A 72,089-nucleotide genomic window follows, 5' to 3' on the forward strand; every position below is an offset into this window, starting at 1 on the left:
GTTGTCATTTGTACCTAACTTATGGCCCAATACTTATCTTCCATTCAAAATACTTAACAATAAACGAGTTTAATTTGGTCCTCTTAGGGCAAAAAAGAATGGTTAGGATGCAATTGTCTTCTCAACTCCTGAGTATTCTGATTGTCGGTCGTACTTAGCATGTGGTTATATGCTTGTCTCCCTCTAAGTACCAATGATCAAACTCGCCAAACAATTTCATAAACAAAAAAATTTAGGATGAAAAAGAGTGGTTAGGATGCAACTGTCCTCTCAACTCCCAAGTTCTCAGATTGCCAGTCGTACCTAGCTTGTGGTTTGATACTTGTCTCCACTCTAAAATCAATCATAATCAATCAAATAAAAATTTCCACCTAAGGGCATTCGGACCTTTTCACAAAGGACGTGATATTTTTGTTCTATCATGAACAATGCTTAAGCCTCCCATGTGTGAGCACACAAGTAACATTTAATTGCCGAAATACGATCCAAGTGCATTCATTCTACCGCAAACAAACAAATGCTTAAGTCTCTCATGCCCGATCATACAAGCAATGTTAACTGTTAGAACGTGAACGTTAACATCGTCCACTAAAAACAAAAAATAAACACTTATTTTCTACTTGGAACTACAGAGTTCTGGTTTCCTTATTTTATCATAAGGATGCGTAGGCACAGGATTGCGAGATCTTGACAGCACACTAATTTAAACCTTATTCTCTACTTAAACCAATGGCAAGTAAAATTCAGATAACGACACTCATCCTCACATAAGACAAACAAAATTGTTCCTGTTTGTAAGACCCCAATTTTGACCCTAAGATCACTCATGACTATCTCATCATATGCATTAGCATTGGGATTGTAACACCCTCCTAAAATACCCCAAATATTTAAATAAAACAACATATATAAATCAGAGTAAATATGCCATGTAAGGGTGTCACACAATATTCCACACCATTCAACAATATAAGGTCATGCTCTTTTATTAATTCAAAACATAAACATTTGCATAAAACCGCAACGGATAGAAATCTCATCAATCATGTAGAACATGTAACATATTACATGTAAAATTATTCAACAAAATAAAAACATCCCGTCCCGATGTTACATCTATCAGAGCACGACCCACTAAGGAGACTACACTAGACTCCAAGCATTAACTCCTAATCAACTCATTGCTCGTTACCTGAAAAATAGTTGTAAGGGTGAGTTCCTCAATCGATATAATAAGCATTATAGAATATAATGTCATGTTAAGTAATTTAACACATTAATCACCCTAATCGTATTCGTACATTCAGTAACGGCACACCAACTCAAACATCATACTCAACACCAATACAACTCATATTCATACTCAATAGCATCACCACACACGTATAATATTGGAATACATCCATTCATATTATACGCCATACATAATTTTATGCAATGAGACTCCACACATGCGGTACCGACTATTCTTGAACATACAGTTCAAGCTCACCGATCAAATCCAGATACGGCTACTAAGCTCACTAGTCCCACTCATTTGAGATCTAATGACTCACTCACTAATTCCTCACCATGGGAATTAGCTACAGCCCCGAAGGCTATGCTATGCACACTAATCATCTAGCATGCAAACATCAACAACAAATCCACAATGATTCACTCACTAATTCCTCACCATGGGAATTAGCTACAGCCCCAAAGGCTATGCTATGCACGCTAATCATCTAGCAATGCAACATCAACAACAATTCACAATGGACACATGCTCACACTCTAAGCCATACAACAGTCCATTCACAATTACATGCATAATATATACATTCACAGCATTATGCATATCATCATACATTATCAACACATGTATCAACACATCATTATCATGTCAATCAATTAAACACAGTATTAGCACACTCTACTAATACCTATACTGCTCAAAACAGCGGGAAAATAATCCCTATTATATCATACGCCAACATAGGCCAACTCTCAATTATGTACACAATATTAAAAAGCCAATTTTTCCACTCTGCAACAGTGTTAACCGGTTAACGCCCTGGGTTAACCGGTTAACGCAGCACAACACGCTTCCTGTCCCAAAACTTAACAGTGTTAACCGGTTAACGCCCTGGGTTAACCGGTTAACGCAGCACAAACAGCAATATTTCAGCAATCACAACAGTGTTAACCGGTTAACACCCTGGGTTAACCGGTTAACGCAGACAAAACAGCAAATTTTCACAATTCAAAACAGTGTTAACCGGTTAACACCCTGGGTTAACCGGTTAACGCAAGACAGAAGCTGTTCCTGCGCTAACTCAAGGCAGAATGCAGAATTCTCCGCATTTTCCGCCATTGGAGGACTTCCGGACCTCCGATTCAACTTCCGTAAAAAGCTACATTATCGGAAAATCACGACACATACAATCACGGATTCAATTTCAGTTTTTAACACAGTTTAACCAACGTAATTCCAGCATTCACCAATCCCAATTAGGGTCAAATAACGGCTTATCACTACCCATTACATATTATCCCATAATACCCATTAATCGATGATAAACCCCCCTTACCTGAGTTAATCCGGCAAATCTTTGAGCTTCAAGCTTTTCCGTTCTTCAACCTCTGCTTTTGCTCTTCCCCTTTGCCCTTTTCCACTTTTCTATCGCTTCTCTGCTTTTTCACGTAAAACTCTTTACCAACAATGAAAACCCTTTTTCTTATTCCAACTTATATATTTTCCAAAATAATAATAATAATCCAATAATATTTCCAATTAATTAATTAAATTAATAAATATTATATTAATTCAAATTAAATAATTAGCCTTATTTTATCGGGGTGTTACAACTCTCTCCCACTAAAAGAGTTTTCGTCCTCGAAAACATACCTCAAGCGAATAACTCCGGGTAAGACTCCTTCATCTTACTCTCCAGTTCCCAAGTCACATTGCCACCTGTTGGTCCTCCCCAAGCTACCTTCACCAAGGCAATCTCTTTACCCCGCAACTGCTTCAACTCTCGATCCTCAATCCTCATAGGTGATGTTTCAACAGTCAGGTTATCTCTCACCTGTACATCATCTATTTGGACTACATGCGACGGATCATGAATGTACCTCCTCAACTGAGACACATGAAAAACTTCATGCAAATTTGCAAGTGACGGCGGTAAAGCGATACGATAGGCTACCTCCCCTATCCTCTCCAAAATCTGATAAGGACCAATAAATCGAGGTGTCAACTTCTTTGACTTCAAAGCTCGACCAACACCAGTTATCGGAGTGACACGAAGAAACACATGATCTCCCTCTTGAAACTCAAGTGACTTCCTCCTCTTGTCGTGATAACTCTTCTGACGACTCTGAGCAATTCTCATCTTCTCCTGAATCATCTTAATCTTTTCCGTAGTCTGTTGAACAATCTCCGGTCCAACCACAGCACTCTCACCGGACTCATACCAACATAAAGGTGTCCGACATCTCCTACCATACAAAGCTTCAAACGGTGCCATACCAATGCTCGAATGAAAACTATTGTTGTAGGTAAACTCAATCAAAGGCAAATAACAATCCCAAGCACCTCCCTTTTCCAAAACACAAGCTCTCAAAAGATCCTCTAATGACTGAATCGTCCTCTCAGTCTGACCATCAGTCTGCGGGTGATATGCAGAACTCAATCTCAGCTTAGTTCCCAAAGCCCTCTGCAAACCTTCCCAGAACTTCGATGTAAATCTAGGATCTCTGTCCGAAACAATACTAGACGGAATACCATGCAAGCTTACAATCTTCTCAATATACAACTCAGCCAATCTCTCTAACGGATAATCCATTCTGATCGGAATGAAATGAGCCGATTTTGTCAACCTGTCAACAATCACCTAAATGGCTTCAAAATTATTATTTGTCCTCGGCAAACCAGAAACAAAATCCATACTGATACTATCCCACTTCCACTCTGGAATAGCCAACGGTTGCATTAGCCCAGACGGCTTCTGATGCTCAATCTTTGACTTCTGACAAGTCAAACAGGAATAAACAAAACTCGCAATTTCTCTTTTCATTCCCGGCCACCAAAATAACTTCTTCAAATCATGATACATCTTCGTAGCTCCAGGATGAATACTCAAGCCACTACGATGTCCTTCCTCCAGAATACTCTTCTTAAGTTCGATAACATCCGGAATACACACCCGATTACCAAATTTCAAAACACCATTCTCATCAACTCTGAATTCACCACCTTGGCCTTGATTCACTAAAGTCAACTTATCAACCAAAAACACATCGGATTTCTGACCCTCTCTGATCTCATCCAGAATACCACTCGTTAACTTCAACATTCCCAATTTAACACTATTGTGAGTACTCTCACACACCAAACTCAAGTCTCTAAACTGCTCAATCAAATCCAATTCCTTAACCATTAACATAGACATATGTAGCGATTTCCGGCTCAGCGCATCAGCTACTACATTTGCTTTACCCGGATGGTAATTCAAACCAAAGTCATAATCCTTCAGAAATTCTAACCATCTTCTCTGTCTCATATTCAGCTCTTTCTGATCAAACAAATACTTCAAACTTTTATGGTCACTGAAAACCTCAAATCTTGATCCGTACAAATAATGCCTCCATAATTTCAGAACAAATACCACAGCTGCCAACTCTAAATCATGCGTCGGATAGTTCCTCTCATGAACCCTCAGTTGTCTCGAAGCATAAGCTATAACCTGCTTATTCTGCATCAACACACCACCCAAACCCAACAACGAAGCATCACAGTAAACCTCAAATGATTCTGACGGACTCGGTAATATCAGAATAGGAGCAGTAGTTAACCTTCTCTTTAACTCTTGGAAACCTTCTTCACATTTTGAGTCCCAAACAAACGCTTGCCCCTTTCTAGTCAACATCGTCAACGGTACGCCAACTTAGAAAATCCCTCAATGAACTTCCTATAATAACCAGCCAAACCAAGGAAACTTCGAATCTCAGCAACAGACTTCGGAGCTTCCCACTTAGATACCGCTTCTATCTTAGAAGGATCGACAGCAACACCACCTCTTGAAATCACATGCCCAAGAAAACTAACCTCTTCTAACCAAAATTCACATTTAGAGAGTTTAGCAAATAACTTCTTTTCTCGTAGAACTTCTAAAACCACTCTCAAATGCTCAGCATGCTCTTCTTCAGATTTCGAATACACCAAAATGTCATCAATAAACACCACAACAAACTTATCTAGGAACGGATGGAAAATCCTATTCATGTACTCCATAAATACTCCAGGCGCATTAGTCACACCAAAAGGCATTACAGAATACTCATAATGTCCATACCTTGTTCTGAAAGCAGTTTTCTGAATATCCTCAGTTTTTACACGTATCTGATGATACCCAGATCTCAAATCTATTTTGCTGAACACACTCGCACCAACCAACTGATCCATCAAATCATCAATCCTCGGTAAAGGATACCGATTCTTGATCGTCACTTTATTCAGTTGCCTGTAATCCACACACAACCTCATAGTACCTTCTTTCTTCTTAACCAACAACACTGGTGCACCCCACGGTGACACACTCGGACGAATAAATTTCTTATCCAACAGATCTTCCAACTGACTCTTCAATTCAGCTAACTCAACAGCAGACATACGGTACGGAGCCATCGATATCGGTCTAGTACCAGGTACCAAATCAATCGAGAACTCAACTTCACGCTCTGGCGGCAATTCATTCACTTCTTCAGGAAACACATCAGGAAAATCACACACTACGGCTAGATCGCCAATCACCAGTTTATCTTTAGCCTCCAAAGTCGCTAACAGCATAAACAACTCTGCCCCATCTGCTACTTCCTCATTCACCTGCCTGGCTGATAGAAACAAACTCTTTCCTTCTTCGATCTCAGGAAATATCACAGTCTTATCAAAACAGTTAATAGAAACTCGGTTAAACACCAACCAGTTCATTCCCAAGATAACATCAATCTGCACTAGTGGAAGACACACAAGGTCTATCCCAAAATCTCTACCAAAAATACTCAAAGGACAACTCAAGCAAACTGAAGTAGTAGTCACTGAACCCTTCGCAGGAGTATCAATCACCATACTTCCAAGCATCTCAGATATCTCTAACTTAAGTTTCACAGCACAATCCAAAGATATAAAGGAATGAGTGGCACCGGTGTCAATAATAGCTACAAGGGGAAAGCCATTAATATAACACGTACCTCGGATCAAACGATCATCTGCAGAAGTCTCAGAACCCGATAAAGCAAAGACCTTGCCTCCTGACTGATTCTCTTTCTTCGGCTTAGGACACTGTGGACTGATATGGCCCAACTCTCCACAGTTGAAACAAGTTACAGTCTTCAACCGGCACTCTGCAGCCAAATGACCACCTTTGCCACACTTGAAACACTTCATCTCAGCACTGGTACACTCGTGGACACGATGTCCAGCCCGACCACATCTATAACACTTAGCAGGGGCACTAGAGTCTCCCCCACTAGGCCTCTTCGTCCCACTCTGCTTCTGAAAACCTTTGCCAGCTGCATACGGTTTTCCACGATCATTCTGATTCTTGCCTTTCCTATCAACTCTCTGTTGATAGCTCTCTGCTCTGGCTTTGGAATCCTGTTCAAAAATCCTGCAACAGTCAACCAAGTCAGAAAACACTCTGATCCGCTGATATCCAATAGCCTGTTTGATCTCGGGACGTAACCCGTTCTCAAACTTCACACATTTCGAAAATTCTCCAGCAGCCTCATTATAGGGAGTGTAATACTTCGACAGCTCTGTGAACTTAGCAGCATACTCAGTAACAGACCGATTGCCCTGCTTCAATTCCAAGAACTCTATCTCTTTCTTTCCTCTGACATCTTCTGGAAAGTATTTCCTCAGGAATCTCTCTCTGAACACAGCCCAAGTGATCTCAGCATTCCCAGCAGTTTCCAACTCAGTGCGGGTAGCAACCCACCAATCATCAGCTTCTTCTGACAGCATATGCGTACCGAACCTGACCTTCTGGTTATCGGCACACTCAGTCACTCGGAAGATTCTCTCGATCTCCTTCAACCACTTCTGAGCACCATCTGGATCGTATGCTCCCTTGAACATTGGAGGATTGTTCTTCTGGAACTCACTCAGTTGACGAGCAGCTCCCATTCCCACAACATTCGGATTTCCTCCAAGTACTCCAGCTAGCATACCCAGAGCCTCAGCAATCGCAGCATCATCTCTACCTCTTCCAGCCATCTCTATTCTGAAAACCCAAACAAACTAAAACAATGAGTACTGATAGGTTACACAACACCTATACCGTACAGGGGAAACAGAATAATTACGACTCGACTCGACCGACTATGCTCTGATACCACTAATGTAACACCCTCCTAAAATACCCCAAATATTTAAATAAAACAACATATATAAATCAGAGTAAATATGCCATGTAAGGGTGTCACACAATATTCCACACCATTCAACAATATAAGGTCATGCTCTTTTATTAATTCAAAACATAAACATTTGCATAAAACCGCAACGGATAGAAATCTCATCAATCATGTAGAACATGTAACATATTACATGTAAAATTATTCAACAAAATAAAAACATCCCGTCCCGATGTTACATCTATCAGAGCACGACCCACTAAGGAGACTACACTAGACTCCAAGCATTAACTCCTAATCAACTCATTGCTCGTTACCTGAAAAATAGTTGTAAGGGTGAGTTCCTCAATCGATATAATAAGCATTATAGAATATAATGTCATGTTAAGTAATTTAACACATTAATCACCCTAATCGTATTCGTACATTCAGTAACGGCACACCAACTCAAACATCATACTCAACACCAATACAACTCATATTCATACTCAATAGCATCACCACACACGTATAATATTGGAATACATCCATTCATATTATACGCCATACATAATTTTATGCAATGAGACTCCACACATGCGGTACCGACTATTCTTGAACATACAGTTCAAGCTCACCGATCAAATCCAGATACGGCTACTAAGCTCACTAGTCCCACTCATTTGAGATCTAATGACTCACTCACTAATTCCTCACCATGGGAATTAGCTACAGCCCCGAAGGCTATGCTATGCACACTAATCATCTAGCATGCAAACATCAACAACAAATCCACAATGATTCACTCACTAATTCCTCACCATGGGAATTAGCTACAGCCCCAAAGGCTATGCTATGCACGCTAATCATCTAGCAATGCAACATCAACAACAATTCACAATGGACACATGCTCACACTCTAAGCCATACAACAGTCCATTCACAATTACATGCATAATATATACATTCACAGCATTATGCATATCATCATACATTATCAACACATGTATCAACACATCATTATCATGTCAATCAATTAAACACAGTATTAGCACACTCTACTAATACCTATACTGCTCAAAACAGCGGGAAAATAATCCCTATTATATCATACGCCAACATAGGCCAACTCTCAATTATGTACACAATATTAAAAAGCCAATTTTTCCACTCTGCAACAGTGTTAACCGGTTAACGCCCTGGGTTAACCGGTTAACGCAGCACAACACGCTTCCTGTCCCAAAACTTAACAGTGTTAACTGGTTAACGCCCTGGGTTAACCGGTTAACGCAGCACAAACAGCAATATTTCAGCAATCACAACAGTGTTAACCGGTTAACACCCTGGGTTAACCGGTTAACGCAGACAAAACAGCAAATTTTCACAATTCAAACAGTGTTAACCGGTTAACACCCTGGGTTAACCGGTTAACGCAAGACAGAAGCTGTTCCTGCGCTAACTCAAGGCAGAATGCAGAATTCTCCGCATTTTCCGCCATTGGAGGACTTCCGGACCTCCGATTCAACTTCCGTAAAAAGCTACATTATCGGAAAATCACGACACATACAATCACGGATTCAATTTCAGTTTTTAACACAGTTTAACCAACGTAATTCCAGCATTCACCAATCCCAATTAGGGTCAAATAACGGCTTATCACTACCCATTACATATTATCCCATAATACCCATTAATCGACGATAAACCCCCCTTACCTGAGTTAATCCGGCAAATCTTTGAGCTTCAAGCTTTTCCGTTCTTCAACCTCTGCTCTTGCTCTTCCCCTTTGCCCTTTTCCACTTTTCTATCGCTTCTCTGCTTTTTCACGTAAAACTCTTTACCAACAATGAAAACCCTTTTTCTTATTCCAACTTATATATTTTCCAAAATAATAATAATAATCCAATAATATTTCCAATTAATTAATTAAATTAATAAATATTATATTAATTCAAATTAAATAATTAGCCTTATTTTATCGGGGTGTTACAGGGATCACACATTGGCATCCTCCCTACCCCTTCATTCATTGGGTTTGCAGTGGGAGAGATCACCAAGCATGTTTGATCGTATCATACTTCATTTTTATTTGTTTACTAACCAAAATATCAAAATATGTCAATGTATAGTTTGTTGCTTTTGTAGGTAGTGTGTATGCTCATCAAAGCTTTAGCAAGCTCATATCTAGGGTTTAAGACCCTCAATGTAAGGAGTGCAATCAAGAAATGGTTCACATTGGCTATAAGCATCATATATGGATCCCCATGATCTTCGCATGTTATTTTGATCAAGGAATCATTAAGAGTTTGGAGTTTGTTTGCCTTAGAAACCCTAATTCATCTAAGTATCTTGTGTGACTTCTTCAGCAAGTTTCTTCAACAATTGATCAAATATTTCAAGGGATACTTCACATTTCATCCTCCTACACATATATGATCCTCCATGAGTTCCAAAAGTCAAGAGAATGTCAAGCTAGCAAGATGGTTCATGGTGGTTGACCAGAGAAAGTCAACTGGTCAAAACTGGGGTTCCCTAGACCCTATCTCCTACAATTTTTATCATATGAAAATGATTACAAAATAAACTTTACTCAAAATTATATTACAAATAACTTTCATGTTGAAGTTTATAGCTATTTTTGCTTGTAAAGTCATTTTTATGGTGAAAGATTATAGGTCATTTTGTTTGAACCCTAGTTTGGAGGTCAACTTCCCAAGACCATAACTTGCTAAATTTTTATGAGATAAAATCCATTCAAATTTAATTATCAACTTCAAGATGTCTAATTCAACTTTTATGTTTGGAGGAAGTTCAAATTCAGCTTGCAAATGCATGTGCCAAGTGGAAACATTATAGGTCATTTTGGGCCAATATCATTGAACAAGTGATTTTCCTCAACTTCTAAAATGCATAACTCCTTCATGACAAATCAAAATGAGGTAAAATTTGTGACCAAATTGAATAGGTTTTAAATATCTACAACTTTGATGAAGTAACGTTTCTCATTTGAAGTCCATAGAAAAAGTTATTTAAGGTGGAAGAAGTGAATATTTGACTTGGAACTTAGAAAATTTTCAAATATGTTTGATTTCCCAAACTTCCACCTCAAAATTATTCATTATTCAAGCTTCAAATGAAAAATTATTCAACATGAAAGGTGTTCCCCTTGATCTCATCTTTCCAAAAAGTCCAAGACCACCTCATCTGGCCAAAGTATGAGGGACTTGCACATGGGTGTAAGTTAAAGGATCATTTGAATAATTTCAAATTTCACTTTTCGCACACAATTGCATGGCTCACCAACATGAATTCAACATGATGAAAAATTCAATTTTGGATCAGATCACATTATTTCATGGGCCTAACACACGCCCATGAAACCATGCAAAGGAGAATTTTCAAAATTTGCCAAATTTGGAAGTGTGCAAAAATCAATCTCATGACCTATAAATAAGACCCTCATTGCTCAGAATTAAAGACTTAATGCCCAAGCTTTGAAACTGTAACCCAAACCCTCACCATTGAAGGATAAACTTGAGGATTTTCTTTGAAAATCGAGTTTTAATTCTCCATCTATTTTGAGATTGAAACTCCAAGAGTCCATACTTCTCCTTGATCCATTTCACTTCCATCAAGCATCTGAAGTTAGGCCAAGCATAATTGAAAGCAAGATCGTGTCAATCTAAAGCTCCATTGAAGGTGATTTTTCAGAATTTTCATCTCTTCGATTCTCCCTCAATTCTTCACCATTCTTGTTGATTTTTGATTGTCTGAAGTCCTATCAATGTAGGCAAGAAGATTGAGTTGCTTTGAGGTCAAATCGAAGCAACTCGGTTCATGATCCTCAAAATTCAAATCCCTGTATCTTTTTATATACTTGGAATTAGACAAAATTGAGGCCAGATTCGTGCTCCTGGGCATTTTTCCTTCAAATTACTGTATTCACTTTTCATTTTCCATTGAGTTGAGCTTGGACCAGTCTGGTGGTCCTCACCGGAGAAGATGACAGGAGTTATGGCTCTAGTGGTGTGTTGGCAAGGTTCCAACCATCTGATATGGTCCATAGCTTCTAATCTCATCCATCCAAATTGATTACCACGTGTGTGGGATAATTGACTGAAGTATTGGTGGAACGTGCGTTTCTAACCATCTGATTTGCCACCTCAATTAATGAGGGAGATCAGATGGCTCTTTTTTCTGATTATTTCATTTAATCCCTTATTTTTAATTATATCATATTGATTTCATTTTTAATCCAAAAAATATGCGACTTTCACCAAAAATCTTTAAATATTTTCCTCTTCCATTTTCTGAATTAAATTTTTTTTGGATTAATTTTGATATTTTTCATGATTTAATTGTTTTTGTGCATATTTTTAATTGTTTAAAAATACTTCTGACTTTTCAAAAATTATGAATTTTTTTGTCTAAGGTCCTTTGACCTTGTTTGACCTAGGATAAATCTCTTGGCCATTTATTGGTGTTTTGAAGAGGTTTTAGGCTTTTGATCAAACATAAGTTAATTTAAATGCATTTTAATTTGTTTTTTTAATTGATTAATTGTGTAGAAATTATGTTGAGCCATTTTTATTGACTTGTGAAGTTTGACTATGTGTTTGGGCCTTGGTCAAGGTTGATTTGACTTTTGTTGGATTAAAATCATTGGATTTATGAGATTGATGAAATGTACATTTCATCTCCCAAAATGAATGAATGGTTTTAATTTGACAAAATTCCTCCCATGACCAATTTGTGTTTCTCTCATCTCCCCTCCCTCTTCATCTTCAATCCTATTCTATCACATCCCTTTCAATGACCAATGAAATCTCAATATCCTAAGGTTAATTGGTTCATCAATAACTTTGTGTTAGATGAACCAATACAAGTACGGATGAGATTAGGTCCATCCTTTGATCATTTTCTTTTTTTTAGTGTGGTATGTTTTAGGAGTATGGTTCATTATACCATATCTCTAACATAAATTAAAACCAAAAATTTTATTGACTGGCCTCAGATAGTTGTGACTTCTACATAAGTCCAATTACGATTGCTTAACATAGAGCTAAATTTTGACCCAAAAGCATAGCATTCTAGTAAGTGAGATTGTAAGTCTCCCCCCTTTGATGGTATTGTATGGAAACTTGGCCTTTTTCCCTTCCTTTAGAAGATGTCTTGGTTCAAGGATCCATGCTTGTGAATAGAGGGTTGAGTGTTCTCCAAAGAATGACTTAATCAATTGAAAAGCAAAACACCACTAACATCTAATCAACTAACATTTGACTAACTTATATTATTATTGCTTTTAATTTCAAGTCATTTACCTTATGTCATTTAAATTCAAGTCATTTACCTTTTCATTTGCCATTTACATATCATTTAACTTGTTTATGTTTAGGCCATTTTCACTTTGCTCACTTGATCCATATATTGTGATTGTATATATTTGTTTGTGTACCTTGTTTGTATTTGTGGTCTTAGGACCTTAAAATACTTAATAAACAACAAAAACCCTAAAAAATATTTGTGTGCACTGTTGGATTTGATCTGAGCTTTGGACTTAGAATTAGGCAACCTTCCATATGCAAAAGGACTTGGCCAATGCCAACTTTTCTGAGACCAAGTTATTGTGATCTGAGCTTCCATCTGATGCAAGTATTGGGATCCACATGAATTCATCTACTACATTGTCTTGATGGAAATGTTATTTTGAATATGTGTCTAATACCTTATTCTGAGCCAATAAAGGAGTATTTCATCTGATACATGGGAAGATTAAAAAGAAGACTGTGAAGTTGCTTGCTTGGATATGGCTATCTTTATTTGATGCCTTGCTCTTCATCTTGCTACTTGTTTATGGATATTTCTTGATTCTAAAGTCCAAAGGAAAAGTGGGTTTCTATATGACATTCTTGTCTATTGGATTGCATCCCATTGGTCAAATCTTTTCAACTCTTAACTTTTAAATTTTTGCTTAGGATTAGTCTCTTCATCTCCTCCCATTCTCTTAAATTTCAAACCCCCCCCCCTTTTCAAAATCTTCTTTGCTTATGATTTCTAAAACTTAGACTTTATTGCAAATTAGAAACTTTGACCATATGCCTTTGCATTTTTTAAACTCTTTTCTTAAATCAAACTTGTAAATGAACTTAATCATATTGACTTAAAATTTCAAAAGACAAAAAGAACTAAACTCATTCAAACTCTTTTTGGCCTTTGTGCCTCTTTTAAATTTAAATTTTGATTAAAAGCAATTCACTCACTTTGAAATTGATACCACGAACTACGAGGTTTTGATCGCTCGTTTTTATGTTGGTACATAGGCACAAGTCCGAAGGTCTTGTCAAACACAAAAATATAATTAATGAATTCTTTTCTCATCCCCACACTCTATTTGTTGCAAACATCATTTTATACCAAAACACATACACACATAAAAAAAGGGCTCCCTAGGAGTACCTAGGACACTTTGGGTGCTAACACCTTCCCTCTGTGTAACCAACCCCCTTACCTGTAATCTCTGGCATTTTATTAGTTTTGATTTGAAAACTTCTTATCTTTGGGTTTTGTTCGTACTTTTCCCTTTTCCTTTGGAAACAATAAAAGCGCGGTGGCGACTCTAGTTTTATTGACGATAAGTTTATCCATGGCTTAATGGTCATGAATTTACCGCTACACTGTTGAGTACAACGAATGTGAGGGAAGATGATACCTCCCCCTTGCATAATCGACTCCTGAATCCACTCTTGGTTGCGACAACTATATTTTATGGGTTTTATCTATGCTTTCCCTTTCCTTTGGAATAACTAAAGTTAGGTGGAGACTCTGTATTTTTCGTGGCACGACACCTGCCCCTCACATCAAAAATTCCAACCAACCTACCAACCCCTCCACTCTTAGAAAATCAACCAGAAACAAAGTCCCATTGCTTATCTTAATAACTTTGTTTGTGATGCATGTCATTATCATATCCTATATGACATTTCTTAGTTCATTTCCTATCATAATATATCTCATGCCTTTCATTCATTTATATTTTCCATTTTTACTTATTATGATCCTACTACCTTTAGGAAAGCCATGATACATCCTCATTGGGTTAAGGCTATGAAAAATGAGATCCAAGCCCTCGCAACCAACAAAACTTGGACTTTCATAATCCTCCCACCAAGTAAAAAGGTAATTGACTACAAATGGGTCTACAGGACAACATTGCATGCTGATGGCACCATAGAAAGACAAAAATCAATGTTAGTTTCCAAGGGATTCACCGAAGTTGAAGGCAGTTACTTCTTAGACACCTTTTCTCCTGTTGCAAAGCTCAACACTGTAATACTTCTTCTTTCTTTAGCTTCATCATTAAATATTTATCTTCATCAATTTGATGTTCATAATGCATTTCTTCATGGTGATCTGAATGAGGAGTTTTACATGTCCTTACCAAAATCCATTACACATTCTTATCCAAATCAAGTTTGTAAGCTTTTAAAATATCTTTATGGGTTAAAACAACCAAGTAGACAATAGTTTGCAAAATTATATGTAGTGTTTCTATCTAATAACTTCAAACAATGTTTTGCAGATCATTTTTTATTTATTCATCAATCTCATAATACATTTACAACTTTAATCATTCGTGTTTATGATCTTGTTATTGCAAGCAATAACTTAGATATTATCAACCAAGTCAAAACAACATTGCAACACCATTTTAATATCAAAGACCTTGGAACTTTAAAATAATTCCTAGGTTTAGAAGTAGCAAGGAGAAGCTCAGGGATAAACATATGTCAGAGAAAGTACACCTTGGACATCATTTCAAATGTCAGCCTACTCGGATGCAGCTTGCATCCACTCCTATATCCAGAGACACAAGGTTGAGAACCAATGAAGGAACTCCTTTAGAAGATCCCAATGCCTACAAGAGACTTATAGGCCAACTTATATAAATGCTCAATACTCGGCCAGGCATTGCAGTTGTTGGTTAGTAACTCGACCAGACATATGAGTTATCCTACACATGTTTATCACAATACAGTCATTCGAGTATTGTGCTATCTCAAGAACTCCCTAACTAAATGCCTATTCTTTCCCTCCAATTCTCCTATGCAGCATAAGGCATTCTCGAATTCTGACTGGGATATATGCCCTGACACTCGCAAATCTATCAACACTACTGCATATACTTAACTAATTCTTTTATTTCATGGAAATCAAAGAAACATCCAATAGTTTCTCGTATCTCTATAGAGGCAGAATATCGCACCATGGCATAAACAGTTTGTGAAATCCAATAACTAACCAACATTCTTAGGGAGTTAGATGTTCCTTCCGTTGAACCTTCTCTCCTCTATTGTGATAAAGACTTTGCTCGTCAGATCACCAACAATTCCTCTTTTCATGAGAGCACCAAACATATAGACTTGGATTGCCATCTTGTTAGGGAAAAGATCCAGCTCGACTTATTACCTCTATTGCTTATGTAATCTTGTCAATAAGTTGTTGATGTTTATACGAAGCCCTCATACCTAAATTCGTTCACCTTTATTCTCTTTAAGCATGGTGTTCACCCCATCTACCCACAACCTTACGGGGGTATTAGAATAATGACTATCCTTTCCTTGTTTTTAGTTAGGTAGTTATTTACTTAAGCTTTAGATTGTTACATTTATTTGTGCTTAGTTTGATAGTTTACTTTTGGCCCAATTGCTTAAATAAAGCAATTGTACCCTTCTTTTGTAATCAGACTAATTCATTCATTCTATTCAGAAATATCAAAGCCCAATGGATTATTCATTCATTCCATCATAATGTAATATATGTGCCTAGAATTTGACTTGGCATTTTTCATACACCGAAAGGATGACCAACAATGATGAATCGAACTGGTTGCTGATTTGCCTGCAACAAGCAACATTTAAGAACTGTTTCGGTCAATCATTACCGGAACCCAACAGTCGACGAGACGAAACACCATGAGAACGCTTGAACATAAAGGGGTTTACAAAAGGACCAACGACTCTCTATCTCCAAAGGGGTAAAGGATGGAGTGACCTGAGAGGCATTGCACTACCAGCTAGAGGCTACATCAAATTACCGACAATTTGGATTTTGGAAGTAGAGTAGTATGACCGTAAGAGAGAAGGCAGAGAAAAAAATTTGTAGAGAGAAAAAATGTAATTTTTCTTTTCAAAGTCTAAAAATGTGAGTTTTCTTACAATTATTTAAAAATACACAAAAGTTAACAATAATGAATTTTTGATAAATTCAGTTTATATTCTAAAGGTGTCTGGATTTTTTTAAAATATGATATAAAATCATATTTATTTTTCAAAATTTATGATTTTATATAGTTTTTTTGAAATTCAATGTGAAATACAATAAATTTTGGAAAAAATATCTTTTATTTTATATCATATTTTTGAAAAAAAAACTATATAAAATAAAAATTTCAAAAAATGTGAAATTTAATTATTATTGTTTTATTAAAGGATCTAATAAATATCTCAAATGAAATTTAAATTTGATCAATCAACGTCAAGTCAAAATAAATGATATTTCATATGTCCCACAATGAGTGATTCAGTTAACCATTTCACACAGATTTTAAAAAAAATTAAAGAGAGAGAGAGAGAAAAAGAGAGAGAGGGAGAATGATATATTTATTAAAGTACACTTATCATGTACTGGAAATGATGAAAGTAATATTAGTTAAAGGGTAAAATTGGAAAATATGCATTAAAAATTGAAATGAATCATTCATTTTAAGACACTATTTTATTCCAAATAGATCACTCATTGTGGGATAGAGGGAGTACATGATTACATGTGATGTTATTGTTATTGATTTTGTAAAAACTAATTTTGAAATTAAATAAACATTAAGTAAGTTGCTTTAATCAGATAAATTTCCAATCTTCATTAATAATACTTTTGTTTAATTAATCGTAGAAGTTAATCAAACGTTAAGGTGATTTTATAAATGAATTCATTGACTCTTTTTGTTTGATCTTCACAGTCACACAATTAATTTGTCATATATTTTGGATTGTCATCTTCGTTGTTGGTGCACAAAGTGAAGAAGATGAAGACGGAAGAAGAGAGAATAACAACCTTCCACTAATCTACTAAAATGGTTACAGCAAAATGGTTGCACACACATACAGTACTCAGTGGATACAACTATTGATAGCTACAGTACTATATATACATAAATAATAATGTCACATAGGCGAAATACTAAAATATTGAATTACCCTTTGTAGTACCCCAAAACTTGCCCCCCATTTTTACTTTTTTACTTAACCCGCAATTTTAACCTCATTCATTCTCATCATTCATTCATGACTAATATTGACTAACAAGCATCATACATTTAAGGTTTATGGTTGATAAAATCAAGGATTCATCTGGAGGATTTTGGTATTTGCTCATCATGTGGGCTGCAAACCCTAATTCTTGGTCTTGAGAGATCTTGTTGATTGGTTTTTATGCACAGATTGGGTTTCTAAATCCTAGTTGTGGGTCCATGATCAAAGGAGTTATTGGTGGAGCTTTGTGAATGGCTTAAAACCCTAATCAAGGATATTGAGGGAGTGGAAACCCTGGTTTCTGGCTATGACGTCATCAATAATGGGTTGTACAATCAAAATTGAGGTTTCATCTAATTCATCTGACCCATTACGGATGGTTCCTGGGCTTAGAAGATTCGTGGTCCCGATACATCGATTGGGGTTCATTCAAAGCTTTGCAGGGCCATGATATGCTGCTTGGTTGGTATGCATCTGGATTGATCCTTAGCATGGAGTATTTCAAAGGCATTATGGTATATATACAATTGTCCATGAAAAAATACACATTTTTACTTAAGGTGACTTTTGATCAACGGTTGACTTTTTGGTAAATCAATCGACACTTTTTTCTAATCTCTATTTTTCTTTGATCCACCGTGATCCATTGTGAAACCAAAGCCACTTTCAAACCATATGCCATGTTCAGTTTAAACTTTTCAAACCACCTTCGCTCATTACACAATTGTAAACTATTCAATGACCATTTACAATACTAATTATTTTCAATACAAAACTATTCTGTAACCAATTTCCATTATAGCCTTTTGTCTCATGTCTCATCCATGACCATTTGATTCAAACCGAATATTTCAAACCAAATTTTTTTTACAAAAATGCACAACAAAATTCCAATTCCAATTATTCAAAATATGTAACACAATTACACCTATTTTTTATACAATACCAATAACAAAGTAGACTTCATCATTATCAACAATAACGTACAAAGAATCATTCACTACCTCTAACAGTGCGGCCATCATTGATTTCCACTTCCTCTTTACTTTGCTTCCAACCTTAACTTTCTTCATTCCTTAATTTCACCTTTCTGATCTTCCTCGGGATCTTCCAAACCAGTTTCTGTCATTTTCCAACTAAACAATAAACATAACACACTCCTTTTTCAAAATTGGCAGATCAAAGAAGAGACTATGGAAAGAAAAATCTGAATATATATGAGCTTTTGAAGAAGCTATCTGCTAAGATATGGTTTGATTTCGACATAAGACCTCAGATAGATAAAGGAAAAAAGATAGAGGTTTTAATTATGGTTTCGATAACCGATTTCCAACGTTAGAAGGTAAAGATAAATGTGTTTCACTTACCTATGAGATGAAAATGAGTTCAAGAAGAAGTGAAGCCAAGATAAAGAAGAATCAGTTGCAGGACTCAGATATTGAACCATATCAAGAGACATTGTTTTGCTTCGTCCGTGAAAGTTTCTGCAGTCGAAGATCCAAGACTATTTTCCATATTATCTATCAATAGCTTCGTCTGACGAAATCTTTTCAGAATCAAGCTTGAGTAGCTCATCTTATATTTCCCTTCCCGAGGAGGCTTACACCGAAAATATTCTCCCTTCTGTGGCTAGTCTTGCTTCTTCTTCAAGGCAGGACAATTTCGATACTGATCTAGATGTTGATTTTTCTTCGGATCGATAGGAGAAACCTGGTTGCTCAAATAAGATGTCTAGGTTCAAACCTAATAAAGATACTTGGATTGAAAAAGAAATGTTAGACTATCAACATACATGTACATATATAATTTATTTTTCCATTTTCCTTATTAATAGATAGTGTATATATATAGAGTATGAGGCTATTTGCTAAATGCATTGATTGTAACAGATTCTGTTAAGCTTTCTTCTTCATCAATGAAGCTTTTCTGTTATTCTCTGCTTTCTGCAGTTTTCTGTTGCAACTGTTTCACCATCATTGACATGGTATCAGAGCAATAAGCTCTGGTAGCCATTCCTTTCTTTCTCACGCGATTCTTTTTCCGTTCTCGCACCTTCGTCTTCCTCATTTGTTTCGTTTTCTTCTTCTTTTCTTTCTGAATGGCAAACCAGAGCTATGGTGATTACGCAACCAACTCTGCGAACCCTTACTATCTTCATCCTAACGAAAATCCTGCGCTTGTTCTTGTTACGCCATTACTCACTGATAAGAACTATCACACATGGGCTCGTTCAATGCAAATAGCTCTTATTTCCAAGAACAAGGAGAAGTTCATCGACGGAACCCTAAATAAACCGCCGGTGTCAGATCCTTTGTATGCTCCGTGGATCCGTTGCAACACTATGGTTCTTGCTTGGATCCAACGATCAATTTCAGAATCCATTGCGAAATCCGTGTTGTGGATTGAGAATGCTTCTGCTGTATGGAAGAATATGCAAATTAGGTTTTCTCAGGGTGACGTTTTCCGCATTTCTGACATCCAAGAAGACCTCTACAGATTCAAACAAGGTACTCTTGATGTATCAAACTATTTCACTCAATTAAAGGTTATGTGGGATGAATTAGAGAATTACAGACCTATTCCTACTTGTACATGTGCTATCCAATGTTCTTGTGGTGCTATTACATCTGTTAAGAAGTATAGAGAGCAAGATTATGTGATACGCTTCCTAAAGGGTTTGACAGAAAAGTTTGCACACTCAAAATCTCAAATTATGATGATGAATCCTCTCCCTGACATTGACAAGGCTTTCTCCCTTGTTATTCAGCAAGAAAGAGAGATGGACAGTTCTGCTTCCAATACTGTTCCATCTACTGGAGCCACGGAAGAAACTTCTGCTCTCCAGACTCAGACACATGAGGCAAATTACACTGCTAAGCAAGGTTCATATGGTTATCGAGGGAAGTTCCCAAGTTCCAATGCTCCAAGAGGCACAAATAGGGTTTGTACACATTGTGGCAGGGTTAATCACACTGTTGAGACATGCTTTCTCAAGCATGGATACCCACCTGGTTTTAACAAAGTAAAGGGTAAAGCTCAAGGTCATTCCTCATCTTCTGCCCCGACTGCTGCTAGTGTCAACAACACCACAGAATCAGCTTCTCAAAGTTCATCATCCTCCTCCTTTGGTTTTACTAAGGAACAATATGACAGCATCTTGGCACTTCTCCAACAATCTAAACCCAATCCCACTGTTAATTCAGTCTCCACTTCTCCTTTTGTCCTGAATTCTCACTCCTCCCAAGTGAATGGTAAGAATCCTAACCTTTGGATCCTTGATACTGGGGCTACAGACCATTTTACTTTTAGTTTATCTTCTTTCATTGATCATAAGTCTATCATCCCTATTCCTGTTAGTTTACCCGATGGATCACAGACGGTTGCCTCTATTTGTGGTACAGTTGTTGTTTCCCCTTCTCTTGTTTTGAACAATGTACTCTATGCTCCTAGTTTTCATGTTAACCTTATCTCTGTTGCCAAACTTGTTGATAGTAGTGATTGTTCTGTCCAATTTAACTCCAATGCTTGCCATATTGTGCAGAATCATTCCAAGGAAATGATTGGTATAGCTAGGCTGCACAGGGGACTCTATGTTCTGGACTCCACAACTGGTCATTCTTTTGTTAATAATTCTGCTGCTCACACATCATGTAATTTGTGGCACATGAGACTAGGACACATCTCTAATATAGGTTTACATACCATTTCAAAAGTTTTTCCTTTCATTACTTGTAATAATAACAATGCTCCTTGCGATTCTTGTCAATTTGCTAAGCAAAAGAAACTTCCTTTTCCTAATAGTGTGTCTCAATCTAATGCTCCTTTCACTGTTTTACATGCTGATTTATGGGGTCCCTTCTCTACTATTTCTATTTTAGGCCACAAGTATTTTTTGACTCTTGTTGATGACTATACTAGACATACATGGGTCATCTTTCTTAAAACCAAAGATCAAACCAGACCTAGCCTCATAAATTTTGTAGCATACATAGAGAATCAATTTCAAACCACCTTAAAATGCTTACGGACAGATAATGGCACAGAATTTTTAACCTTGTCTGATTTCCTTCTGGCCAAAGGAATTCTCCACCACAGAACTTGCGTTGAGACACCTCAACAAAATGGTGTGGTGGAGAGAAAACACCAACACATACTAAATGTTGCTAGGTCCCTCCGTTTTCATTCCAACATCCCTTTGTCTATGTGGAACTTTTGCATTCAACATGCAGTTCATATCATAAATAGGCTCCCTACCCCTCTCCTTAACTCTAAGTGCCCTCATGAACTCTTATTCAAGCAGCCCCCCTCCATGATCCATTTAAAAGTGTTTGGATGCCTTTCCTATGCCACCTCTCTCCAAGCCCACAGAACCAAATTCGACCCTAGAGCTAGGAAAGCCATTTTCATTGGTCATAAAGATGGTACCAAAGGGTATATATTGTATGACCTTCAAACCCATGACATTTTCATATCTAGGAATGTCATTTTTTATGAAACTGTGTTTCCCTTTAAGGATGTTCAACCTCCTCTAGATAATACCAATCAGACTTTTTCCATTCTTGATGATATTCCCAATGAAAACCCTCCTCCTAATCCTACTGAACATCTAAGTCCCACAATGGACCACTCCCCTACCATATATGTGTCACCTCAGGACAGTAATGTTGACACCACCCCACAGCCTATCAATTCACCCAGTCCTGGTCCCAGTCCTGTCACTGCTTCAGGTACTACACCTGACATGGTTATTCCCATTCCTTATCTTAATGACAACCCTCCTTTTAATACCAATAATCCTTCTCCTATCCTTAATCATACTTTAGACTCCTCTGTACCTATTGTACCTTCAGCAGCAGATAACACTGCTTTGCCCACTAGGCATTCATCTAGAACTTCTAATCCACCTCAATATTTGCAGGACTATCACTGCTACTCCACCACTTCCCATCATCATTCTAATGTGCTTTATCCTTTGTCATCTGTCTTGACTTATGATCATTGTTCTCCTTCTTATAAACATTTTTGTTGTGCTATCTCTTCCAATACTGAACCAAAAACATTTAACCAAGCCATCAAACTAGATTGTTGGAAACTTGCTATGAATGCTGAAATATCTGCTCTGGAAGAAAACCAGACTTGGAGTGTTGTTGATCTTCCACCTGGAAAAATTCCTATTGGCTGCAGGTGGGTTTATAAGATAAAATACAAGGCGGATGGTTCCATTGAAAGATACAAGGCTAGACTTGTAGCCAAGGGATACACACAAATGGAAGGCATTGATTATTTTGATACTTTTTCTCCTGTGGCCAAAATAACTACTGTGAGGGTGCTTCTAACCATTGCTGTCATACAAGGTTGGTATGTTGAACAACTTGATGTCAACAATGCCTTCCTCCATGCTGATTTGCATGAAGAGGTCTATATGACTCTTCCCCCTGGCATCTCTGTTTCTAAACCTTCTCAGGTTTGCAAATTACAAAAATCTTTATATGGCCTTAAGCAAGCTAGTAGGCAATGGTATTCAAAATTATCATCTTTCTTAATTTCATTGGGCTATGCACAATCCCAAGCTGATCACTCATTATATGTCAAATCCCATAAAGAATTCTTCACTACTATACTTGTTTATGTAGATGACTTAGTGGTTGCAGGAAATTCTATGCTTGAAATTCAGAATGTCAAGCAGCTTCTAGATCAAAAATTTCGAATCAAAGATCTTGGTTCTCTTCGATTTTTCCTGGGTTTTGAGATAGCAAGATCAACAAAAGGGATATTCATGAATCAAAGAAAATATACTCTAGAACTTCTAGAGGATACAGGCTTCCTTGGAGCTAAGCCATCTCCCATTCCCTTTGATCCCAATCTAAAGTTGTCTCCCACAGATGGTATCTTGTTGGAGGATCCCACACGTTATAGGCGTCTCATTGGTAGACTCATCTATTTGACTAATACTAGGCCAGATATCTCATTCGCTGTGCAACATCTTAGTCAATTCGTCTCCAAGCCTTTGGTCTCTCACTTTCAGGCTGCCACAAGAGTGCTCAGGTACTTGAAATCATGTCCTGCTAGAGGCATTCTATTCTCTGCTTCCAGCCATCTCAAATTATTTGCCTTTGCTGATTCCGATTGGGCTCGATGCCCCACTACAAGAAGATCCATTACTGGCTTCTGTGTTATACTTGGTTCATCCCTTATCAGCTGGAAATCTAAGAAGCAAAATACAGTTTCAAGATCCTCCACTGAAGCTGAGTATAGGGCTCTAGCTTCCCTCACATGTGAAATGCAATGGCTGCAATACCTCCTGCAGGATCTTCAGGTTCATTTAGCTCAACCAGCTTCAGTCTATTGCGACAGCAAGTCAGCTATCTACCTTGCACACAACCCAGCCTTTCATGAAAGAAGCAAGCATATTGAATTGGATTGCCATGTGGTTCGTGAGAAAATTCTTTCCAAACTAATCCATTTACTCCCTGTCTCCACAGCAGATCAACTTGCAGACGGCTTTACAAAACCTCTTCACTCACCAGCTTTCTCTTCCATCATGTCCAAGTTAGGACTTTGTAGTCTACACAGTCCTACTTGAGGGGGCGTATCAACATACATGTACATATATAATTTATTTTTCCATTTTCCTTATTAATAGATAGTGTATATATATGGAGTATGAGGCTATTTGCTAAATGCATTGATTGTAACAGATTCTGTTAAGCTTTCTTCTTCATCAATGAAGCTTTTCTGTTATTCTCTGCTTTCTGCAGTTTTCTGTTGCAACTGTTTCACCATCATTGACATAGACATGAAGCAAAGAAAGAATTATTCTTTCTGCAATAAGAAAGAATCATCCGAGTATGACATGAATAACTTGTCCCGAAATCAGCTTAGCTTCGGATTGAATTGGTTAGGAAGAAGTTTAAGTTTCAAAGAGGGACCTACCTTCCGAAACAAAGCTCTAAACAATTTAGCGCAAAATCTGGTCCATTGATATTTGAATCTTCCGATTTGAATCAATCTAGCAAGGATCATAAAGCGAGTGATCATAAGAGAACAACCAGCTCATACCCTTTGACCTTCAACTCACCTACCAAAATTCAATAATTAGATAAATTAATTATTACCAACGAAATTCAGGACGGATGATTAACAGGAACCTTACTAAATATCTGCTACTGTCGAGAAGAAGTCCCGATAACAAGCAGCGTATCATACCTACATCACAAGTTAAGTTCCATCAGCATCACAATCACATAACCGGAAATAACATAACTCCACAACTGACACAAACTTCTAACTTATCACAAAAAAAATCAGTTAGCTCAAACCCCTAACAAACTGTAACAGAGCACAACAGAGTTATCCAATCCTAACTAATCTACACAGAGCAAGATAAACGGAGCATAACAGAGTTGCAACTGAATCCTCTATATAAGACCGTCACCAATCATAATTAAAAGGGAGGATCGTTCTCTCTCTCTGCTACAACAGTTCGTCCGTCTCAAGCTCTCCAAAATCTCTGGAAATTGCATGCTCACACACCATTCCTACAGGCTAAGAACAGGAGTAGAAGAGACAAGGAGAAGCGCGCAATTCGGAGGAAGAAGAGGAGAAATATTAAGAGAATACCTGGAGCAAATCGGCGTCGTTCCTATCTCCGTCATCTTCTCTGGCGAGGTAGGTTTCCGACTCTCCTTCGATTCATGTTGTTTCACATGTAAGAGTGCAGTGATTCCCTTCAAGAATCAAAGCTCTCTCATATGAGGCTTCGATTCTTGGAGACCTGCATTTAATTCGATCCTCTCCGACCTAGCGTTCGTCGTATTTATGCTTCGATCTGATTATTCCAGAAGGATTGGAAGGTTCTCATCGGTGGACTCATGCTCAGCACGTTGAAACGAGTGATGCAGCGTCAATTTTGTAGATATAGAAACGTCTCTTCCGCCGGAGGATATCTCCGGTATGGCGGAAGGAGTGTATAATGTGAAAGGGAAGGTGGAGCGACACAAGTCTTATGCCGAATTAGTTCTCTGTCCGGCACGCGCGCATTAATGGCATTTACTTCTTCTTACACGTGTTCGTTTTTGGAATGACTGAGCTGTGATTACTGGCCTTTCCAAGGCTGAAGCATTTCCACGTAATTACCGCACGAAAATTTTACCCTATACCCCTACAATTGTACCCATACCCCTACATTTAAATTTTTTTGACCAAAATACCCTCATATAAATAGGGTATATTTTCCGTTTCAAAATTTTTTTACCATTTTCGTTGAAGACTTCCGGAGAAGAAAATTTTTTGGCGTTTTTGCATTGTATACCGGAACACTTAAGAGTAAGTCTTCCGGTTTGAAACGTGTATACCGGAACACTTCTCTAAAGTGTTCCGGTTTGTTGTTTTTATGGACACTGAACCGGAAGTCTTCTAGAAAGTCTTCCGGTTTGTATACTTGTATACCGGAACACTTTCTTCAAGTCTTCCGGTTTGGATGATGTGTACCGGAACTCTTCTTTGAAGTGTTCCGGTACATAATTTTTTTTTTTTTTTTTTACATTATTTTTGCAGTGGTTCGAAGAAGAGGTGCAGATGGCCGGATTCCAGTCCGCACGTTAGACCGGGGTGCATCTTCATCTGCAGCTGCAGCTGAGCCGACTGGATATCCAGGAGGGTCGTACGATACATCGCTTTTGGTGAAGTACGAGCATCATGTTGCTCGACATATATGGTTCGGTGAGGTAAGTAAATGGACTATATTTGAAAATGAATAATAGTTGAATATTTTATAATTTGTTTTCTAATATGTGTTTTAATTGTTTTTAGGAAAGAGGACCAAAGAAAGAGTTGAAGGTTGCCGGACATGGACTGAAGTTGAATTCTAGGGTTCCATTGGCTCTTCCACCACAGATGGAGAGTTGGGTATCTAGATCCGGTTTAGCTTCACTGCAGAGAACGAGTCTGAACAAGATAGACACAAATCTTGTCTCTGCATTTGTGGAAAGATGGCATCTAGAGACATCTTCATTTCACATGCCGTTTGGTGAAATGAGCATTACTTTAGATGATGTCGCATGTCTACTTCACTTGCCCATTAGGGGTATCTTTTGGAGTCCTCAGGATGTGACTGAAGAGCTAGCTGTTGAACTTGCTGTTGACTACCTAGGAGTGTCACAGAGTCAGGCACAGTCACATGTTCGGAGCTGCAGGGGGTCGTATTACAAGTTGGAGTGGTTATATGATATATTCGTACATCATAGGGCTGCTTCCAGCTGGGCATATGCGACTAGAGCATATCTATTGATGTTGGTGGGTTCCACCATATTTGCTGATAAGACCTTTACACTTGTAGAGGCACGATACCTCCTCCTGTTTAGGGACTTGGATGGATGTTCAGGATATAGTTGGGGAGCAGCTGCACTAGTTACCCTCTACCGATATCTTGGAGATGCGTCCATGTACAGTTGCAAACAGCTAGGTGGATATCCTACTCTCCTACAGGTATATAATTTAATTTTGTTAATTAAGTGTTGGATTCATTTTATAAAATATTTTAACTTAATTTGTTTTATTTATTATGTTTTTATTTTGTAACAGTGTTGGATTCACGAGTATTTTCCAACTGTTGGAAAAAGAGGGGAGAATTGGAATCCTGCTGGAAACTGTGGTCTTCCCCGAGCGATGAGATGGTCGTATAGACAGGGAGTCCTGAAGGTCGATGATTTACGACCTATTTTGGACGAGCTGACACCTACCGACGTCATCTGGCGACCATTTGAGGATCATAGAGCATGGCGTGTATTTGATGAGATATGTCTTTACAGGGGCTGTTTGAAGTGGGGTGAAACAGTTGTTCCATACTTGCCTGATAGATGTTTACGTCAGTTCGGGTATAGGCAGTATGTTCCATCCCCACCTCTGGATTGTATGATGGCGATGGATATTGATGTTGATTGGATCAGTTACCATCAGAGTGTTGTCGATGTGATCGGTTCATCTTCCGTGGCCACCACTCCATCTGAGGTAGTAGACAGTTATCTGGAGTGGTATTATCGTGTTTCCCATCCACGGTTGGTCCCTCCCCATCGTGACGCTCCTAGAGAGGTACCCGTTCCTGTATATGACGCCGGGCCATCTGATCCTGATTGGGCTCGTGTATCTACATTGATTCGTCGCTATCTGAGACAGGTTAATGCTGAAGAGGAAGATCCACAGTTTTCTGATTTATTTGAAGCTTTGCATATTTCTCGTTCACATTGATTATATGTATTAAGCTTTGAATATAATAGACATAATAATATAGATTTCATGTTTTGATTACATATTTATGTTTTGATTACATAATCATGCTAATACAGGTGTAAGTAATTGCCAATGTTGCATACGTCCTGCAAATCCTAGCATCCAAGTAGTTGCTATATGAGAACGAAATTTCTTCCAATCTAATGTGACCGGTGGCAATGGAAACCCCTCTTTCATGTTAACCTGATAAAGTAAAATAATTAAAAGATTAAGTCATATAACATAAAATATTAACTGGAATAATTAAAATATTTAGACATATAAATACATACCTGAACCCAATGATTCTGGTTAACAAAACCAATGCAATAAATAGAGACATTTGGTGAATGTGAACTTGTCATCGGAAAGAAAGTGATGCACGGATTGCCTAAACAGACAAGTACAACATTATAACGATTCGCTATCAAGTAACCCATATCTGGTAGACTCATCCATTTTTCAGGTGGCTGTGAACCATGAATTGTGGTTGCTTCTTTGATAATTTGATCTTCTTCGAAGTCTGTGATGGTTGAGATTGCCTTTGTGAAGATTGAGATGCCTTATCAACATACTCATGATACGAAGGGTCCCTATAAACATCATAATCTGCTGGTTTTTTCCCTTTCTTCTTCACTCCTCCTTTGGTTTTTATTTTCTCAGGTGGTGGACACAATGTTGTCATTGTTGGGTATGCTAGTTCACATACCCTACTCCTTAATGCCCTTTTCCCAACAACATCTAATGACCTAAATCGTCTCCACAACTCATCCATTGCAGCTGTCATATCCACCTCTGATCCATCATCTTCACCTATCTCTAACTCAACTTCCATAGTTAGTTTCCTCCAATGAACATGAACAGCATCAATGGGTATCGGTATACCACCTACTATGTATCTTCCTAACTCACAAGCACAAGGTAACCCATAAGATGTTCTAAGAGTACAACCACATATTTGCCTGTTAGTTCCAACATAATCAACTCTCAATAACTCTTCACCAATACGTCTCAAAGCAGCTCGAGATACGGAACCACACAAATAACCATAAAAGGGACTTACGTGCGCGTTCTCAACTTCGTAAAAACTCTTTTGAAATGAAGCTCTAATGTTTCCCAGTTGTAACCTCAAGTTGTTATTCATGGCTTCCCAACATTTGACCATGTCACCTATACTGTTTCCTAACATCTGCTTTAACTTCCAATGAGCAGATTCAACCCTAAAAATATCAGATATAAAAAATACCATTAGATATTGAAAATATCAAGTATTAAAAATATCAGATATTGAAAATAACACATCAAAAAACATAAAAAAAATATCAAATATAAAATTATAAGACGTACCGATTAGTCGTTGTGTTACCCAAATGTAGGACTCGATTAATCCATGCTCCAACAAATCTATGCCTATGTGGAGTCAACCATGTGTCTTTCACATAATTAATAAATCCACTATAATCAACACATGCTTGCTCAAGTTGATGCAACCGCTGACCATACTCAACCTCATCACTAGCCCAGACAACTTCCATCCATAATGTGTCTATCGTCTTTTGCAGGTCATTCACCACATGTTGTTTGCATTTGGCACCAACGTTTTTGTTAATGTGAAATCTACATAGCAAATTAATCGAGTTGGGAAACACAACTTCAATTGCTTTCATCAAAGCAAGATCTCTATCTGTCAAAATCACTTGTGGACACATGTCTTTCTTCACAAACAACTCTTTTAATTTCTCCAATACCCAGCAAAAATTCTCTGTTTGCTCAGACTCCATATATGCAAATCCAACAGTAAAAGTCAACTCAGTCGATGTCATGCCAACAATTTCAAACAAAGGTTGTCTATATTTGTTTATCTTGTAGGTGCTATCCATAACTAACACAATCGGAAATATATTCAACAACTTCACTGAATCAGGATGTGCCCAAAATATCTCTCTCACCACTTCCGAGTCATCCTTTTTTCTACTCCAATACACATATCCTGCATCCTCAATAAGCTTAAACAGATGTTGTATCTCACTCCTTGGACCTCTTATCTCTTTTTCTATCACACTCTTATGCTTGTATACTTGCGTAATACGAGTGACATTCTCAGGAAACTTGTCTTGCAAGGAAAGCAAAATGTTTCTAGGTGCTACATGTCTCTTTGCCAAATCAGCGACATGTTGCTTCTCATCTGTGGTCAACCTACCAATAAACGAATGACCTTCTAATCTATCAGGTAAACCATGATTATGTAACCCACATTTTACATCAATCTTCCAACCAGATCCATCTTTCGCCGGAGTCGACCTGATTTTAAATGGACATCCACATTTCTTGGACGCACTTTGGGTACCACTATCACTAATCTTGTGTTTCCCACCTTTATCACAGCCAAATATTATTTTGTTACTTCTCCCTCTCTTCCCCGTTTCAGTATCTGAACGACTGATAATAACAGTTACTTTATTGTCGATTCCAACCTCTTTAATCCATCTGATAACCTCTTCTCGTGTACCAAATCTTTCCGTCGTCATAAACGCATCAGTAGTATCTACACATATTTTGGGAAGATTTTCCATTTCTGTAAAAAAAAAAAAAATTAAAATTAAAAAAAAAATTTAAAAAAAAAAAAAAAAAAAACACGTACCGGAAGACTTAAAGAAAGACTTCCGGTACACAAAAAAAGCAAACCGGAACACTTCTCCAAAGAGTTCCGGTATGCAAATTTTTTTTTGAAATTTTTTTTATGTGAACCGGAACTCTTTCCTTAAGTGTTCCGGTTTGCTTTTTTTGTGTTCCGGAAGTCTTCCCAAAAGTCTTCCGGTTTGGAAAAATACATACCGGAAGTCTTTTTGCAAGTGTTTCGGTGCGAGGGGTGTGAAAGTGTAATTTTTGTAATTTTCAACTGAATGGTAAAAATGAAATGGTAAATTGGTTAAAACCAATTAAGGGTAAAATGAGAATTTTTAAATTTTTGTAGGGGTATGGGATTAATTATAGGGGTACAAGGTAAAATTTTCTTACCGCACGCTGCGTCTTGGCTTTTCAATTTCCATGTGCAGCTGTTTCTGTTTGGGCCTAGGTATTGGATTTGAAGATTGCTGAACGATGCACAAAGGGGTGTTGGGCTAGGATCTCTAGGCCCATCGAAAGGATCGCTCCCTGCACCCCGTTTGTCCACAGAGGCCCGATTCCAGGTTTTTTTATGGCTTTGTTGTTTGATTTTTGTGGTTAGATATTAGAGTCTAATTAGGATTATAATGTAGTTTAATTAGATCGATTAGATGTATCTTTCTTCATTCTCAATTTGATTTTGGTCATGAATTAGAAATTGGGTTTTGGATTTAATCTTGCCATGCCGTATTTTATTTTTAATTTCTTTGTTGATCTTGTTTCCATTTTGCTCGGGATTTGGGTTCATATGGTTAGGTGTCCATTCTTCCATGATTCAATATTAGGATAATTTTGCTATGATCATTAGGTTTGTTGATTCATTTTGCGGATATTGACCATTTTACCTTTTAGGGGTTATTATATCACTTTCACCTTGCAATGGCATGTTCCCTTTGGGATTTTAACATAGAATTTTAATCAAGACTTGTGATGAACCATAACATGTTCCCTTAGGATTGTTAACATAGAATCTTTAATCAACTTGGATTAATTATAGCATGTTCCCTTAAGTTAGTGTGACTTAATTTCTCACCATTAGATTAGGATTAACTTAGTTTCTTAAATCATTTCAAACCCTCCGATTTAAATTGATCAAAAGCAATTTTGATCAATTAAATTCTTTGAACTTGTATAATCTCACAGTCTAATTTGAGTGACCAAAAGACCCTTGGTCATTTAATAAGACTTTTACTCTAAGTTGTGGAGCTCGAAGCATCAAGTCAAGATCTTCAATCAAGGCATCCTCAGTCACACCAAGCAGCGGATTATACAAGATAAATCAAAGGTTAACACTTGGTAAACTTGATTCAAATTGTACGAAATGATCCTTAATTAATAGGGAATGACGAGATGGAGTCTCGCCTATCCTCGTCTAGAGCGACTTTGCATATGGGGCATAGGCCCCAAATATTCAAAGCATTCACCATTATTCATAGATTTTAGTACAATATGAATCAATTAAACTATCAAGTCTCCTTCACACAATATCAACATCAACACAAGAATCAATAATGAAAATGCTTCACCAACAACTTGTTAGTTAAGAGAATTATCCTACGCTACGAGCCTTAAGTAATAGGGAATGATGAGACGGAGTCTCTCCTATCCTCGTCTAAAACGAATTTGCATATGGGGCATAGGCCCTAAATATTCAAAGCGTTCACCCTTATTCTTAGACTTTAGTGTGATACTTATCAATCGACCGTCAAGTATCTCGATTCATCTCTCCATTTCTATTCACTTCTATTCAATCACTCAATCACATTCTTTTGCCTCCAATCATTCTTGCTTTCAGCCCTAGTGGGCTGAACTACGAAATCTCTGACTTCCTTATTGCATTATAAGGATACGTAGACAAGATAACTCAGTTTCTTCGTGAGTTACCTTATCTATTGCTACCCTATTTATCAATCAATCATTCTTCGTTCATACAATCAATATCATACTTCTCCTTTGACTCCTTGTCTATCCTTTTAGGACGATCTAGTGACAGTCCACCTCATCAATCGAGAGTTGATTGGGACTATGCCCAAACACTTAATTAGGTCTTTCTTTTTTGCTTTACCCTATAGCGGCGTTCCTAATAGTCCATGTATTGGTAAATGCCTACCTTGCTCTTCGAGTCAGAGTATATCTCTTTCTTGGATCCAAGATACCATCCTTCTTGATCTCGAACTATTTGTTTCCCATCCAGCGATACTTTATTACTTGTACTATACAATACTGCAATCATTCCTTGAATTGGTGTTTATCTTGTGAATCCCCTGTCGCTTAGACAAATATATCTCTCTCCTTGTTTCATGGCAGTTAACCTCTGAAATTGGGTTTATCTTGTGAGTCTTCGTTGCTTGGTCAAATACCTTTATGTTACCATTATGTTGGTACAAATTATACTCTTCATCACTGTATGTATCTCTTTCTATTCTCGTGGTTCTGAACTACGATTGCTCTGACTTTCTCATTGCACAATGAGAATACGTAGGTACGAGGATGCGAATCCTTGGCAAACATACTCCTAATTATCCTTCTTTCGCCTTAGGGCGTCACTCATATCTTTCGTTGTTCATTATCTACCTTCGATCATAAATTGTTCACCCAGTGACATACTATTTCTTTGACATTGAAATACATTTTCTTTGGAATTCCATACATACTCTTTTAGGACGTATAACGAATAATTTGCATTTCTACATAGAGTTGTTTGGGACTGTGCCCAAACACTTAATTCCTTCTTTTTAGATAATCACCCTACAGTGACGGTCCTGCCAATCCACGTATCGGTTAAAGTTATTTCCCTCTATGGTGTAAATCTTATTTATCTTATGGATTCCAATACACCTTCACCTTTTGATTTCAAGCAATACTTCTTCGGTCACTTATCGCCACATATTCAATTGTGTGACTTTGGTCATTTTATTTCGTTCATCTTCATGATACTTTTATATTCTACCTTCACTCACTCCATGTGATATACCAGTTACCTTTGAGCCAAATACACTACCTTTTTGTGCTCCTTCTTGCGTCATCTTGTGAACCAATAGATGTTTGAGACTGTGCCCAAACACTTATTTCTTTGTCTTTTCGGCTTTACCCTACAGTGGCGGTCCTACTAGCCCACGTACTGGTAATAGCCACTTTACTCTTGGGTTCATCTTTTCACCCTTGCAGGAGTTAAAACAACACTATTCTTTAGTTCAGACCATACCTTTGATCACACTTTTTTCACCTCCCGCCTCTAGTTCCTTGAACTACGAAGCTCTGAATTCTTCATTGCACTATGAGGATACGTAGGTATGAGGGCCCCAATCCTCACTGAGCACTTTATCTATATCTTTCCTTTCCACTTATTCTTTTGCGAGTAATGTTAAGATATCACACCTATTTGAGCGAGAACAATCAAAACGGTTCCCATGGAGTACCATGGATGTTAGGGGGTGCTAATACATTCCCCTTGCATAACCGACTTCATTACCCAACATATCTATTTCCCCTGGGTTTTATCGATGTTTTCCCTTTCCTTATGGAATAAATAAAGTTCGATGGCGACTCTGTTGTATGTTCGAGCGTGCGATACATTCGGGTATATTTTCGCTAGCTTCAGTTGGTGACTCTATTGGGGATGCTTCGCTACTTGGAGTACTTCCAGGTCTCTAAAAGGAGTCGAGCCCAGTTTTGACTACTTCTCCGTTCGTTTGGTTGTTTACCTTTATGCATTTACTCGCTTTACTTATCGCATTTCTTATTGCTTTATATTATGGATATCATCTGTTATACTCTCCGTTGGGTTGGGTTATTGATACATGAGAGAAAAACTCTATACCCGAGCTTGAGTACATACACAGGATAGCAATGTGACTAGAGTTGTGTTTGACCTCCGTGGAGTTATTCCGCGATTATGGTTGACACGATACGTCACACCTATAGTAGATCCTTTTGGGAGCATCATTGTCCGACGAGTCATTCGTCTCAGGCAATGGTATCTCGAATTGGATCGTTGACTCTAGAAACCTTCTAGGTTACCTTTGAAGACTAGAACCTACCTGTGAGGGGGGATATGGGTTTTTTATACAGGAAACCATAGCCTCTACATACCTTTATTCTCATAGACGTCAAACCTTTGATCCTGCATTAGGCAGTATACACAGATTATTCAGACTATCGGTGTTGTTAACCTACATTATTGGATTGTTGTATAGATGGTGGAGCTTTGAACTTGGGTTGCTATATACTAAAGCTTTGAATCTATGGATGTTGCATAATTATTCGCATTTCATCCCTAACATATGCATTCATTCATTTGCATTTCATGCATATTAACTAGAAAACTCACATTGTCCATTCCTCCGTCAGAGAGACAACGATTCGCCGACACCTATCATTCAAGGATCATGGAAGAGACTAAGAGCATTGACAGAACTGACATGGTTTTGGGGATATTCTTGGAGAGCATGACGATAGACTTCCCAAATCAGGTTGTGATTGATGAGCAAGCTGAAGAGAGTCTAAAAAGGATAATAAGTAGAAGGTGGCTGCAAGCACTCTGCCACTTTCCTCTCAAGAACGGTGTTTGCTACCACATCAGAGGCCTTCGCAAAGTAACCAGAAGTTGAAGCAAAAACAAATCAGTCAGAATAATAATGATCAGGAAGGGAGACATCCTCACAATGATCCAATTCCTATGAGTTGTGCATATCTGCTACCTATACTTGTTAATGTTAGGGCAATTGTGCCTAAACAGACCGAACCTGCTAAGTTTCCCTATAGCCGTAAGCATGACCCTCATGCCACATGTGGATACCATGCTGGATACGTAGGGCACTCTACAGAAACTTGTCATGTTCCCAAGGCTATAGTTCAAGAGCTCATCGATCAGAAGCTTTTGAGCTTTACACTTGAAGCGCCTATTGAGAAAAGGTTTGAATACAAGGGTCCTCCAATTCATGTGCAAATTCATCCACATGTGGTTCAACCTGCTGCGCAGTATCCGAATCAAGGATACCATCCTGGAATATTGTTGGACTATCCTGAGGAATCATCTTCTACTATTGTTGCACCTCAGTATGCTTATGTTGGGGCACTCTGTACCCCCATTTGGAGTTCGTTATGGCCCGACTTATCAAACAATCAATCATGGCTTGGTGCATTTTGCTTAGATATTCCAACCTATGGTTGTTCCTCATATTCACTCTCAGTCTTAAATATCTTCGGTGCCTATGCCATGCTACTCAGCTCCACTTAGTCTTACGTCCCAGTATCAGCCGTCTCCTCAGGCTCAAATCCTGAAAACGAACACATATAGGAAGAAGTAAATGCCATTAATGCGCCCCTGCCGAGCAGAGAACTAATTCAGCATAAGACTTGTGTCGCTCCACCTTCCCTTTCACATTAGAAGCTCCTTCTGCCATACCGGAGATATCCTCCGGCAGCGGAGACGCTTCTAATTCTACAAAACAGACGTCGCATCACTCATTTTAACATGTTGAGCATGAGTCCACTCATGAGAACCTTCCAATCCTTCTGGAATACTCAGATCGAAGCATAAATACGACGAACCCTAGGTCGGAGAGGATCCAATTAAACGCAGTTCTCCAAGAATTGAAGCCTCATATGAGAGTGCTTTGATTCTTGAAGGGAATCACTATACGCTTACATGTTAAACAACATGAATCGAAGGTGAGTCGGAAACCTACCTCTCCGGAGAAGACAACAGAGATAGGAACATCAACGATTTGCTCCAGGTATTCTCTTAATCTTTCTCCTCTTCTTCCTCCAAATTACGCGCTTCTTCTTCTCTCTTATACTCCTGTTCTTTACCCTGTAGGAATGGTATGTGAGTGTGCAATTTCCAGAGATTTTGGAGAGCTTGAGACGGACGAACTGTTGTAGCAGAGAGAGAGAACGATCCTCCCTTTTGATTATGATTGACAATGGTCTTATATAGAGGATTCGGTTGCAACTCTGTTATGCTACGTTAATCTTGCCCTGTGTAGATTAGTTAGGATTGGATAACTCTGTTGTGCTCTGTTACAATTTGTTAGGGGTTTGAGCAAACTGGTTTTTTTTTCTGTTTCAGTTTGGAATTGGCGTAAATCAGTTAGAAGTTTGTGTCAGTTGTGGAGTTCTGTTATTTCTGGTTATGTGATTGTGATGCTGATGGAACTTAACTCGTGATGTAGGTATGATACGCGGATGTGCTTGTTATCGGGACTTCTGCCCGGCAGTAGCAGATATTTAGCTAATTATTGAATTTTGGTAGGTGAGTTGAAGCACAAAGGGTATGAACTGGTTGTTCTCTTATGATCACTGGCCTTATGATCCTTGCTAGATTTATTCAAATCGGAAGATTCAAATATCAATGGACCAGATTTTGTGCTAACTTGTTTAAAGCTTTGTTTCAGAAGGGTAGGTCCCTCTTTGCAACTTAAACTTCTTCCTAATCAATTCAAGCCAAAGCTAAGTTGATTTCGGGACAAGTTATTCATGTCATACTCTGTTGATTCTTTCGTATTACGGAAAGAATACTGCTTTCTTTGCTTAATGTCTAACATTTCTTTTTCAATGCAAGTATCTTTATTAGGTTTGAAACTAAACATCTTATTCAAGCAACCAGGTTTCTCCGATCGAGCAGAAAAAAAATCAACATCTAGATCAATATCGAAATTGTCCTACGTTGAAGAAGAAGCAAGGCTAGCCACAAAAGGGGGAATATTTTTGGTGTAAGCCTCCTCGGGAAGGGAAATATAAGATGAGCTACTCAAGCTTGATTCTGAAAAGATTTCGTCAGACGAAGCTATTGATAGAGAATGTGGAAAATAGTCTTGGAAATTCGACTACAGAAACTTTCGCGGACGAAGCAAAACAATGTCTCTTGATATGGTTCAATATCTGAGTCCTGCCACTGATTCTTTTTTAGCTTGGCTTCACTTCTTCTAGAACTCATTTTCATCTCAGAGCTAAGTGAGACACATTTATCTTTACCTTCCAACGATGGAAATTGGTTATCGAAACAAGAATTAAAACCTCTCTCTTTTTTCCTTTATCTATCTGAGGTCTTATGTCGAAATTAGACCACATCTTAGCAGATAGCTTCTTCAACAGCTCATATATATTCAGATTTTTCTTTCCATAGTCTCTTCTTTGATCTGCCAATTCTGAAAAAGGAGTATGTTATGTTTATTGTTTAGGTGGAAAATGACAGAAACTTGTTTGGAAGATCCCGAGGAAGATCAGAAATGTGAAATTAAGGAATGAAGAAAGTTAAGGTTGGAAGCAAAGTAAAGAGGAAGTGGGAATCAATGGCGGTGGCACTGTTAGAGGTAGTGAATGATTCTTTGCACGTTACTGTTGATGATGATGAAGTCTACTTTGTTATTGGTATTGTATAAAAAATAGGTGTAATTGTGTTACATCTTTTGAATGATTGGAATTGGAATTTTGTTGTGCATTTTGTAACTTCTTTTTGGTTTGAAATATTCGGTTTGAATCTAATGGTCATTGATGGGACAAAACGCTATAATGGAAATTGGTTATAGAATAGTTTTGTATTGTAAATGGTCATTGAATAGTTTACAATTGTGTAATGAGCGAAGATGGTTTGAAAAGTTTAAATTGAACATGGCATATGGTTTCAAAGTGGCTTTGGTTTCACAATGGATCATGGTGGATCAAAGAAAAATAGAGATTAGGAAAAAGTGTCGATTGACTCTGATTGATCAAAAAGTCAACAGTTGACCAAAATTCATCTTAAGTAAAAATGTGTATTTTCTCATGGACAATTGAATATGTACCACAACATATCATGACCCTACTAAGCTTTGAATGAATCCCAATCGATGAATCAAGACCATGAATCTTCTAAGCCCAGGAGCCATTCGTAATGGATCAGATGAAACCTCAATTTTGAATGTACACCCCACTGATGATGACACCATAGTCAAAAACTAGGGTTTCCACCCCCTCAAAGTCAATCACACGATTCATGACCCTCCAAGATTGACGACTAGTGTTTTGATGGATCCCAAATCCAATAGCCAACCAGCATAGCACTTGAAACACCAATTATCCCTGATTAGGGTTTTAAGCCAATCACAAAGCTCCACAAACAACTCCTCTGATCATGGGCCCACAACTAGGATTTTGAAACCCAGTCTGTGCACAGAAACCAATCAACAAGATCTCTCAAGACCAAGAATTAGGGTTGCAACCCACACGATGAGCAAATAACAAAATCCTCCAGACGAATCCCTGATTTTATCAACCATAAACCTCAAATCTATGATGCTTGTTAGTCAATATTAGTCATGAATGAATGATGAGCATGAATGAGATATGAATGAGGTTAGAATCACGAGTTAGATAAAAAAGCAAAAATGGGGGGCAAATTTTGGGGTACTACACCCTTCAACATCATCCCTTAATTCAGGATTTAACTAATCAACACTAATAACACCAGTTCCATCCCTCAAGTGGAGAAATTGATCAGTCTTGATCACTTTCGTCAGAATAATGTATAACTTCTAGCTGCTTCTGGGTGCTATATTGTATAACTTCTAGCACTCTATTATTAACCCGACTTCTCATAAAGTAATATTTAGTCTCAATGTGCTTGCTTCTCCCATGCAATATTGGGTTCTTGGTAAGATTGATTGCAGACTTATTATCTATCATCACCTTTAGAGGCTTGTTTACCTTAATCTTTAGATCCTGCAGTAAATTCAAAAGCCAAACAGTCTGACATGCATCCAGAACACCTACAATATATTCAGTTTCACAGGTTGACAAAGCAACAACTGGTTGCTTCATGGAACACCAAGAAATAGAACTTTCCAGGAAACTTAAACAAGTATCCAGAAGTACTTCTTCTGTCAACTCTGTCTCCATACAATCATAGTTTGAGTAACACATCAGCTCTGAATTAGTCTTCTCTCAAGAAGGGAGTAAAACTCTTTACTTCTAAGTTCCCTTTATATACCTCTGAATCCTGACAGCAACTTGGTAATGATACCACTTCGGCTTACTCATGAACCTACCAACTATTCCAATTGCATATAAAATGTCAGGTCTGGTATTACACAAATACCATAGAGAGACAATCAAGTGCTTAAAGGTTGTGGCATCTAAATCATCACCTTCAGAATCAGAATCCAATTTGTAATTTTTTTCTATAGGTGTGACAACAACCTTACAATTTAGTAGCTCGAATCTCTTCAGAAGCTCAAGTTCATATTTCAGTTGATGCAAAATGATACCTTTCTCAGAGTACATAAACTTCATCCCTATGAAATATGTCATATTTCCTAGATCAATTATCTCAAACGCATTCATCATCACCTTCTTGAACTAGCTATCTCATGTTCACAACTCCCTGTTAGCAATATGTCATCAACATAGAGACACACCAGAGTCATATTGCCTTCAGAAGTATGTTGAACATAAACGTCATACTCCATCTCATACTTTCTGAATCCTTGGAGCTTGAAAAATGAATCAATCTTCAGATTCCAAGCTCGGGGAGATTGTTTTAGTCCATACAAGGCTTTATGCAACTTGTACACCATCCCTTCCTGATTCTTTTTCTCAAATCCAGTGGACCGTTCAGAAATGCAGATTTCACATCTAAATGCATCAAAGGCCAATTCCTATTAGTAGCTATCGCAATCATCAACCTAATTGTATCATGTCTCGCTAGAAGAGAAAACACTTCAAAGTAATCTAACTCATATTTCTGTAGAAAACCTTTTGCGACTAACATTTTTTTTTGTGTTTGCCAATTGATCCAACTGGCTTTAGTTTCACCTTGAAAATCCATCTGACGTTGATGGCTTTCTTGTCCTTTAGAAGCTCAGTCAACTTACAAGTATTGTTTCTTTCTATAGCTTGAAGTTCTTTTTTCATGGCCTTCAACCACAGTTTCTTCTTGAGAACTTCTTCAACACTAGTTCAGAGTCTACTAACATGGTGCAGTGAATAACTTCTCCTTCAGAGTCTACTTCAGTATCTTGCAGTATGATCAGTCACCATTTATGCTAGGTATTTCACTATTTAACCGTAAATAAGTCAGGTAAACTGCGTAAACTGAAGCATTTTTAGTTAGATATAAGCTCAATTCTATAATATGAAGTGTGTTGTTACTTATGAATTTCTTGAGGATATTTTACACTTTTGGGTATGTTAGCCGGTCAAAAAGTAGCCTGGAAGCTCAGGGAATCAAACGTCAGATGCGAAATTAAGCCCGAGCAAGAAAACGGAAGAAAAAACCAAATTCTTGGAGAACCTGCTGTCCATACGCGTATGGCCTTACATGATACGCGTATGGACCTTCCCAGTACGCGTAGCATACGTATATGACTGGGCAATACGCGTACCAGACTGGGCAATACGCGTACCAGACTGGGCAATACGCGTATCAGAGGCTGTCTTACGTGCAGTACGCGTTTGAGACTGGGCAATACGCGTACCAGACTGGGCAATATGCGTATCAGAGGCTGTCTTACGTGCAGTACGCGTTTGAGACTGGGCAATACGCGTACCAGACTGGGCAATACGCGTATGGAGCCCAAATTCAGGAAAAGCCTAACTGCATAGCTATTTAGAGGGGAGAACACGATTTTCCGGGGGTTGGACAATTTTTAGAGAAAAAGAGACGCGTTTGAGACCTGGAGACTCTACGATTATCAGAGGATTCATATGTTCAAGAGTTTTCCGACGATTGAAGATTGATTCCTCACGAAATTCTGTAATGACAACAATGTTAATCTTTGTTTTTATTTCGATTATGAGTAGCTAAACCCCCCATTGCTAGGGGGGTGACCCTGATTCTGAATGTGACAGATTTTATGTTTATGAGTGCATTGACTATTTCTTCTTTTCCATTGATTTGTTCTTATTACCGTTCTTTATGCTTTATTCGTCGGACCAACGAATGATGATTAATATGAATAGCTTAAGCTGGACAGCAATTATTCATTGATATGTATAAGAATTTTGGATAGTAAAAATAACCTAGGACTATGGATTTTCTATCTGACCGGTAATTCTTGATATTCGAATGCTTGAGTATGAACTTAATTATTTATGGACATAGTAATTAGGTTACATAATCAAAGGTCTTTTCACTAAGGAATTAGGAATAGATATCCTTGAGGACCGGAATTAATTGGACAAAATTATTGTCTAAGCCTTCATAAATTATATCTGTTACAGGAAGTTTCATTCACCGAACCCTAGCAATCTTCTCTCATTTGTCTCTCGTTCAACCTTTTTACTTATGTTATTTATTTGCAATTGGTAATATAATTACTCACAACACAAAAACCAAAGGCTTTTGTCTAATTGAAACAATCTATAAACTCTGTATCGTCAAGCAGTCCTTGAGATCGACAAACGGGGAATTTCCCTTTTATTACTACAGTGAGCAAAATAGTACACTTGCTATTTTCCCATCAAGTTTTTGGCGCCGTTGCCGGGGACTGCCAAAGATAATAGAGTTTATTAATTTATTTTCAATTAGAATTTTGTTGCTCTGCATCCAAAATTTTATTTACTGCTAATTTTAATTTTTATTGTTCTTATAACTAATTTCTGTCTAATCTGTGTATGCGAGGTAAGGCCTCAGCTGATTTTCATTTTGACGCAGAACCAGAGAGAACATTGCGCGCAAAGCTCAGAGAAGCTAGAAGAAAGAAACTGGAAAACTCTGACACCGAAGAACCGGCCACACTTAGCACACCAGCCTCTGTTCACTCCGAAAAATCTGAGTCAGACACAGATTCACATCCAGCCACTGTTAACATGGCTGCAGACCCACCCCCAGCTGAAAGACTTTTAGGTGACTATGGCAGACAGAATAACCCAGCAGTGCGGTTGACCATTGCTAATCAACCTGTTAATGTTGCTCACTTCCAGTTACACCCCTCAACAATCCGTCAGTTAGAAAGCAAACCTTTTGCAGGAAAGATCAATGAGGATGCAAACAAGCATCTGCAGAGGTTTCTGACTATGACTACATCATTGAAAATTGATGGGCATTATGAAGAGGCAAAGAGATTGGTCATGTTCCCATTCACGTTATCTGAGGACGCTGAGGAATGGTTCTATTCCCTACCCGCAGGAAGCATTACTACATGGCAACAAATGGAAACAACATTCTTGAACGAGTATTTTCCTGCTTCTGTGTATATCCGTAAGAGGTATGACATTGTGAATTTTAAACAGAAAGACGGAGAGACACTTGGAGATGCATACAAAAGATTCAAGAGATGTTTAGTTGCATGTCCGACAAATAATCTGGATGAAACTGAACAAATGCAGAATTTTGTAAACGGGCTGAAGATGAGAACTAAGCAACTCATTGATACAGCTGCTGGTGGCTCGTCTAATTTTTCAACAGCAATCGGTATCAAAAAAATCATCGAAGCTATTGCAGCGAATGAGCATTTGGAACTATATGACCATACTGTAAATCAGCCGGAGGGAAAAATTGACTTGAAATTAGCAAATCAGGTAGTGAAAATGGAAGACCAGATTGCAGTTGAGGTTGAAAGAAGATTGAAAGCTATGAATTTAGGTACCCAGACTGTTGCTCAAGTTCAACCGGTTCCGACCATGATTTGTGAGATTTGTAGTGGACCACACTTTGCCATGCATTGTGTTGCAACCGCAGAATAAGTGCAAGCTATAAATTACCTGAGGCAGAATAATCCCTACTCTAATACATATAATCCGGGGTGGAAAAATCATCCTAATTTATCTTGGAAAGATCAGCAAGGTAATGTTCAGAAGCAAGGACCTCCACAACAACAACCACCTTACCAACCACAATTTCAGCCGCAACAACAACATTATCAGCAACAAGCACCAAAGAAAGCGGATTGGGAGATTGCTATAGAGAAGATGGAAACTCAGAGTATGCAATTTCAGGAAGAAACCAGGAATAATCAGAAGAGCACAAATGCATCCATTAAAAATCTGGAGATTCAATTGGGTCAGATAGCACAACAGATAACAAATTCCCAAACACCAGGCGCATTACCTAGTGCAACAGTGACAAATCCGAGGGAGCACAATAATGTGAGTGCGGTAACAACAAGAAGCGGAAAATCTGTTGAAGATCTTAAGAAGAAGGATGAAGAAGAATATAAATTGTTTGAAGTGGACCTGGAAATCTTAGAAAACAAGACACCACCTGAGGAAGAAAGTGTGATACAGCCGGTGGTACAAGAAAAGCTACCTGAACCAAAACCCATCATTAAGCTTCCATTCCCACAAAGAAACAAAAAGAAGAAGCAAGATGAGAAAATTTTTCAGAAATTCATGGAGTTGTTCAGGAAATTAGAAATCAATATTCCATTCTCTGAGGCACTCGAGCAGATGCCTATCTATGCGAAATTCATGAAAGACATCATCTCCAAGAAGTGCACCACTGACACTGACCCTGTTATACTAACTGAAACTTGTAGTGCTATTTTGCAGGGTATGAAGATTCCAGTGAAGAAGCCAAATAGAGGTTCTGTGACCATCCCGTGTACCATTGGAGATAGGTCCTTTAAAAGGGCGCTGATTGATTTGGGGGCTAGTGTTAGCCTTATGCCTTTGTCTATTTACAGGAAGCTAGGAATTGGAAATGTTCAAGATACCAGAATGACACTTCAATTTGCTGACCACTCAGTGAAGAGACCTTTTGGGGTAGTTGAGGATGTTCTGGTCAAAGTTGATAAATTTGTTTTTCCTGTTGATTTTGTAATTTTGGAAATGCCAGAAGATGAAGAGATACCTCTGATTCTGGGCAGACCTTTCTTAGAAACAGGAAGATGCATGATAGACATTGAGGGAGGTACCTTGACCCTAAAGGTATATGATGAAGAGCTCAGAATTGATGTCCGAGATACTATGAAACACAAAGAGGATATGTGTACAAACCACTCTGTGGAAGTAATTGATCAAATGGTAACTAGTACAATGCAAAGAAAGTTTCCTGAATTACCATTGGAAAGAGTTCTTAGTCTGTCGGTCAGAGAGAGTGAAGAGAATGATGATGAAAAAGAAAAAGAAGTGCTTGCCATGCTGGATACACAACCCCTTTGGATGAAATCCAAACCACGCAGGTGGGAGGATCTGAGAGCTTCACCAGAATTAGAAGATGAAAAGGTGAGTAAACCAGGTATAAATTTTGAATTAAAACAATTACCTGTAAACCTCAAATATGTCTTTCTAGGATCTGGAACAAATTGTCCTGCTATTATCAGTTCTGAGCTAAATGCCATAGATGAAGAAAAGTTGATACAGGTACTAAAGAAACATAAAAGTGCTATTGGTTGGACTATTGAGGATTTAAAAGGGATTAGCCCCACAGTATGCATGCATAAGATACTGATGGAGGATAATCAGAAACCAGTAGTACAACCACAAAGGAGGTTAAACCCAACAATGAAAGAAGTGGTAAGGAAAGAGGTTGTAAAGTTGTTAGATTCGGGAATGATTTACCCCATTTCTGACAGCTCGTGGGTAAGTCCTGTGCATGTGGTACCAAAGAAAGGAGGAACCACAGTAATTTTAAATGAAAAGAATGAACTGATCCCAACTCGCACAGTGACAGGGTGGCGAGTATGCATCGATTACAGAAGACTGAACACTGCAACAAGAAAGGATCATTTTCCTCTCCCTTTTATTGATCAAATGTTAGAAAGACTTGCAGGTCATGAGTATTATTGCTTTCTGGATGGATATTCGGGATACAATCAAATTGCTATAGCCCCGGAAGATCAGGAAAAAACTGCATTTACATGTCCTTATGGTATTTTCGCTTACAGACGGATGCCATTTGGGCTATGCAATGCCCCAACTACTTTTCAGAGGTGTATGACATCTATATTCTCCGACATGCTTGAAAAGTATATGGAGGTGTTTATGGATGATTTCTCTGTGTTTGGTTCTTCTTTTGATAATTGTTTAGCTAACTTGTCTCTTGTTTTGCAAAGATGTCAGGAAACTAACCTTATTCTCAATTGGGAGAAATGTCATTTCATGGTGCAGGAAGGAATTGTGCTAGGACACAAAATTTCCCACAAAGGAATTGAAGTGGACAAAGCCAAAGTGGAGGTGATAGCTAACCTCCCACCTCCGGTAAATGAAAAAGGGATAAGGAGTTTTTTGGGTCATGCAGGTTTTTATCGCAGGTTTATCAGAGACTTCTCAAAAGTTGCCAAACCATTGACTGATTTGCTAGTCAAGGACAAGCAATTTAATTTTGATAAAAACTGCATGGTAGCTTTCGAGACTTTAAAGAGTAAGTTGATCAGTGCACCTGTTATAATCGCCCCCGATTGGTCCTTACCTTTCGAAATAATGTGTGATGCAAGTGACCTTGCTGTGGGGGCTGTCCTAGGACAGAGAAAGGACAAATTATTGCATGTGATTTATTATGCTAGTCATGTCCTTAACCCGACCCAAATGAATTATGCAACTACCGAAAAGGAGTTGTTGGCCGTGGTTTATGCTTTTGACAAATTTAGATCATATTTGCTTGGTTCAAAAGTCATTGTGTATACTGATCATGCTGCTTTAAAGTATTTGTTTGCTAAGCAGGAATCAAAGCCGAGACTTTTGAGATGGATCCTCCTCCTTCAGGAGTTTGATTTGGAACTCAAAGACAAAAAGGGGTGCGAGAACACGGTCGCGGACCACTTATCTCGCATGTCCCCAATCAAAGAAACTGAGGAGGAACATCCTATTCAGGACACATTCGCTGATGAAAAAATACTTGCTGTTCAGGAGATACCATGGTTTGCTGACTATGCGAACTATGTGGTAGTTAGGGTTATACCTGATGATTTTAATTCTCACCAAAAGAAAAAGTTTCTTTATGATTGCAGGTTATACCTATGGGATGATCCATTTCTCTATAAAAAGGGAGTGGATGGTTTGATTAGAAGATGTGTTCCAGAAAGAGAGCAAGCCGACATTCTGAAAGCTTGTCATAATTCGGAGTATGGTGGACACTTCAGTGGAGATAGAACTGCAGCAAAAGTCCTCCAATCGGGTATGTATTGGTCGTCGCTATTCAAGGATGCAAATTCTATAGTCCGAGAATGTGATAGGTGCCAATGAATAGGTAACATTACAAAGCGGAATCAGATGCCGCAAAACTCCATGCTAGAAGTGGAGCTGTTTGATGTTTGGGGTATTGATTTTATGGGACCGTTTCCGCCATCATCTGGTAAGAATTACATACTGGTTGCGGTCGATTATGTGTCAAAGTGGGTAGAGGCTGTGGCATTACCAACAAATGATGCTAAAGTGGTGGTGAAGTTCTTGAGGCATAACATCTTCTCTAGGTTTGGGGTACCACGGGCTTTAATTAGTGACCAAGGTACACATTTTATAAATAAACTCATGGAGAATTTGTTGAAAAAGTATAATGTCAAACATAAGATAGCCACACCATATCACCCCCAGACGAGTGGGCAAGTGGAAGTGTCCAACCGTCAAATAAAGCAGATCTTAGAAAAGACGGTAAGTGCTTCTCGGAAAGATTGGTCAGTAAAGCTGGATGATGCATTGTGGGCATACAGGACTGCATTTAAAACACCTATAGGTATGTCCCCTTATCAACTAGTTTACGGTAAGGCTTGTCATTTACCACTCGAACTCGAGCACAGAGCCTTCTGGGCCTCCAAATTCCTTAACTGTGATCTTTTCAAAGCTGGTGAGTCCCGAATTCTTCAACTTCATGAGTTGGAAGAGTTCAGGAATCAAGCTTATGAAAATGCCAAAATTTACAAGGAACAAACAAAAAAATGGCATGATCAAAAGATCCAGAAGAGGGAATTTCGGGAGGGACAACTCGTATTGTTGTTTAATTCCAGGTTGAAGCTGTTCCAAGGGAAATTGAGGTCAAGATGGTCTGGACCGTTCGTCATTAACAAAGTACTTCCTCATGGAGCAATAGAGCTTAAAAATGAGAAGAATGGTGACACCTTCAAAGTTAATGGTCAGAGGTTGAAACCATACAATCCTGGTGAAGGGGGGCCAATTGAAACTGTTAAACTCATCTGAGTATGAGGTGTCCCGTCGAGCCATGCGACGTTAAACGAAGCGCTTCTTGGGAGGCAACCCAAGGGAGGTTTGATTGGTTTTGTTATTTTATTTTTGCCGAGTCAGTTTTTTTTAAAAGAAAAGAAGAAAAAATAAAATAGAAAAAAAATGAAAATGAAAAATGAAAAACTGCCAATACGCGTATGGACCTCATGATACGCGTATTGGACCACAATATTGCGCTCCTCTGGTGAAACGCGTATGATACGCGTACAAGAGAATAATACGCGTATGATACGCGTAATGGACCGGGCAATACGCGTATCACATTCTGATACGTGATCTGTTTCGCAAATCACTTTTTGCACTGGTTTAAGCAACGTATCATACGCGTAAGGCAGATTAATACGCGTATGGGAGCCAGATACGCGTATTGGCTGCGTATCATACGCGTATCATTTTGTGGGCATGCTTATATAGTTTTTGTCCGTACGAACTTCATTTTCTCACTGCTTTCGTTACGTGTTTTGTGCGTATTGCTTTGATTACTCTCTGTTTTCTTCTCTTTCACTCAGTCTACAGATCCTACAATGTCTCAATCACCAGAAGAGGTCAAGATATTCCGCACCTCCTACCATGAAGAAAGATATGATCAGATCAAGAGCCGAAATGTGGTTGAAGAGAAGCATTAGATGTATCAAAATGAAACATTTCCAGAAGTCACTAATCTTCTCAAAAAGCAGAAGTTAATCTTTTTTAATGATAAAATCCAAACTGTTGCGCTGGATTTGATTTGGGAATTTTATGCAAACGCGCAACGGGTGACCTCCGATGAAGAAGACCCAACAGGGAATGAAGCTTTCGTTACATGGGTAAGAGGCAAGGTGATTAAATATGATTCGAAAACTATCAACAGTGTCATGAAATGTAAATTCTATGATTCTGTTTGCCCTTTTGCTGAGTTGAAGCGTTCTGACAAAAACTACTGGCCATACAATGATATGAAAGAGTCACTGATTAGGCCAGGTCATGATTGGGCACCTACTTCAAAAATCTCTCCGGCGAAGATTATGGTTGTTGATCTAGCTCTGATTCCTAAGGCATTGGCATATTTCATTCATCACAATTTGAGCACTAATCGGAGCGGGTCGGAGTTGATATCAGAGCGTGCCATACTTCTTCATCAGATCCTACAAAAGAAGCAGGTGAATATTGGACGAATCATCGCTACTGATATGGATGAGATTGCTCAGTCACCAAAGAAATCATTAGGCCATGCGACTGTGATTTACCTGCTGTGCAAGAAAGCTGGTGTTCTGGATTTCTCTGATTCACTTATGTTGCGACCGGCTGCACCGCTGAACGCCCACTGGATGAAGGAGAGGACGGTCACAGATGATCTGCCCCGACCTCTGAGGCGACCACATGACAGGGAGGGCAGCACCAGTGCTCCGCGCCAGGAGGCTCAGCCGACTGCTACAGAGACACAGCCCCCTCAGCCTCCTCCGATTGATGAGAACTCTCGGGAGTACCGGATGCAGATGTCACAGTTTTGTGTTATGCAAGACTTCTGTTTTCAGTATGGACTGTCAGGGAGAGTTCTTACTCATCAGACAGATCTTTGGGAGGAGGCACAGCGCTTTAGAGATAGATTCTCCGGACCGCCTCCAGCACCTCACTACGGACAGTTCACCTTTCCTTGGTGGAACCAGCCCGTTCAGATAGGGGAAGAGATTCCGCAGTAGCCACCGCAACAGCCACCGCACCAGACACCACCTCAGCAGCAGCATACTCCTTCGGGCCACACAGAGACGTTGACGCCTATCTCTGCCTTCGCACGGGGGCATACTCTGTTGGATCCGACAGATGAGATTGATTTTGACACTCATATGCAGGACGGTGGACTGGGTGATTGATTATGTTTTTGTAATTTTGGTTTTCTCTGTGTATTTTTTTTGTTTTTTTTAGGTTGATTCAGTTTTTATTTTCTTTTGCTTTGATGTAATCACCTATTATGGGTTGTCTTAATCTAATGAATTTGATTTTGTTTACCTCCAGTTTCCTGTTTATTTCGTTAGATATGTGACTATGTCTGGCTATTGGTTATCTTGATCACTTACACCAAATACTTGGGCGTCCTCTCTTTCAGTCCCCTGACTGTAGATACTGTTGTTTATGATTGGACGCACTGGTTAAGATTAACATCAGAACCACGAGCATGAGCTTTGAACTCAGAGGTATGATAGAACAAGTCAGCTTAACCCGTCCTGGTGAGATCTGAAAAAGCCAAACACTTATCATCATATGAGAGATATCAGGTATGTCTTTATCAATCTTGGTTTGCGTATGTTCTTTTGTTATTATTAGCTGTACGACTACACACACTAAGGCATGTTTTTGTTTATCACCTAGAGCCTTTCTAGCCATCCCATTATTATTATTATCCATTGTTTCACCCTGTTGAGCCTGTTAATCATTTATTTCTGCTATACCCGTTTTTTCTCAACCCATGACCTTGTAACTATCCTACCCTGTTTAGAGTATGTGAGGATTGATTTCATCTCTACGTTTCTATCTAAGTTTGGGGTTGCTGTTGGAATAACAACCTTTAAGTTTGGGGTAGCTTTGCAGTAAGTGAATAGTAAGTGAATGTAGAAAAAAAAAACAACAACAACAACAACATGAAAAGAAAGAAAGAGAAAAGCGAAAAACAATAAGAATAGCTTTTGAAAAATGCTACATTCACTATAGAAAAAAGGAAAAGAGGATTACAAAACCCTACAGGAATAATAGGAAAGAAACGTAGTGAGAGAATGATTTCATATACTCTGAACCAAAAAAAAAAAAAAACCTTTGTTCAAATTTCATACCCTACCTAACCAAAGCCCCGTTACAACCCAAAAGACCAAAAAAAACCTTTGTTCCAATTTCATACCCTACCTAAACCAAAGCCCCGTTACAACCCTAAAGACCTCAAGAAGTGTGTGTGATTGTACATGTTGATAGGATGAGAGAATTTATTCAAACTTCTGATTTGATATTGCATATTGTGATTTGGGAGTGATAACATTTTAACCTAGAGAGACTTGGTGAGAGTGTGATATAAGCTGACAGGTAAAGTCATATCTCTGAGGGAAAGAGTTTCTAGCTCGTTGGCTATGTGGAAAAATCAGAAAACCTGAAAAAACATCAAGAGGTCCAGTGCGAAAGATTTCAGCAGTATTGTGGCAAGAACTGTTTTACAGTAAGTTTGGGGTGACATGATCTTATGGTAATAAAATGTTACTTGAGGACAAGCAACAAGCTAAGTTTGGGGTTGTGATCAGTCACCACTTATGCTAGGTATTTCACTATTTAACCGTAAATAAGTCAGGTAAACTGCGTAAACTGAAGCATTTTTAGTTAGATATAAGCTCAATTCTATAATATGAAGTGTGTTGTTACTTATGAATTTCTTGAGGATATTTTACACTTTTGGGTATGTTAGCAGGTCAAAAAGTAGTCTGGAAGCTCAGGGAATCAAACGTCATATGCGAAATTAAGTCCGAGCAAGAAAACGGAAGAAAAAACCAAATTCTTGGAGAACCTGCTGTCCATACGCGTATGGCCTTACATGATACGCGTATGGACCTTCCCAGTACGCGTAGCATACGTATATGACCAGAGGGATGGAAAATCTAGCAAAAAGACAAGCTTCTGGTGATACGCGTACCAGACTGGGCAATACGCGTACCAGACTGGGCAATACGCGTACCAGACTGAGCAATACGCGTATCAGAGGCTATCTTACGTGCAGTACGCGTTTGAGACTGGGCAATACGCGTACCAGACTGGGCAATACGCGTATCAGAGGCTGTCTTACGTGCAGTACGCGTTTGAGACTGGGCAATACGCGTACCAAACTGGGCAATACGTGTATGGAGCCCAAATTCAGGAAAAGCCCAACTGCATAGCTATTTAGAGGGGAGAACACGATTTTCCGGGGGTTGGACAATTTTTAGAGAAAAAGAGACGCGTTTGAGACCTGGAGACTCTACGATTATCAGAGGATTCATATGTTCAAGAGTTTTCCGACGATTGAAGATTGATTCCTCACGAAATTCTGTAATGACAACAATGTTAATCTTTGTTTTTATTTCGATTATGAGTAGCTAAACCCCCCATTGCTAGGGGGTGACCCTGATTATGAATGTGACAGATTTTATGTTTATGAGTGCATTGACTATTTCTTCTTTTCCATTGATTTGTTCTTATTACCGTTCTTTATGCTTTATTCGTCGGACCAACGAATGATGATTAATATGAATAGTTTAAGCTGGACAGCAATTATTCATTGATATGTATAAGAATTTTGGATAGTAAAAATAACCTAGGACTATGGATTTTCTATCTGACCGGTAATTCTTGATATTCGAATGCTTGAGTATGAACTTAATTATTTATGGACATAGTAATTAGGTTACATAATCAAAGGTCTTTTCACTAAGGAATTAGGAATAGATATCCTTGAGGACCGGAATTAATTGGACAAAATTATTGTCTAAGCTTTCATAAATTATATCTGTTACAGGAAGTTTCATTCACCGAACCCTAGCAATCTTCTCTCATTTGTCTCTCGTTCAACCTTTTTACTTATGTTATTTATTTGCAATTGGTAATATAATTACTCACAACACAAAAACCAAAGGCTTTTGTCTAATTGAAACAATCTATAAACTCTGTATCGTCAAGCAGTCCTTGAGATCGACAAACGGGGAATTTCCCTTTTATTACTACAGTGAGTAAAATAGTACACTTGCTATTTTCCCATCACAGTATGTCAAACTCTGCAAACCTTCTTGGGGTTTTTCTAATTCTTTGTGGCCTATGAACTTGTTCAGAATCTCCTTCGGGCACTGAAATAGTATCAAATGATGGAATCCCAAAAGTACCACCTTCAGAGGCATGACCACCTTCAGAGTCTGGAATATTTCCAGAGTATGGATCTCCACCAGAGTCTGAATCACCATCAGAATCTGGATCAAAATTAGATTCACCTTTAGAGTCAGACTCACCTTCAGAGCCAGACTCTCCTTTAGAATCACTTTCAGAATCAGCTTCTGATTCTGACTCACCTTTAATTCAGAAATCTCTTCAGAAGTTAACTTAGGTGTTAACATAGCACCAGAGTTGGATTAAGATTTACTCCAATCCCGCGCTTATGATTCTTTAACAATTACATCTCTGTTGAATTCAACCTTATTAGTGACAGAACAGTAGAGCTTATAAGCAATTGTATTGTAGTACCCTACCAGCAACATAACTCTGCTTCTGTCATCCAACTTCCTTCTCTTAGCATCTGGAACATGTTCGTAGCAAACAAAACCAAACACCTTTAGATGACTCACAATTTACTTATCTCCAGTCCACTTCTCTAAAGTAACAATTTCCTTCAGCTTCTCGGTTGGACACCTATTAAGCACATACATTGAGGTGGCAACGGCTTCTCCCCAGAAAGTATGGGGTGTCTTCTTCTCCTTCAGCATGCTCCTTGTCAGATCAAGCAAAGTTCAATTTCTTCTTTCAGCAAGACCCTTGTTGTAAGACCCATATTTTGACCCTAAGATCCCTCATGGCATCATATCATTGCATTTGCATTTGCCTCAAGGATCATAGCATCTTGGCTCCTTAACCCTAGGGTTGGGACTTGTGTGAGTTGGTTTGAGACCACCAAGCATGCTTGAATTGTATATTATTGCTTTTATTATTTTGTTTACTAACCAAAAGCCCAAAAATATGTCACTAACATCTTTTATTTTGTAGCTTGAGCAATCATAAAATCCAAGGCTCCTAGGAGGCCTCTATGCTCAAAGAATGGCCATGTGAAGGTGAAAGCAAGTGTAGCACCTCAAATTTGCACCTATCATTGTACATACATTCTCATATTAGGTCATAACATAACCTGGTCCACTGCATAGCATTGCATTGTCCCTTTGCCTCAAGTGCAAGATTGTCAGAAGATTTAGGTCAAACTGGTCAAGAGATCAGTCAATCAAGCAAGCAAGCACAATTCTCATTGAGCCAAGGCCCTAGGGTTGGTCCAACATGTTCACATGACTTGGGGATCCATTTGAAGTGTTTTGGTCAAGGATTGGATGTTCAGAAGTCATCAGTCAATGCACAGTTTGCCAGAAACCCTAAAAAAGTCAAACTTGGTCAACTGGGCTTGATTTTATGATTTTGCTGGTTGGATTTGGTTTAAGAGAGCTTATTCATGCCCAAATAGGCCTCATATAACATTTCAAACATCATCATGGAAGAATTTGGAGCCAAATCAGAAATTTCCAAAAATAGAAACTGGACCTGTAATTTTAACTGCCAAAAATGGAAACTTCTTGAGCCTAAACTTACATCATGATACAAGCTTCAAATGAATTTTTGCCCAACATGAAAGTTGAAGATCTTGTTCTCCCATTTCCAAAAAGTCCAAGAACTCTCAATTCCCATGTATGGTTGGCAAGATATGATCAATTCATTTTCAAAAATTCTTGAACTCCAAAAGGCCATATCTCTCAAACCATTTGGCCAAATTTGGTGGGGTTTTTTCCAACAAGTCACATTTGACCTCCTCTTTCCAAAAATGTAACCATCATGCACCAAAACCTCATAGATCAAAATGACCTTTTTTCACTTACATGAATTAATTTTCAAGAAAGGTGAAAAAGTGAACTTTTGATTTAATCATTTTTAACCACTTTGGCCTTGCAAATATGTTCAGATATGTTGTTTATGACTTGTTGCCAAGCCCATTTTCGTGCTCTTGCCCTTGCACCTCACCATGTGAACAAAAGTGGCCATTTAGCAAAATGCTTCATTTAAGTTAATTGTGTTTAGCTCTCACTAAGCCAACTTAAAACAGAAGTATAAAGACCATTTTTCTGTCATTCTAAAACCCTAGCAGCCTCCTAACATCACAGAATTCTCTCACCCTCTCAAATCTCCATTTTTGCACTTTGAACTTTTGCTTGAAAAATTGTGAAACACACGAGCTCTGGTCAGTTGCTACATCATCTACCATCATCTTTGAGCTGGTTTCAAGCTTGATTCACCATCTGTAAAGCTTCTTTCGTGGGCTGCCATTTCCAAACTCATCAATGGCAGATCTCGAATTGGCTTGTTTCAAGGGTTGCTGAGCAAAGAATCTTCATCCATTCACTTCCTGGGAACGTGCTGTGCAACTGTTTCATCACCAAACATCAAAACAACAACTATTTCACTCATTTCTTCAAAATCAAGTAAGATTTCAAACTTCACCATTTGCTAATTTCTAACATGTTTTAGAAAGGCCTGTGCATGCTGATTCCATTGTTGGTCTTAGTTTTGAAAATGATTGGATGATGATTGAGTTATGCTGTTTTAAAGTTTGTTGTTCATAGTTATTTTCACTCGATTCATGGTGCTTGGCCTGTTTTAATGAAAATGAGTAATGGATTTGTGTTATACAATGCTTGCTGAATCGATTGGTGTGCTCAATTTGTGTTTCTGGGCATTTTGATTTTTTGCGATTTGAAATGATGAAGATGACAACACTGTACACGATAAACCCTAGGATGTTCATGCCTTGCCCAGATTTTTGTCCTATTCACGTTGCATGGCCCTGTAGTCCCATAACAGCCAATCAAAACATTTCCTCTCAGCGCCCAAAACGCAGCGTATAGATTAGTGGCATGGGTAATTACAAGTTTGCCATCCAGCGTGCCCCATGACATATTAAATAATGTTGTTTTTCATTTTAATTTCATTTTTGATCATCATCTTGCAAAAATCATAACATCTTCATTTTAAATCCAATTGTAATGGGAACTTTTGCATTGTGTTCATCTGGATCTCTATTATTTAATCATGATTTTTCCTGATTTTTGGATGGTTGGTTTTTAATTGGTATTAGGGATTGTGACATGTATTCATTTTTTGTACCATTTACCAAATCCTTTGTGAAATAGTGATGCTTTACCCTTTGACCTTGAAATTTTTTGTGCATAAACTAGACACATCCATGGTGATTTTGGTATAAAGTTTATGAATTTATCATCTCTGGTCATTGAGTTATGATTTTTTGAAGTAGGGTGTGACAATTTGTGTCACACCATTGATGTGCAACTTGATGATTTTCAATACCATGCCTCTTGACCTCAAAATGGATTGAATTTTTGCATGACTGAGCTTGAGTATGTCTAGTTTACATGTGTTTTTTTGTGGATTTGTTTATGGCATTTTCCAATTAATTGAGATTTTTGTCCCCTGTTTGGTCTTATGTTGACTTTTTGTGACACATGTGCCCATTTGTTTTGTGAAATGCTCATACTTTATTAGATGGACATGAAATTTTATATGTTATTACTAGACATCTTAATCTTTGACATGGTTTTAGTCCCATTCATTTATCATATGCCATCCCTGATTTATGATTTTTGCAAGTTGATGCATGTTTGGTTGACTTCTTTGAGCATGTTCAAAATTGCCTTGCCTCTCTGATTTTCATTGACTGCCTTCTACTTGTCCAATTGAGTTGAAATTTGACATGCTTACCATGCTGTGGGTTGTAATTGATCATGATTTATTTGATGATTTTTTGAAATGTTTGGGTTTGCTTTTGATTCAAGTCTTGCTGTTGACTTCTATGAGCTTCTAAATGCCATGTCTTGACCTAATTTGTTCATGAAATGATGATGATGATTGATATGAATGTGAAACCAATTGGTATTGTTTCTTGATTGTTTAAACATGATTTTGGATGCTTGCCACTTGTTGTTTTGACTTTCTCATCCCCTTTTGACCCTAGGCTTGCCCTAGTGGTCCTGTTGCTCACATTTGAGTTCATGTTTTCAGGTTAAGCAACAATTACCCAATGAGACCAATACAAATTGATTGAGTTTGCCTGTTTATCATGACTAACCTATTTGTTTTGTAGGTTGCTTGGCTCACATGCCTTGAGCCTTGTGCCTTGCACATTCACTTGCTTGTGTTGACTGATTGATCTCTGTTTCCTTTTGCTTTAACTTTGAAGTTGTGAACTAATGTTTGTTTGACTATTTCAGGTGCTTTTAGTTGCTCAGTTCCTTGTGAACTTTTGCTTTGCTTTGCTTGTTAAGAAATTTTCATTGAGGTATACCTTTCTATCTTCATGTAGTCTGGAAGACCTGGCCTGTTACTTGGCCAGGCACCTGTCTGAAGTCCTCCTTAAGAGGCAATGTTTGTGATTGTTTACAATTTGTCCTTGTATAGAGTCAAAGACCTCCTAAGTGAAGAGGCAATTGGCAGAACCCAAGGGATATGCAATCTATCCCCTGCTATTCTGTGTGTCATCTGCTTTGCTCACACCACTGTGTTGATGCATTGCAGATACAAACCCAAGATCTTGTACAATCGTACAGTTGAGTCAGTTTCAAATGTGTAGAAGGGTTCCCACTTTCTGAACCCACACATTCTTGTCTTAAGCTCTCCCAGGCCAGGGATAAGAGCTGTGAAGTCCTATCTTCACTCACCTTTCATCTGCTTCACCTTAGCCCCTCAATGGCAAGGTTAAGAGCTAACACTACCCAGTTCCAGTGGTTTGTTTGTTGAGGTTGATATGACCCCTCGACTAAAACCTAGCCTTGATGTTTGAGCCCCGTGTTGGTGTGTTTATTTCATGCTGTATGTGCTTGTGTGGTGTGATTGTATCCCCTAGGTTTGCTAGACTCCGCGTAGTCTCGTTTGCATGTCAATTAAGGTAGCACGGTTCCTTCGTATAGGACTTCCTTTCTTGCTTGAGCTTTCCTAAAACACAAACAAACATTATCCCCTCTTAAGGATACGTTAACTCCTTCTACTACAAGTGAGTAAGCCTCCAAAGGTCGAGCATCAGGTAGATTGCGCAGTGACGTTGTCCACTTAAAAAACACAAACCAACGGGAATAGTTTAGCCGAACTACGGCAACTCTGATTCTCATGTCCAGATGAGATACGTAGGCACGAGATGCGATGTCTTGTCGAGTTTGACTAACAACTAACACTAATTCTTTTCTCTCGCCCTCGTTGCGATTGAGACCTCCCCTTTCTCTTGCCCTAGTTGCAATTGAGACCCTTGCTTCCTGTGCAAGTTAGGTTAGGTGTGGCTTGCTTCCTGTGCAAGTCATGATTAGGATAGGCTTGCTTCCTGTGCAAGTTAGATAGAAACCTTAACTTAGGGACGACTTTGCATGACAACATCTAGGCTCGAGTCGTAGTCTCCCTAGTGTTGTGTCTCCCTCTATTATCTGGTTAGGCTAGTCCTTTTTCCCTGCGTAGGGGAACTACGTCGCCCTGATCCTCATACCAGATGAGGTACGTAGGCAGGAGATGAGCTGATCTCTCCGGGCGCCCTTTTTCTTTTTCCACCTTTGTGTCTTCAACCCCTCTGTGTGTGTTGTTGTGTGCTTGGAAGCTGATGTAAGTCCATCGAGTGGCATTCGGGTTCCAGTGTGGGTTTGTCTGGTTGGAGTCCGACATAAGTCCAGCGATTGGCAGTTGGTTTCCTGTGTGTGTTTGTTGTTTCGGATGCTGATGTAAGCCCAGTGATTGGCATTCGGGCTCCACGTTTGCCTTTGCCTGTTTTTGTTTGTGTGCGTGTCAGTCGAGCTACGAATGCTCTGATTCTCCTTCGTCCAAGGAGATACGTATGCATAGGATGCAACATCCTAGCGAGCATGTGTCGTTTCCCCAGTCCGAACTACTTCGACTCTGATGTCTATGTTTGATAGACTAAGTAGGCCTAGGATGCGATATCCTGCCGAGTCAGTTTCAGTCAGTTTTCTTGTGTCTCTTTCAGCCAGTGTGTGTGTGTGTGTGTTTGAGCAGTGTTTTAGCAACCATTTTCCTTCCTGTTGTGCGTGGATCCCGTCGAGTACGACGGATGCGTAGGGGTGCTAATACCTTCCCTTCGCATAACCGACTCCCGATCCCATTCTCTTTGGTCGCGAGACCATGTTCTTTCCTAGGTTTACTCTGAGCGTTTCCTTTCCCTCTTTTGGGATAAATAACGCACGGTGGCGGCTCTGTTGTTTTTGTTTTCCCGCCGGTTTTTCGCGTAATGCGACAGCTGGCGACTCTGTTGGGGACATGAGAGAAGTTGACCTCTTGCTGGTCCATCTTCCCTGAGCGAGTCTCTCCTAGCGCTCTCTAGGTTAGGGCTTTGGTTGCTTTTTGCTGTTATTTATTGCATTCACTGTATATATTGCATTTATTATTTGCATTTATTGTTTGCATCAATGTTTGCATTCATTCATTATCATCTGCTGTGCTGTCTGTGTTTCTCTGTTTGGGGGTGGGAGTCACTTGAGGTAAAAGGTCCAATACCCAGACCATGAGTGAAATCTAGGATGCTTAGGAATAGAGTGATTCGTGGGAAGCGGGTGGTATTACGCCACTCAGCGGAACATTGATATCACGAACAGTTCAGACCCTGGTGGGATATTGTCGTTGCATACTTCAGGTGTGTATATGATGATATTCTGCGAAAGGTTATTTATGCTGTGTTTCTCTCGACCTTACCCTGGCCTAGACTACACCTGTGAGTGGGGAAGGGTTGATCATTATTACAGGTACAGTTGGTGACTCCTGGTACTGATGGTGACTATGAATTCTGGACATTTGTTTATGGACGCCGGAGGTTCGACCCTGGTATTGATCAGAGGGTTCCGTTTATTTCGGATCCCTGGGCTGAATTTGAGGGTACTCGCTCAGATAGTGTTTTGGCTCCTCAGAATGGGTTCAGATGCCAGTTGATCAGATTGACCTTGGGTTTCAGATGAATTGCGACTCCGAGTTCAAGCCAAAGCTCCGATCCGGTGTTCTGAGATGCACAACCTGCCAGTCTTGGCTCCATCATTTGCATCATAGCATGTTTATTTTCCAAAAAAAAAATAATGCATGAAAAAAGTTAACTCGCATACGCATATCCTTTTCAGGATCATTCATGATAAAATAGCATCCGCATCATACACATATGATGCACATCCTTGCATTGCAGACATGTTTTGGGGACAAGACTTCTCACTTTGGTTCCTGACTGAGACAGGATTGCTGATCATCGTCCGCACCGCTACTCAACCAGATTGAATCAACAGAGGAGTATGGACCAGGTTCAAGCTGAGTTGGTTGAGATGAGGGCAAACATGGCCCAGTTCATGACAATGATGCAAGGAGTTGTTCAGAGGCAAGAGGAGCTGCGTGCCTTAGCCCAGAGACTGGAAGCCGTGATTCCACTAGTCCACCGTGCTCCACCAGTGGATGTACCCGTTCATGAGAATGCTGTTGTCACTATTCTCGTCAATGATTATGCCTTGGGCGATGAATTGAGGGGGATCAGAATCAGTGAACAGCCTCTTACTGCAGAAACTATTAATGTCAGAGCAACCCGCGCTCCGGTTCGCCATCCTGGCTCTTCAAGTTCTTCCGGTTCTAATAAGCCATCCTCTGGGGCACCCAAAAGGGGAGAAAGTGAAACAAATTTTGTGCACCGTCGGAGGAGTGCAAACAGAGGACAGAATCGTCAGGCTGCTGCTGTGACTATTCCAGCAACTCAACCTCAACAACAGCAGAGAATACCAGTTCAGCAATGTCAACGTCAGCAACATCGTCCGCAACAGCAGGCTTACCAACCTCCCAATGATAATCAAGCTGGTACAAGTAATGAAAGGAAGAAGATCATTTTTGATCCAATCCTTATGTCGTATGCAGAGTTGTATCCCTCTTTGATAGAGCGGAACTTGATTACTCCCAGAGACCCGCCGGTTATACCCGTCAACCCTCGGTGGTGGTATAGGCCTGAACAGTATTGTGTGTATCACTCGGGTGCTCCTGGTCACGATGTGGAAAGCTGCTTTCAGTTTAAGAGTAAGGTGCAGGACCTTGTCAGATCAGGTATTCTGAGCTTTGAGGACTTAGGTCCCCATGTTAATCAAGCTTGAAGATAACAAGTCCCGGGCTGGCGTCGACTTGTCTTCTGAGATCTTCAACAAAGAGGGTTGTTTGCTGCTGATGCAAAGGATACTGACAGTTGTCATCCCCAGTGGGATCTATCACAATTGGGTCACTGTGGGCTTTCCTACAGTGTTCATAAGTCAGAGTAATAATCACTTTGTTTAAAAACCCTTCTCCCATGCCAAAAGGAGAAGTGATGACATTGTTGGCAACATTTTGTGCAATGATATTTTCATTCAAATAATTCATGTTAAAACATTTGTTTTTCCAATTGTTTTCCCTTTTCGCTTTTTGCATGAAATTGGTGATCACAAAAAACCTTTAAAAACAAGAATAGAAGCAATCTTTTCATCTGCATAACGATTGTCTTGTTTGATTTTCAAAGAGCTTTTCATATCAAAATCTTTATGCAGGTTGTTTCTCAAACCCATTAAACATAATGATCGGACGTCATCTCCCAATTTTGAATTCCCTGTATTTGAAGCGAACGAAGATGATGATGAAGGGATTCCTGACGAGATTTCCCGACTTCTTGAGCAAAAAAGAAGATCACTCAGCTGCATCTCGAGAATCAGCAGAACAGCCAACTGGGGCACTATAAAAAAAAACAAAAAAAAACAATAAAACAAAAAAAAAACAAAGAAAGAGAGGGTGCAAAATCAAAAGAAATCAAAAGCAAAATCAAAAGAAAACAAAAGAAAAAATAGCACCCTCAAAGTCCCAAGTTGACTGATGCTGAATTCGATCAAGAAGAAGAGATCAACTGCCATGTGTCATGGTCAGTTATATCAGCAGAGAGTGATGAAAGCATTCGACAAGAAGGTCAAGTCTCGAGCTCTGAGAAAAGGACCGTGTGCTCAAGAAAGTTTTGTCTTTCGGGCCCGATTCAAGGGGCAAGTGGACTCCAAGCTGTGAATGTCCATATGTGGTCAAGAAAGCCTTTTCAGGCGGTGCTCTGACATTTATAACAATGGATGGAGAAGTTCACTCGCCCTGTGAATCCTGATGCAGTCAAGAAATACTTCGCCCAAAACAAAAAAAAACAGAATAGCTCGCTAAGTCGAACACCCCAAAGGGCGACTTAGGCAAAAAGGAGCGTCTCGGTGGATTGAAAACCCGAAAGGGCGATCCAGGCAAAAGTTAGAGACATTGGAAAAAAAAAAAAGAATTTGCATCCCGCTAGATTGAGCACCTCACACTGGGGCAATCTAGGCAAAAATAAGGGATTTGGCAAGTAACTGCATCTTGACAAGACTGTGCTCTATATCTGTCATCCGTCAGGGATTCTCGATTCGTCGTCGACTGAAGCTTTGAATACATCGAAAATTCAGAATGGTAGAGGAAAGGTCATTATGTTCGATGTAGCCCTCTCCAATATATATCACCGATTTCAAACTTGTACAGATCTATGGAGTCTCGCCCTTTGCAGACTACCATTCCATTACATCTATTTGAGCTTTTATCCCATTATTTGCACTCTTATTTGTTTTCAACTCAACAAATGTTTTGCACGTTTTAACTGATAAAGTATCATTGTTTTCAAAATAAACAAATTTTTCAAAAAAATTGTTCTTAAACAAAGTGAACGTTCACAATGATGGAAGGATACTTAGGAGATCCGCAGTGCTCTCCCGAGGGTGGTATGATTACCAACAGGTAAGACATTTGTTCGTATCTCGAGCATAACTGTATCTTTTTCCTGTCGAACCTCTTTTGGTTTCTCCTCAGCAAGGTTGTTCAGTGCAGTGTTGGTTGAAGTTGTTTATCTTCGCGTTCCCGGCAGTACAACATTCTTCCTCCAGGTCCCTGTGAGCCCTATTGTGGGGCATCTCCAGTATAGGTTTGCTTGAGCCCTACCGTGGGGCATTCCCAGCAAGGTTGCTGTTGAAATACTTTTGTGGGGCAGTTCCCCAAGCAGAGTGTTTACTGAAGACGTTAGCGTTCCTCTCTCCAGCAGAGCAGTCTTCTCCTCTCCCCACAGGATGGTGTTGTTCCCTGATATCCCGGTTTCCAGTAGATCGCGTTTGCTCTCTGATGTTTTGGCCGTCCCTATGGAAAAGGAGTAGTACCGGGTGGTTGATTCCTGGACCCGTGTGTTTACATGTCTGTTTGTCAGCATTTATCATACATTTTAGGTAGAATGCATACATGCATAATCATAGCATTCGGATACTCATGTTGCAGCTGTTGCCATGTATCTGTTGATTGTTGCCTCTTGCTGTTTGGTGATAAGAATCTCTCCAGTAGATTTTCCCCTAGCAGATGTGGGTGTGTCTGATCTCTCCATGTAGAGCCAACCCCTTAAGCAGAAAGTGTCTATCCTTTCCTGCCATTTCCCCACTGAGATACATCCTCGTGGATGACGGTTGTTTCCGTTCCCTCCCAACACACATTGGGATGGGTTTTCCCTATTGAGTTCTTTCCTCACTAGGGTGAGTCTTGTTTCAGTCTGCCTTTTTGGATCGATCCTAAATTGGCTCCCCGTCGACTGTTTCTTGTGCTTCCCTGGGGCATAAATGAATAGTTGCTCACTAACCGGCACTCATTCATCTTATCCTCAGCGGAATTTGTTGGCTTCTACCTACGAACCGGTAGCTGTAAGTCCTTTCTTTACGGTCTTCTACCCATTACCCGGTAGTTGTAAATCCTTTTTTCTCACTCTGTCTCTCAGCAGATCGTTTGGTGGCTTCTACCTACAAACCGGTAGTTGTAAGTCCTATCTTTGTGGTTTTCTACCTACAAGCTGGTAGTTGTAAAATCCCACGTTCTCCCCTTGGTGGAGTTAACCCTGTGTGCTCATCCTATCGATGATTGGTTACTTTTCCGTGGTTTTCTACCTACAAACCGGTAGATGTAATCCCCTCCTTGCAGTTATCAGTATCCGGTTTGTGGTGTTGATATTCTTTTCCCCTCTGGATACTTGCCTTGATCAAGCAGTATTGTCCCCTTTGGGTCTTCCCCTTCTTTTTGGATATTTGCTCCGAGTTAGCAATTTTATCCTCTTTTGATTGGTCATCTTTGCATACCTAGTCCTGGTACCGATGCCTTTCTTTTCGGTCGTTTATCCATTTAACAACCTGCAACCCGGTTATGGATAATCTTCCATGCGAGTGTATTATCTACGTTTTTGACGGCTATAGATAATATATCTCATGCACTCTTTGGTCAATCTTTCGATTGCTTTCTCCAGCAGAGTTCATCCTACCAATGGATTGGACGAATTCCCGTAGCAGACTGATATCTGCATCCCCAGCTTGAGTCTATCCTACCTGTGGATTGCGTGGGTCGTCCCCGGCGGAGTAACAGATATTTTCCAAAGCAGAGTTTATCGTATCTGAGGTTTGTATGAGCCTTATCCCCAGAGAGTTGCCTGGTTTACCTTCCCCAGCGGAGCAGTTATTTCCCCAAGCGGAGTTTATCCTACCTGCGGATTGATTGGGATATCCCCAGCAATTTTACTTTTGTCAGTAGCAAGCTGCTTTATTACTCCCCAGCGAGTTGCCTTGTCCTCCCCTAGCGGAGTTGTATTGATTGGTTCCCCGACAGTTGCCTTGTTCTTCCCCCAGCGGAGTTGTATTGAAGGTTTCTCAGCACAGTCGTCCTGTGTATCCCCAGCGGAGTTTCCACCATTTTGCATTTTGCATGTAGTAATCATCGCATCCTCAAATCGCGTAGCATTTCCATTCCATATGGAGCATTACTCCATAGAAAAATTCAAACATATGTATTCATGTGTTCGAAACCCAATCAGACTGTATCCCCGGCAGAGGTGGATCATTTTTGTTCAACATCAGCATAGCACGTCTGCTACAGTTGCTTCGACAGCATTCAGAATTGATTATCCCCACAGAGGTTTATTTCCTCACCCGTTGGTGACAAAAAGTTTGTTTCTCCTCAGTGAGACTCCCCAGCAAGTGATCAGCCTTGCCATGGCATATCTAAGATGTCGTTCTTGTGATACCAGTAAGTGTCATGTCAACACCCGCGTGTGTTCTTTTGTTTGGTGTCCCCCAGTCATCGGTAAATGTCTGGTCATTTTGGTGTCGGTAAACACCATTGTTTCGGTGTCGGTAAACATCGAGTCTAAATTCCAGTCATCGGTAAATGTCTGGTCATCTTTGGTGTCGGTAAACATCGAGTCCCACCCCAGTCATCGGTAAATGTCTGGTCATTTTTTGATGTCGGTAAACATCAACTTTCGATGTCGGTAAACGTCGAGTTTTTCCTCAGTCATCGGTAAATGTCTGATAAATCCCCAGCTAGAAATCCCCAGTAGAGTCATCTGTAAATGTCCTATCTGGTCTCCGGTTGCGAATATTTGTTTTTCTCTTCCCAATAAAATTTTCCCCAGTCATCGGTAAATGTCTGGTCATTTTTTGGATGTCGGTAAACATCATCTTTCGATGTCGGTAAACATCGAGTCTCATCCCAGTCATCGGTAAATGTCTGGTCATGCTTTGTTTTCTTGTTAATAAAATCAAGATCCCCAGAAGTCGTCGGTAAACGTCTTGTCTGGTTCCACCACAAAGATTTCGTTCCTCCCCAAGCAGAGATGCCATCGGTAAATGGCCCAGTTTTCTTCGATATCGGTAAATATCGAATTCCCAGTTGCAGCAGCCATCGGTAAATGGCCTTGTTGGAGTTGATATCGGTAAATATCAAATTTTGCTCTGAAGCCATCATCGGTAAATGGTCTTGCTTCCTTTCTACATCAAATTATTTCCCAGCAACCATCGGTAAATGGTCTTGCTGAAGTTGATATCGGTAAATATCAAGTTTTTAACCATCGGTAAATGGTTCTGTTTTTCTCAAGTTGTTTTCCCAGCAGCCATCGGTAAATGGTCTGGCTGAAGTTGATATCGGTAAATATCAAATTTTAACCATCGGTAAATGGTTTTCGCTTTTCAGAAATTATTTTTTCCCAGCAGCCATCGGTAAATGGTCTCGCTGAAGATGATATCGGTAAATATCAAGTTTCCAGTTTCCAACCATCGGTAAATGGTTTTGCTTTTCTGAAGTTGTCATGCAGTCGTCATCGGAAAATTACATGGTTCTTCTTGTAATTATATCCAGTCGGTGCAAATTTCTACGGTTCTTTGGTATTCAATCCCTGTTTACCCTGAAAGTCTGACAGCCATTGCTATCATCCGTTCGGGTTCCCAGCTGATTGAATAGGGGCAGCTGTAGCACCTCAAATTTGCACCTATCATTGTACATACATTCTCATATTAGGTCATAACATAACCTGGTCCACTGCATAGCATTGCATTGTCCCTTTGCCTCAAGTGCAAGATTGTCAGAAGATTTAGGTCAAACTGGTCAGGAGATCAGTCAATCAAGCAAGCAAGCACAATTCTCATTGAGCCAAGGCCCTAGGGTTGGTCCAACATGTTCACATGACTTGGGGATCCATTTGAAGTGTTTTGGTCAAGGATTGGATGTTCAGAAGTCATCAGTCAATGCACAGTTTGCCAGAAACCCTAAAAAAGTCAAACTTGGTCAACTAGGCTTGATTTTATGATTTTGCTGGTTGGATTTGGTTTGAGAGAGCTTATTCATGCCCAAATAGGCCTCATATAACATGTCAAACATCATCATGGAAGAATTTGGATCCAAATCAGAAATTTCCAAAAATAGAAACTGGACCTGTAATTTTAACTGCCAAAAATGGAAACTTCTTGAGCCTAAACTTACATCATGATACAAGCTTCAAATGAATTTTTGCCCAACATGAAAGTTGAAGATCTTGTTCTCCCATTTCCAAAAAGTCCAAGAACTCTCAATTCCCATGTATGGTTGGCAAGATATGATCAATTCATTTTCAAAAATTCTTGAACTCCAAAAGGCCATATCTCTCAAACCATTTGGCCAAATTTAGTGGGGTTTTTTCCAACAAGTCACATTTGACCTCCTCTTTCCAAAAATGTAACCATCATGCACCAAAACCTCATAGATCAAAATGACCTTTTTTCACTTACATGAATTAATTTTCAAGAAAGGTGAAAAAGTGAACTTTTGATTTAATCATTTTTAACCACTTTGGCCTTGCAAATATGTTCAAATATGTTGTTTATGACTTGTTGCCAAGCCCATTTTCGTGCTCTTGCCCTTGCACCTCACCATGTGAACAAAAGTGGCCATTTAGCAAAATGCTTCATTTAAGTTAATTGTGTTTAGCTCTCACTAAGCCAACTTAAAACAGAAGTATAAAGACCATTTTTCTGTCATTCTAAAACCCTAGCAGCCTCCTAACATCACAGAATTCTCTCACCCTCTCAAATCTCCATTTTTGCACTTTGAACTTTTGCTTGAAAAATTGTGAAACACACGAGCTCTGGTCAGTTGCTACATCATCTACCATCATCTTTGAGCTGGTTTCAAGCTTGATTCACCATCTGTAAAGCTTCTTTCGTGGGCTGCCATTTCCAAACTCATCAATGGCAGATCTCGAATTGGCTTGTTTCAAGGGTTGCTGAGCAAAGAATCTTCATCCATTCACTTCCTGGGAACGTGCTGTGCAACTGTTTCATCACCAAACATCAAAACAACAACTGTTTCACTCATTTCTTCAAAATCAAGTAAGATTTCAAACTTCACCATTTGCTAATTTCTAACATGTTTTAGAAAGGCCTGTGCATGCTGATTCCATTGTTGGTCTTAGTTTTGAAAATGATTGGATGATGATTGAGTTATGCTGTTTTAAAGTTTGTTGTTCATAGTTATTTTCACTCGATTCATGGTGCTTGGCCTGTTTTAATGAAAATGAGTAATGGATTTGTGTTATACAATGCTTGCTGAATCGATTGGTGTGCTCAATTTGTGTTTCTGGGCATTTTGATTTTTTGCGATTTGAAATGATGAAGATGACAGCACTGTACACGATAAACCCTAGGATGTTCATGCCTTGCCCAGATTTTTGTCCTATTCACGTTGCATGGCCCTGTAGTCCCATAACAGCCAATCAAAACATTTCCTCTCAGCGCCCAAAACGCAGCGTATAGATTAGTGGCATGGGTAATTACAAGTTTGCCATCCAGCGTGCCCCATGACATATTAAATAATGTTGTTTTTCATTTTAATTTCATTTTTGATCATCATCTTGCAAAAATCATAACATCTTCATTTTAAATCCAATTGTAATGGGAACTTTTGCATTGTGTTCATCTGGATCTCTATTATTTAATCATGATTTTTCCTGATTTTTGGATGGTTGGTTTTTAATTGGTATTAGGGATTGTGACATGTATTCATTTTTTGTACCATTTACCAAATCCTTTGTGAAATAGTGATGCTTTACCCTTTGACCTTGAAATTTTTTGTGCATAAACTAGACACATCCATGGTGATTTTGGTATAAAGTTTATGAATTTATCATCTCTGGTCATTGAGTTATGATTTTTTGAAGTAGGGTGTGACAATTTGTGTCACACCATTGATGTGCAACTTGATGATTTTCAATACCATGCCTCTTGACCTCAAAATGGATTGAATTTTTGCATGACTGAGCTTGAGTATGTCTAGTTTACATGTGTTTTTTTGTGGATTTGTTTATGGCATTTTCCAATTAATTGAGATTTTTGTCCCCTGTTTGGTCTTATGTTGACTTTTTGTGACACATGTGCCCATTTGTTTTGTGAAATGCTCATACTTTATTAGATGGACATGAAATTTTATATGTTATTACTAGACATCTTAATCTTTGACATGGTTTTAGTCCCATTCATTTATCATATGCCATCCCTGATTTATGATTTTTGCAAGTTGATGCATGTTTGGTTGACTTCTTTGAGCATGTTCAAAATTGCCTTGCCTCTCTGATTTTCATTGACTGCCTTCTACTTGTCCAATTGAGTTGAAATTTGACATGCTTACCATGCTATGGGTTGTAATTGATCATGATTTATTTGATGATTTTTTGAAATGTTTGGGTTTGCTTTTGATTCAAGTCTTGCTGTTGACTTCTATGAGCTTCTAAATGCCATGTCTTGACCTAATTTGTTCATGAAATGATGATGATGATTGATATGAATGTGAAACCAATTGGTATTGTTTCTTGATTGTTTAAACATGATTTTGGATGCTTGCCACTTGCTGTTTTGACTTTCTCATCCCCTTTTGACCCTAGGCTTGCCCTAGTGGTCCTGTTGCTCACATTTGAGTTCATGTTTTCAGGTTAAGCAACAATTACCCAATGAGACCAATACAAATTGATTGAGTTTGCCTGTTTATCATGACTAACCTATTTGTTTTGTAGGTTGCTTGGCTCACATGCCTTGAGCCTTGTGCCTTGCACATTCACTTGCTTGTGTTGACTGATTGATCTCTGTTTCCTTTTGCTTTAACTTTGAAGTTGTGTACTAATGTTTGTTTGACTATTTCAGGTGCTTTTAGTTGCTCAGTTCCTTGTGAACTTTTTCTTTGCTTTGCTTGTTAAGCAATTTGCATTGAGGTATACCTTTCTATCTTCATGTAGTCTGGAAGACCTGGCCTGTTACTTGGCCAGGCACCTGTCTGAAGTCCTCCTTAAGAGGCAATGTTTGTGATTGTTTACAATTTGTCCTTGTATAGAGTCAAAGACCTCCTAAGTGAAGAGGCAATTGGCAGAACCCAAGGGATATGCAATCTATCCCCTGGTATTCTGTGTGTCATCTGCTTTGCTCACACCACTGTGTTGATGCATTGCAGATACAAACCCAAGATCTTGTACAATCGTACAGTTGAGTCAGTTTCAAATGTGTAGAAGGGTTCCCACTTTCTGAACCCACACATTCTTGTCTTAAGCTCTCCCAGGCCAGGGATAAGAGCTGTGAAGTCCTATCTTCACTCACCTTTCATCTGCTTCACCTTAGCCCCTCAATGGCAAGGTTAAGAGCTAACACTACCCAGTTCCAGTGGTTTGTTTGTTGAGGTTGATATGACCCCTCGACTAAAACCTAGCCTTGATGTTTGAGCCCCGTGTTGGTGTGTTTATTTCATGCTGTATGTGCTTGTGTGGTGTGATTGTATCCCCTAGGTTTGCTAGACTCCGCGTAGTCTCGTTTGCATGTCAATTAAGGTAGCACGGTTCCTTCGTATAGGACTTCCTTTCTTGCTTGAGCTTTCCTAAAACACAAACAAACATTATCCCCTCTTAAGGATACGTTAACTCCTTCTACTACAAGTGAGTAAGCCTCCAAAGGTCGAGCATCAGGTAGATTGCGCAGTGACGTTGTCCACTTAAAAAACACAAACCAACGGGAATAGTTTAGCCGAACTACGGCAACTCTGATTCTCATGTCCAGATGAGATACGTAGGCACGAGATGCGATGTCTTGTCGAGTTTGACTAACAACTAACACTAATTCTTTTCTCTCGCCCTCGTTGCGATTGAGACCTCCCCTTTCTCTTGCCCTAGTTGCAATTGAGACCCTTGCTTCCTGTGCAAGTTAGGTTAGGTGTGGCTTGCTTCCTGTGCAAGTCATGATTAGGATAGGCTTGCTTCCTGTGCAAGTTAGATAGAAACCTTAACTTAGGGACGACTTTGCATGACAACATCAAGGCTCGAGTCGTAGTCTCCCTAGTGTTGTGTCTCCCTCTGTTATCTGGTTAGGCTAGTCCTTTTTCCCTGCGTAGGGGAACTACGTCGCCCTGATCCTCATACCAGATGAGGTACGTAGGCAGGAGATGAGCTGATCTCTCCGGGCGCCCTTTTTCTTTTTCCACCTTTGTGTCTTCAACCCCTCTGTGTGTGTTGTTGTGTGCTTGGAAGCTGATGTAAGTCCATCGAGTGGCATTCGGGTTCCAGTGTGGGTTTGTCTGGTTGGAGTCCGACATAAGTCCAGCGATTGGCAGTTGGTTTCCTGTGTGTGTTTGTTGTTTCGGATGCTGATGTAAGCCCAGTGATTGGCATTCGGGCTCCACGTTTGCCTTTGCCTGTTTTTGTTTGTGTGCGTGTCAGTCGAGCTACGAATGCTCTGATTCTCCTTCGTCCAAGGAGATACGTATGCATAGGATGCGACATCCTAGCGAGCATGTGTCGTTTCCCCAGTCCGAACTACTTCGACTCTGATGTCTATGTTTAATAGACTAAGTAGGCCTAGGATGCGATATCCTGCCGAGTCAGTTTCAGTCAGTTTTCTTGTGTCTCTTTCAGCCAGTGTGTGTGTGTGTGTTTGAGTAGTGTTTTAGCAACCATTTTCCTTCCTTTTGTGCGTGGATCCCGTCGAGTACGACGGATGCGTAGGGGTGCTAATACCTTCCCTTCGCATAACCGACTCCCGATCCCATTCTCTTTGGTCGCGAGACCATGTTCTTTCCTAGGTTTACTCTGAGCGTTTCCTTTCCCTCTTTTGGGATAAATAACGCACGGTGGCGGCTCTGTTGTTTTTGTTTTCCCGCCGGTTTTTCGCGTAATGCGACAGCAAGCATGACAATGGTTCACAAAGCTCTCAATCATCATATATGCCTCCCAAGTATCTCAATTTTTTAATTTTATCAAAGCAAACCAAAGGGCTTGAGGGTTGTTTCCCAAGGAAACCCTAATTCATTTGTGCATCAATTGTGCCTTGCTCATGAAGCAACCTCAACCCATGATCAAATACAATCAAGGGAAGTTCTTTCATTCATAATTTCATGCATATTTGAGCTTATGTGAGTGTCCTCAATCATCAATTCATCAAGATTTAAGGTTTGGACTTGAGAAGTTGATCAGTCAATTCATCTGACTATTTTGAAATCCAATGAGACCTAACTTTTAATGTGTTTGTCAAATGATGATGACCCCAAGAGAAACAATGTTCTTAAGAACCATATGAACAACTTTCGTGTTCATCAAAAATTTATTTGAAGCTTGGAAAGTCATCATTCATTTCAAAACATTATAGGTCATTTTGACTGAAACCCTAATTTTGGGTCAACTTCCCAAGGACCTAACTCACTCATTTTTCATGATTTTGATGTGGGATCAAATGAATTGGAAAGTTTAAGATGTATAATTCATTTGTTATTTTGAACAAATTTTCATAATCCTAAAAGAAACACATGTGATAATACAAAACATTATAGGTCACTTTGGACCAAAGTCATTAAAATGTGAAAAAGTCCAACTTCAAGTGCCCATAACTTACTCATAAAAAATATAAATGATGAAAAATTTGAGTTCAAATTGATTTTCTTGAAAAGATCTACAACTTTTATGTTGAAGATTTTGTCATTTGAAGCTTGCATCATTGAAACAGAAGGGCTTGAAGTTGGTCCATTTTGGCAAAATTCACATGAACATGTTTTGTACATTGAACTTTATTATCAGTTTTCATTAATTTCCCGACTCCAAATGGATTTTTGTTCAAGATAACAATTGTTCCTCATGTCAAGACCTTTCCAACCATTACCCACATGACCATGTTTCAATTTGGCAAAGTGTATTTTCAAATAGAGGAAGATTTATGTGCATTTATGGAAACAATGATGAAACTTCATGCA

At 39.1% G+C, this 72,089-nt stretch overlaps 4 protein-coding genes and 1 long non-coding RNA gene across 5 annotated transcripts in view; 2 read left to right on the top strand and 3 right to left on the bottom strand.

Moving 5' to 3' along the window:
• Positions 1-14,454: 14,454 nt before the first annotated feature.
• On the top strand, positions 14,455-14,901 carry LOC127123112 (uncharacterized mitochondrial protein AtMg00820-like). The gene has a single exon (XM_051053369.1). It carries the CDS (start codon positions 14,455-14,457, stop codon positions 14,899-14,901), a length of 447 nt encoding a protein of 148 aa, XP_050909326.1.
• Positions 14,902-27,912: 13,011 nt separating this feature from the next.
• LOC127119380 (protein FAR-RED ELONGATED HYPOCOTYL 3-like) lies at positions 27,913-30,533 on the bottom strand. Its single transcript, XM_051049611.1, has 2 exons — positions 28,244-30,533; positions 27,913-28,154 (listed from the first exon to the last, which is right to left on the bottom strand). Exon 1 carries the CDS (start codon positions 30,521-30,523, stop codon positions 29,285-29,287), a length of 1,239 nt encoding a protein of 412 aa, XP_050905568.1. The 5' UTR covers positions 30,524-30,533; the 3' UTR covers positions 27,913-28,154; positions 28,244-29,284.
• Positions 30,534-35,421: 4,888 nt separating this feature from the next.
• On the top strand, positions 35,422-38,105 carry LOC127119381 (uncharacterized). The gene is made up of 2 exons (XR_007802784.1): positions 35,422-36,355; positions 36,439-38,105. It is a non-coding gene; the product is annotated as an uncharacterized LOC127119381 (long non-coding RNA).
• A 1,201-nt stretch (positions 38,106-39,306) lies between these two features.
• LOC127123114 (uncharacterized mitochondrial protein AtMg00810-like) lies at positions 39,307-39,908 on the bottom strand. Its single transcript, XM_051053370.1, has 2 exons — positions 39,589-39,908; positions 39,307-39,367 (listed from the first exon to the last, which is right to left on the bottom strand). The coding sequence occupies exons 1-2, from the start codon at positions 39,906-39,908 to the stop codon at positions 39,307-39,309; spliced, it is 381 nt and encodes a 126-aa protein (XP_050909327.1).
• Positions 39,909-52,457: 12,549 nt separating this feature from the next.
• The window catches only part of LOC127123115 (uncharacterized), a 23,329-nt gene continuing 3,697 nt past the window's right edge, over positions 52,458-72,089 (bottom strand). The window contains exons 2-3 of the mRNA XM_051053371.1: positions 52,868-52,871; positions 52,458-52,762 (exon numbers count right to left, since the gene is read on the bottom strand). Coding sequence (XP_050909328.1) covers positions 52,458-52,762; positions 52,868-52,871 — 309 coding nt within the window. The remainder of the gene's footprint in view (positions 52,763-52,867; positions 52,872-72,089) is intronic.

The sequence above is a fragment of the Lathyrus oleraceus genome, chromosome 2, assembly GCF_024323335.1.
Source record: "Lathyrus oleraceus cultivar Zhongwan6 chromosome 2, CAAS_Psat_ZW6_1.0, whole genome shotgun sequence".
Classification (NCBI taxonomy): domain Eukaryota; kingdom Viridiplantae; phylum Streptophyta; class Magnoliopsida; order Fabales; family Fabaceae; genus Lathyrus; species Lathyrus oleraceus.

What these genes read in the sequence shown, in the direction of transcription:
- LOC127119380 (XM_051049611.1), bottom strand. Translation starts at nt 30,523, where the DNA reads ATGGAAAATCTTCCCAAAATATGTGTAGATACTACTGATGCGTTTATG.
- LOC127123112 (XM_051053369.1), top strand. Translation starts at nt 14,455, where the DNA reads ATGATACATCCTCATTGGGTTAAGGCTATGAAAAATGAGATCCAAGCC.
- LOC127123114 (XM_051053370.1), bottom strand. Translation starts at nt 39,908, where the DNA reads ATGACATATTTCATAGGGATGAAGTTTATGTACTCTGAGAAAGGTATC. An exon ending in GTTGCTGTCAGGATTCAGAG is followed by an intron (nt 39,368 to 39,588) that starts GTATATAAAGGG and finishes AATATATTGTAG; the next exon opens with GTGTTCTGGATGCATGTCAG.